This window comes from Bufo bufo, chromosome 4 (genome assembly GCF_905171765.1).
Source record: "Bufo bufo chromosome 4, aBufBuf1.1, whole genome shotgun sequence".
In the NCBI taxonomy this organism is placed as follows: Eukaryota; Metazoa; Chordata; class Amphibia; order Anura; family Bufonidae; genus Bufo; species Bufo bufo.
Window position 1 is genome coordinate 593201378 of NC_053392.1, and position 72089 is coordinate 593273466.

Sequence of the window (72089 nt, forward strand, 5' to 3'; positions counted from 1 at the left end):
ATTTAAGCGCCTTAAAAAACTTTCTGAGCTACACAATGTACACCAATGGCTCAGCAACAATGCAGATATTACCATCGGTGACACATATCTAATGTATATGCCACAAAGTGTTTGATGGGTGCCTATTCCAGTTCTCGGACTCCCATCTATCTGGAAAATGAGTGTCCTCTTCTCTAACATTCACATTCCAGAATGTAAAAGGCTAGACATGTGGCCCGTTCCATTGTAATTTTCGCAAACTGCTGGAACTGCCGAGTGTTTCGCTACTCCCATGAATTACAATAAAGATAGCTGCACCCATGCATGGCCACCGCTCAACCACGTCTACACCGTCCAGAATGACAGGGCCAGGGGGAGTGACTATGCTAACCTGGCCCTGTTAATCACAAAGGAGCTTGCTCTGCAGACACCCCAGAGCTAATGTCTGTGATTGGCAATAACGCCAATCGCGGACATTTAAAACCTCAGATGTAGTGTCATGGTCTTACCTTCTTGCTGTTCTCCCTCGTTTGACATGTGCTGGCGGCCATCTTGGTTTCTGGGGTTCTTGTAGCCTTCCACCCCGCGGCTCCTCCTTCCCACTGGGAGGAGCTGGATGCCTAGCTCATATATATAGGAGGTCTGTGGCGTCAGTTCCTTGCTTGGTCCTCCTGTGTTCACATGCTTCTAAGACTGCTGCTGCTTCTGGTTCCTAATCCTGGCTTCGTCTGACTTCCCTGCTGGTTCCTGATCCTGGCTTCGTCTGACTACCCTGCTGGTCCCTGTTCCTGGCTTCGTCTGACTACCCTTCCGGTTTCCTGACCTCTGGCTACGCAAAGACCCTGCTTCGGTTTCACCATCCGTTTGGACTTTTGCTTTATAGCTTGATTTGCAATAAAGCCTTCTTATTTTCACTTATCTCTTGTTGTACGTCTGGTTCATGGTTCCGTGACATGTAGCAGTCAAATGTGACCATGGCATGTGAAATATAAAAAACCTGCAACGTCTTCCCCTGGATGAAATCAGAGAAGGCATTACATAGTAGTAGTAATAGGCCACAGCCTGTTCTAGGCCTATTACTAGCATATTTCTAAGCTCCATTCAAGTGAACAGAGCTTAGCCGTGTCAGAACCCCTTTAACACAAATGGCAATTTAAAGGGGTTCTGCAGTTTGTTTAAACTGATGATCTATCCTCTGGATAGATCATCAGCAGCTGATCGGCGGGGGTCCGACACCCGTTTGAGAAGGTAGCGGCACTCCAGGAGCGCCGCAGCCTTCTCACTGTTTACTGCAGGCCCAGTAACATTACGACTAGTATCAATGGCCTGGGCGGGGCTAAGCTCTGTTCACTTGAATGGAGCTTAGCCGCGCCCAGGCCAGTTGATACAAGTCGTGACATCACTGGGCCTGCGGTAAACAGTGAGAAGGCCGCGGCGCTCCTAGGTTTCGGACCCCCACCAATCAGATGCTGATGATCTATCCAGAGGATAGATCATCAGTTTAAACAAACTACAGAACCCCTTTAATTAAAAGAAAAATAAACAAAACAAAAAATAAACTTCATAGGCATCGTCAAGTCTGAAAATGCCCTTTACTATTAAAATCTACAAATATTTATCCCATACGATAAATGGTGTAAAATTTCAAAATGGCTGATTTGCCGTTTTTTTTATCTCTTCAAATCCCCCAAAAAATTGAATAAAAAAGTAATCAAAAAGTAATACACACCCACAAAATAGTATCGATAAAGACTACAGATCGTCCAGCAAAAAAATGAGCCCTCACACAGCTAACTATAAAAAAAAGTTATGGGGGTCAGAATATGGCAATGAAAAAAAAACATTTTTCTCTAAAGTTTTAAATTTTAGTCTTAAAATACAATAAAAGCTGTACAAATATGGTATGATTGTAATTGTACTGACCCAGAGAATGAAGGGCACAGGTCAGTTTTACTGCATAGTGAATGCCATAAAAATGAAATTTTTATTTTTTTTCCTAATTCTACCGCATTTGGATTTTTTTGTTTGTTTCCCAGTGCATCATATAATTAAATGGTGGCATGAGTAAGTACAACTAAGGTTACTTTCACACTCGCATTTTGTGCGGATCCGTCGTGGCCGGATCCGTTTAGATAATACAACCGTCTGCATCCGTTCAGAACGGATGCGTTTGTATTATCTGTAACATAGCCAAGACGGATCCGTCTTGAACAGCGTTGAAAGTCAAAGGAGGACGGATCTGTTTTCTATTGTGCCAGATCCGTCCCCATTGACTTACATTGTGTGCCAGGACGGATCCATTTGGCTCAGTTTCGTCAGACGGACACCGAAACGCTACAAGCAGCGTTTTGGTGTCCGCCTCCAAAGCGGAATGGAGGCAAACTGATGCATTCTGAGTGGATCATTTTCTATTCAGAATGCATTAGGGCAAAACTGATCCGTTTTGGACCGCCTGTGAGAGCCCTGAACGGATCTCACAAACGGAAAGCCAAAACGCCAGTGTGAAAGTAGCCTAACCTGCAATAAACAAGCAATCATATGTGAATGAAAAAATGTAAAAGTTATGGCTTCAGGAAGACAGGGAGTAAAAAATGAAAACACAAAAATGGAAAATCACCATGTCTGGAAGGGGTTACATTTTTAGGATTATTCATTAATGGTTTATCCAACCCCCAGGACCCCCTGCAGATTAGCAGAAAGAAGAAGATTGATGAAGACCCATGACCCCACTGCTGTTCAAGACACAAAGGTTCATCTACGGCCTTGGTCTTTGGGAAGTGTGACCGGAATCACCAGTCACTGGTCCTTGATGCACTGTTTATTGGGGATTATATCATAAACCGTAAAAAGAGGGGGCAGTAAAAAGTAATACACAGGGCACCGACCAACCTGAAGCCCCATACTGGATGGGTAATTGATAAATATCCCTAGATAACCCCTTAAAGAGCACATCTCGGCAGGATCAACCCTGTTAAACCAGGCCTACTGCCTCGTAGTGCTGGTCCTGCTGAGTAAAATGACGCTTGTCTTGTAAAGATCGGTTGTGGCGTTCCCAAAAAGAAAGACTTTTATTTTTCCAGCTAATAAGGCGCGGCCAGAAGCGGAAAGATGAGGTGCACAGCGACACAACCAAATTTTACAAGACAGGTGTCAATTTAATTAGCAGGATCAACCCTTTCAGGCAGCATTCATTGTGTCATAGGGTTGATTCTGCTGACAGGTGATCTTTAACCCCTTAACGCATTATGATGTACCTGTACGTCATAATGCGTGAGGGGTAGTATGCAGCGGGCCTGCTCCATACATGGCGGGTGCCGTACTGCTGACACCCACCCGCACTGACAGGGAGCGGCGATCGCGCCGCCCCTGTCATTTAACCACTCAGTTGGTGTGACTTCAGATCGGAGCTCCCGCAGTAAAATTGCGAGGCTCCGATCGGTTGCCATAGCAGCCTGGACACTTCTGAAGCCATCCAGGCCTGTCATGGCAATGTCTATACTGAGCTATGCACAAGGCCCTATTCACCCTAATAGAAGAGGGGATCAAAAGATCTCATGTACTAGACTCCTGTGGGTGCTAATAGTAAAAAAATTGAAAAAAAATAAGTGATAAAAGTTTAAAAGATTTAATAAAAATTTTAAAGTTTAAATCACCCCCCTTTCCCAATTTGACATATAAAATTATATAAACAATAAAAAAATAAACATATTAAGTTTCATCGCGTCCAAAAATGCATGAACTATTAAAATATAAAAAAGGAACATAAAAAAAAAAAGAAAAACACGCTATTCGCTATTTTTTGGTCATTTTGTCCACCACAAAAAATTTAATAACAGGGATCAAAAAGTCGTATATACCACAACAATGGTACCAATAAAAAATACAGTTCGTTACACAAAAAACAAGCCCTCATACAGCTTTGTAGACTGAAATATAAAAACGTTATGGCTGTCAGAATATGACAATGCAAAGAAAATTTTGATTTTTTCAAAGCTTTTTACTTTTTTAAAGTAGTAAAACAAAAAAAAACAACAAAAAAAAACAACACATTCATATCCAGTCACAGAATATGGATGTCAGGTAATTTTTAGCGCACAGTGAAAGCTCTGATGTCAAAATCCCAAAAATCTTGGCAGAAATCAGTTTATTTATATATTTTTTTTTTCAATTTTGCCACACAAAGAATTTTTTTCCCTGTTTTCCAATACAAGACATGGCAAATTAAATGGTGGCATTAAAAAATGCAGCAAAACATAAGCCCTCAAATACAGTCCGGTCCATAAATATTGGAACCGAGACAATTGTAACATTTTTTGCTCTATACATCACCACAATTGATTTGAAATGAAACAAACAAGATGTGCTTTAACTGCAGACTGTCAGGTTTAATTTGAGGGTATTTACATCCAAATCAGGTGAACGGTGTACGAATTACAACAGTTTGCATATGTGTCTCCCACTTGTTAAGGGACCAAAAGTAATGGGACAATTGGCCTCTCAGCTGTTCCATGGACGGGTGTGTGTTATTATCTCATTATCCCAATTACAATGAGCAGATAAAAGGTCCAGAGTTCATTTCAAGTCTGCTATTTGCATTTGGAGTCTGTTGCTGTCAACTCTCAAGATGAGATCCAAAGAGCTGTCACTATCAGTGAAACAAGCCATCATTAGGCTGAAAAAACAAAACAAACCCATCAGAGAGATAGCAAAAACATTAGGCGTGGCCAAAACAACTGTTTGGAACATTCTTAAAAAGAAGGAACGCATCGGTGAGCTCAGCAACACCAAAAGACCCGGAAGACCACGGAAAACCACTGTGGTGGATGACCGAATAATTCTTTCCCTGGTGAAGAAAACACCCTTCACAACAGTTGACCAGATCAGGAACACTCTCCATGAGGTAGATGTATGTGTGTCCAAGTCAACAATCAAGAGAAGACTTCACCAGAGTGAATACAGAGGGTTCCCCACAAGATGGAAAACCATTGGTGAGCCTCAAAAATAGGAATCCAGATTAGAGTTTGCCAAACGACATCTAAAAAAGCCTTCACAGTTCTGGAACAACATCTTATGGACAGATGAGCCCAAGATCAACTTGTACCAGAGTGATGGGAAGAGAATAGTATGGAGAAGGAAAGGAACTGCTCATGATCCTAAGCATACCACCTCATCAGTGAAGCATGGTGGTGGTAGTGTCATGGCGTGGGCATGTATGGCTGCCAATGGAACTGGTTCTCTTGTATTTATTGATGATGTGACTGCTGACAAAAGCAGCAGGATGAATTCTGAAGTGTTTCGGGCAATATTATCTGCTCATATTCTGCCAAATACTTCAGAACTCATTGGACGGCTCTTCACAGTGCAGATGGACAATGACCCAAAGCATACTGCAAAAGCAACCAAAGAGTTTTTTTAAGGGAAAGAAGTGGAATGTTATGCAATGGCCAAGTCAATCACCTGACCTGAATCCGATTGAGCATGAATTTCACTTGCTGAAGACAAAACTGGAGGGAAAATGCCCCAAGAACAAGCAGGAAATAAAGACAGTTGGAGTAGAGGCCTGGCAGAGCATCACCAGGGATGAAACCCAGCGTCTGGTGATGTCTATGCGTTCCAGACTTCAGGCTGTAATTGACTGCAAAGGATTTGCAACCAAGTATTAAAAAGTGAAAGTTTGATTTATGATTATTATTCTGTCCCATTACTTTTGGTCCCTTAACAAGTGGGAGGCACATATGCAAACTGTTGTAATTCCTACACCGTTCACCTGATTTGGATGTAAATACCCTCAAATTAAAGCTGACAGTCTGCAGTTAAAGTACATCTAGTTTGTTTCATTTCAAATCCATTGTGGTGGTGTATAGAGCCAAAAATCTTAGAATTGTGTCGATGTCCCAATATTTATGGACCTGGCTGTAACTATGTGAATGGAAAAATAAAAAAGTTATGGTTATTGGAACGTGGGAATGCAAAAATGAAAATAGGCCTTGACATTAAGGGGTTAAAGATGTATGGATTTGTAAATCCTTTGCGATCCTGATTTCTGAACTATTAAAACATTCCTAAACCATTTCATACAATTTTTTTATGTTTTTTTTACAATATTATGAAAATATTCACATTTTCAGTTGAATAACTAACCATTCAACGACAATATTTTTGCCCAGAATTTTATGGAAACCCCTCTCGATGGGCAGACACGCTGAGATTTTAGCAAAGATACAGATAGCGTTTATGTCTTCCGTCTCACTTCATCTGCTCATAGGTGAAAGAAAGTTTTAATAAATCTAAGGTTTTGGAAAAACAAGTCACACGACCCTCATCTGATCTCTCACATGTGTTCATCAAAGTACAAAGGGTAATAATTCATGACTTAAACAGGTCCACCGTCCAAGACAATCACTGCGGCTTCCTCTGCATTTCCACCTCCAAGGAGGCCGTTTGCGTAAAAACAACAAGCTAAATGGAAGCCTTCACTTCAGTGGAGAGCCCTTAATGACATGGGACTTCCTTTATCGACTGCCATGAAATTCACCACCTTATAATGGCCTGTGATATTAATATCGGGTTTGGGAAAGTCAAGCACTAGATCTACAGGGAAGGAAGTGGCCTGATGAAGTACGGAGGAATGTTGAGCATTTGACAATGACACGTAGGCCGGTGTATTTTAGTCCTTTCTAACACTTCTTTTATTATATCGTTGTGTCACTAGGAATTCTATAAAAGGGCAACTCCACCCGAAACCAAAAACTGGAGAGTGAAGAATATTTCTGTTGTAACCCTCAGAGGTATAGAGATCTACTGGGGGAAAAAAATTGAAAGGTTCTAATTATATGCAGCCACGTAAAAAAAAATCCTCACCTTTTCTTTTTGAAAAGTAAAATCATCCCAGTGCCCACATTAAAGAGATTGTCTCATTGTTAATATGAAGTATTTGTATATATGATCAATATAGAGGGCAGTTACCTGCTCAGGAGACCCTCTGTAAGTCAAAGAGGAGACCTGCTGTGGTGAACTCGCCTTGTAATACTACATTTCTCCAGCAACAGACAGACTAAAGAGGTTCTCCAACCATTTAAAGGGGTTGTCAGGGTTCAGAGCTGAACCCGGACATCTCCTCTCTTTAACCCTTCCAGTCCCCCTGATATGAGCATCGCATGCTGCTGTATCGCGCAGGACAAGGGCTTCTTTGTTTACTTTGGTACACTGCTAGGTGGGGGCTTTGGCCCAGCAGTGTTGCTGTGATGTCACCGGCTCTGATGTGTGGGTTTTAGCGCTGCCCTAGCCATTTTACAGGATAGATAAGTGCTAAATCCCGCCCATTAGTATCCATGATGTCACCGGGCTCACTGCTGGGCCGAGGCGCCTCCGCCTAGCAGTCCCCATGGAGAGCCCAGTACGTCAGCGGGTCTCCGAAAAATACCTTTTCTCTGCTCCTTTCAGCACAGGGCAAAGGAGAGCATCGGAGTGTGAAATGATGCGATGCTCATATCGGGGGGCCAGAGGGGTGAAAATGGGTATAGTAGACTAGTTTCACACATGCAGTAAAACTATCTGGCAGGCTGTTCCAGCAAAGTTCACAATATAGGGCCGTTCGCTGCCAGACCACATGGACTATAATGGGATCCAAACAGTTTCCAGCATGAGTGCCTATTTCGACTGGACAAAAACCGGCGTACTCACTGGTTCTTGTCCTGCTGAAACCTGGCGCCCATGCCAGAAACTGGCCGAATCCCCACCAGACCCCATTATAGTCAATGGGCTCTGGCAGTGCACGGCTCTATCTGGCTAGGCCCGGTATGTTGAACTGCGGCAGGCTGTTCCCCTGCCAGAACAGCCTGCTGGATTGCTTCACTGCATGTGTGAAATGTATCATCAGGAAATAATTAACCTATTGTTTAAATCATGTTTTTATGTAAAAAAAAAATTTTAATTTTGGATGATTTTTTCTTTACCATGTCACTATCAATATTTAATAAAAATGTGTATAATCCTGTCGTTTTCGCACTGGCCCATAGGCCTAATAATAGGTCTTGATTTCCTTTTCTGAACTGGAACTTTTCAGTTACTATTTTGTTGCGTCAAAGAAATAGTTCTCTGCATCCGGCATAGCCGGATAGTGCCGCATTTCCACCAGACCCCTTTGACTATAATGGGATGTGGCAGGGATTTGGCTGCTCCCCGTCATATCAGGCAGGATTCAGCAGGACAAAAGTTGCTGCACGCAACGGTTTTTGTTCAGCAGAATCCTGGCAGTTATGTGGCACTATCCGGCTATGCCAGATCTGGAGAACGGCCTGCCGCATTTCTTTGAACCATGTGTTAAAGTAGCCTTACAATGGCAAGTAACAAGTCTAGATAACACTGGATCCACCATTCACAATAGGTGATATCACAGCTTTTCTACTCCCTCCTGACTTCTGCACAGGTCACAGAGCATGCCTATAAAACTCTCTAATTGGTGGGGGTCTGCGTGCAGAGACCCCCACCGATCTCTAGAACAAGGGGAAAGAAGCGCTCCCATATTGCTGTTTCTCCTAGCTGCTGAAGATGGAATCGACTTCTATGAAGCCTGTCTCTTGTATCCCTCATTCTAGGGATTGGTGGCGGTCCAGGGGCTCAGAACCCCAACAATCTAAAAACGTTTTATATGTATATATATCATATCAAAAGTTTTATTTTAAAGTTAGTGACCCTTAAATGAAATTCAAGGAAAGTTGATTGATCTGCACAGAATTTTTGCCTATTCAGACACAAAAAACAACACAAAAAGAGTCAACATTATTTTAAGGCGCAGAATTGTGACATCCATCACCCTAGATTTCAGGGGTGGAGGTTTGAACCCAATAATATTTAATTCATCACATAAGTGAGTAAAGACACCACTGAATACAGGACACCAGCGGTACTACGATCCCAATATACCATATTTACTGCACCATAAGACACAATTAGGCTTTAGAAGAGGAAAAAAATAAAAAAAAAATTCATCAGACCTCGGATCAGACCCTCAGATCAGACCCACATTCTTCATTATGACCTCAGATCAGACCCCCATTAGACCTTAAATCAGACTGACATCAGAACTCAGATCAAACCTCCATCAGACCTCAGATCAGACCCCCATCAGACCTCAGATCAGACCCCCATTAGACCTTAAATCAGACTGACATAAGAACACAGATCAAACCTCCATCAGACCTCAGATCAGACCCCCATCAGACCCTAGATCAGACCACCATCAGATATCAGATCAGACCTCCATCAGGCCTAAGATCCGACCTCAGATCAGACCCCCATCAGACCTCAGATCCGAATCCCATCACACCTCAGATTAAACCTCAATCAGACCTCAGTACAGACCCCTATATCATAACTTAGATCAGACCCCCCTCTCCTGCCCCAGACAGAGACATCACTGGCAGCCAGGTGCTCTCCTCCAGCACTCACCAGTCCCTAGTCTTCTGCTGGGGCTGCACACTTATGCTGTGTGACGTCATGTCGCAGAATAGCGCGTGGCGCCAGCAGAGGTCCACCAGGAAGCTGTGACTACAGCCAACCCAAGGAGCTCTGTATACACCGCGATCCCGATCCCGCTGTGTACTAGTGAGCACTTTCATTATGGAAGTGCTCACTAGTATTCATTTCAAAAGACGCACTGCCATTTTCCCCCCACTTTTGGGGGAATTTTTTGCTACCCTCATTTTTAACCTTCCCAGTGTACCTCTTTGTCTTATTGGCAAAGTTGGGCCCTATAAAATATACATTTCGTAGAATTAAAGTAGCTAGTGTCTCCCACAGACCGATATATGGGAACTGCGTGACAATTTCATATTTTTCCATTCTCTTGTATTAAGAAATAATTTAATAAGTGGGTTGGAGCTCTGTGGGTTCAGCTCTTTGAGTGATACGTGTACGGCCCGCACTTAAACCTTTCCAGGTGCTCTAGTAGGACAATAACACCAGATACACTGTAGTAAAGCTAAGTAAACCCTTTTCAGCTGGCTCAGCTGGGAGACATTGTTTGATATTTTTAATGGTATAAAAATTTGAATGGGCCGGTAATCTGCGGAGAAATATACAGGATTCAGGAAATCTGGCTGCTTTCTTATTTTTTTTATTTATTCCCTGTTCATTAGTACGAAGAACGGCTGCAACCAAGTAGTCTGCTTCTCTCCTAAAGATTTTATTTATTTAGTTATTTATAGGCTTAAGTACTACAGTCTATAGAAGCGGCAGAATTATCATATATTATTCAAATTTTATTATTCAATTTACTTATTATTATTCCAATTTAAATTTTTTTTAAACTTTGAAACATTTGCTGCAAAATCCCAACCCAAACTGTTCCCTATGAAAGCCATGAGAGGCTTAAGATAATCACAAGAGAAATCAAAAACTCCCTATTGGCAAATAACAAAAAGGTTTTTATTGTGTTTTTTTTTTTCTTAAATAATCAGAATAGATTATAGCTTAGAGCTTACAATCTAATTCGGAAACAGCTATCCAATGTAGTGCTCTGAGTCTCCCAATAAGAAAGATTCAATGAGATCATGAAATGTTGCTGCAACTTTTTGACCGCCTTAAGAAATAATAAATGATTTATAGATTTTATATAGAATTTATTGAGATTTATAGATCTTAATTTGTTGCCGTTGTTTCGGAAGATTAAAGAAACGATTAGGATATGGAACAAACTTCCCATAGATAAAGCAGACAGGATAGGCACTATTAAAATGGTTTTGCTACCTCAAATACTGTATATTATTAGGAGTTGCCCCATTTTCTTGGGAAAATCCATCTTGATAGAAATCGAGAAACCATTTAATGCCTTGCTATGGGTGGGCAAGAGAGTTAGGAAAAAATTAAGTTGCTTTACTAAGGCTTATGATCAAGGAGGTCTGGAGATACCAGATATGAAGCTTTATTACTTAGCGGTTAATATCGCATTGATAATGAAATGGGAACAGGTGGATTTTTTACAATACTTGGTGGGTATATAATATGTTCGCACTACTTGAATCACAACAATTATATAATAAAGGGGCATATAGGTTACCTATGGTGAAAGTGGTAGTGGAGAATTGGTCTATGATGAAGCGACACTTGGGCTTGGAGGGAATCACATTTTACTCCTTTTTGGTTTAATAAGACATTGGGTGATAGCACCTTTATAGGGGAGGCTAAGTATTGGAAAGGGTTTGTGGTATATATCACAATATATTAAGGATGGGGAACTGAAGTCTAGGGTGGAGTTATTAGGTGATTTAGGAAACGACAATTTGAGTTTGTTTAGATATTTTCAATTATTAACAATTTTTTAAAGTAATAAAGAATAAGAATTCACTAGAATTATGTTCACATGAATTGCTGAATTTTATTTTTGGTTGGAGGGGAAATCACAGATTGGTTAAAATTTTCTATAAAAAAATTTAGAGCAGTCAATCACAGTGGGGAGAGTTCCAATAGCAAGATTGCTTGGGAAAAGGATATTGGTCGCCTAACAGATGAACAATGGAAGGGTTTCTGGGTTATTTATATAAATTATAAAATATACTATGAATGTTGTTTTTTATATAGTGTTCGTATAATATTGTTGGAATAAAAATTATGAAATAAAAAAAATAAAAAATAAAAAATAAAAAAATAGCTGTAAAAGGTTTGTTTCATAAAAAATATTTTTGTGACTGCATGTAATAACATTTTTTGTTATCCAGTAAACTCTATCTGTATAGCCCCACTTGCTGTTTGCTCTTTGGTAGCTGGGGACCATTTTACAGATTTTTGCCCAAAAGCGTCAATGTCTTATATTCTGTAACCATGGAGAAGGACATATGCATAGGAGCTGTATACACAAAACAATAGAATATTTTTTATTCCCAACAATTATGATTTCAGATGTATTAGATTCTCCAAGTTCACACAAGGCAAAATGATAGCTGATTGCCTGAAGACTCAGTAATAAAACCTTGTGTTGTATCCTATTTCATCTTAAAGGGTGGTCCAGTTTTTTTAAAATCATCTTCTGCCACCCAGGTGAACCTGTGGAGATCAATACTTACCTGCTCCCAGTTGCTCTATTCTAGTTCTGGGGCTCCCATGCTGTCTTTACCAGACCTCCAGTCCCCATCATCCAACCCCCTCATGGTCAGTGTTTCCATGCGCCACTGAAGCCAATGAATGGCCTCAGTGGTGACTTCAAGTGGCTCATCACTTCTGGGTCATGTGCCACTGCTGAGCCACATCATTCACCCCTTCCATATGGAAATTGACAGGCAGGGATCAAAAGTCTAGGAACCATGGAGCCAAAATGGAACAGAGAGGAACAGGTAAGTGTAGATCTCTTAATAGGTCCTGCTAGATGCGCTTGGGGGGCGAAGGTCAATTAAAAATAAAATTCTAGACTCTAGACCCTTTAAGCAACAATAAAATAAAGGTTTTAATATAGCTTTTTAAGATGTTCTGCATCTCCATGACCAAGAGCATACATTCCATGTAGCTGCCATGGGAGCCAAAGAGAGAACTGGCCAAGGCCTGGTTGGCTTCTTCCCATCACCAGTGAAGTGCCACGTCTCAACAAACAAGGGGCCCAGGCTCATGGAAAGAATGTAGAGGGAATAAAAATACCAAGTCCTTCTGTCATGGGTGGCAAAACATAATGGATGGCCCAATTTGATGCCAAGACAGTCTACTGTACAACCTCCCCCAACCAGTAGTTCCAAGGTGCCAGTAGCTACTTCTGCATCCCACCAGATGTATATCAAGTGTATTGGTCAATGAAACAGTGCCCCTAGTGGCAAATGATTGCATTTTTTTCATCTTTTTTTCCCTTTTTTGTTAACGATGGTGTACAATTTTACCAGTTGAGATTTACCAGTAGGGATGAGCAAACTCGAATTGAAAACCCGAACCCGGACTTTTTCCAGTGAATTCGGGTGATTTTATTATTTTCCGTCATAACGTGATTATATCGGAAAATAATAGCATTCTTTTTTTTTAGGGGTTAAAAAAACAACAACTCACCTCATCCACATGTGAGAGCGCGGTGATGTCATCGCGGACATCGCAGGTCCTTTGGCAGGTCCTGCTGAATTATGATAGAAGAAGCTGCTGCAACGTGATCAAGTGGATGAGGTGAGTTGTTGTTTTTTAACCCCTAACTGACTATATTCTTTTGCATTCTGTCTTAAAAATTCAATTATTTTCCCATATAACCATGTTATAACGGAAAAAAATAAAATGGGGTCCCCATTGACTTCAATGGGGTTCGGGGTCATGTTCGGGTCCCAAACTCGAACTTTGACCTGAAGTTCTGCCGAACCCAAACTTCCACGGGTTCGCTCATCCCTATTTACCAGATATCTACTGGTTTCCCAGCAGCACATAATATACAGATCATTCACGCAAGGTCCAGATTTATCAAGGTAAAAGTCATTTTATGCCTCTGAATCCTGCAAATCATATCACGTTAATAGATTTTTCTGTATTACAGCTTTTTTTCTGTTTCATACTCCGATTGCATATAAAATGTCTCCATAAATCGTACCGGGACAGTGAAATAAATGTACGCTCCATATGAAACCAAACTCCTAAATCGACCATATAGATTTCACATTCAACCTAACCAAGCGCCGTCTCTCTTTCTAAGACGTTCTCTACGGGGATACATTACTACAAGAGTCTATCTGAAGTTTCCAAAACTTCTTGCTGTTCTACAAAAGCCTCAGGATGAGGGTTTAAATGGATGAAGTGGAGAAATTTACACTTCCTTAGGAAAACATATAGCATTTCCTTCCATGTGTCAAATGCAAAAACACAAAATAAAATAAATTAAAGCGCAGTGTCATTATATTTCCTATTAGAAGTCTCGGGAGCCTAATTTTCCAGCTAATGAGTACCATGTTGTAACTTTAGGCTCCTCGTGTATTACTTTCAACAGCTTTAACAGCCGTAACTGGTCATTTTTATTTTTACATGTTTTATGCATTTGTTACCTGGTATTTTATATGTTTTTTTTTATAACTATATATCGCATACTGGTGTGAAACTACTTAACTTACTAAACTGACATTCTTCCTTCATTCCTTCAGTTACTGTGTTAAAACGAATGGCATATACCATTTTAGGGGCTATTTTAAAATTTGATATGCTTTTTACATCGATTTAAAAAAAAAATGTTACCATTATTTTTAATTTTAGTTTGAATGTTAATGTAAAACACCTTACTTACAATATATGCTTTCTTACGCTTTACTGTTTTTTATTACTAGAAGGTCATACGTAGCTGCTAGAAAGAAACAATATAAACTACTGTACTAAATTTAAAGTTTTCACCAGTAACTTTACTAAGTTTTATATATAAGGGTGTTTTTATTTGAATTCACAGTTTTTTTTTTTGCAACTTAGGCTACTTTCACACTAGCGGCACGGACCTCCGGCAGGCTGTCCCGTCGGGTGAACAGACTGCCGGATCCGTCCTGCCGCTAGTGACTGTGTGCCCCCGGACTGCCGCTCCGTTCCCATTGACTATAATGGGGGCGGGGGCGGAGTTTCGGCAGAGGCACGGCAGCGCACGACGAGAGGCTTACAGAATAAATGTCGAACATGCCGTAGTTTTATTCCGGCAGCCTCTCGCCGTGCACTGCCGTGCCTCGCCGGAACTCCGCCCCCATTATAGTCAATGGGAACAGCCTGCTGGAGGTCCGTGCCTCTAGTGTGAAAGTAGCCTTACTGTATGTTTCTTGTTTTTTATGCGTGGTACATTGAACATAATATTGCTTTTATATAATATTGGTTGATTAGACCTCTAACATGTTTCCTTCCTGTTCTATGGGTGATATATATGGATAGATAGATAGATAGATAGATAGATAGATAGATAGATACTAGATAAACAGATAGACAGATATGAGATAGATAGATAGATAGATACAGTGCCTTGCAAAAGTATTCACCCCCTTGACTTTTTTCGTATTTTGTTATAATACAGCCTTAAGTTCAATGTTTTGTTAATCTGAATTTTATGTGAAGGATCAGAACACAATAGTCTTAAGTTGGTGAAGTGAAATGAGAAAAATATATAAATAAAACTATTGTTTAGAAATAGAAAACAGAAAATTGTCATGTGCGTAAGTATTCACCCCCTTTGTTAGGAAGCCCATAAAAAGCTCCGATGCAACCAATTACCTTCAGAAGTCACATAATTAGTGAAATGATGTCCACCTGTGTGCAATCTAAGTGTCACATGATCTGTCATTACATATACACACCTTTTTTTGAAAGGCCCCAGAGGCTGCAACACCTAAGCAAGAGGCATCACTAACCAACCACTGCCATGAAGACCAAGGAACTCTCCAAACAAGTAAGGGACAATGTTGTTGAGAAGTACAAGTCAGGGTTAGGTTGTAAAAAGATATCCAAATTTTTGATGATCCCCAGGAGCACCATCAAATCTATCATAACCAAATGGAAAGAACACATGGCACAACAGCAAACCTGCAAAGAGACGGCCGCCCACCAAAACTCACGGACCGGGCAAGGAGGGCATTAATCCGAGAGGCAGCACAGAGACCTAAGGTAACCCTGAAGGAGCTGCAGAGTTCCACAGCAGAGACTGAAGTATCTGTACATAGGACGACAATAAGCCGTACGCCCCATAGGGTTGGGCTTTATTGCAGAGTGGCCAGAAGAAAGCCATTACTTTCAGCTAAAAACAAAAAGGCACGTTCTGAGTTTGCAAAAAGGCATGTGGGAGACTCCCAAAATGTATGGAGGAAGGTGCTCTGGTCTGATGAGACTAAACTTGAACTTTTCAGCCATCAAAGAAAACGCTATGTCTGGCACAAAGCCAACACATCACCCAAAGCAACACTTGAGTAGTTTAAGGGGAAACATGTAAATGTGTTGGAATGGCCGAGTCAAAGCCCAGATCTCAATCCAATAGAAAATCTGTGGTCAGACTTAAAGATTGCTGTTCACAAGTGCAAACCATCCAACTTGAAGGAGCTGGAGCAGTTTTGCAAGGAGGAATGGGCAAAAATCCCAGTGGTAAGATGTGGCAAGCTCATAGAGACTTATCCAAAGCGACTTGGAGCTGTGATTGCCGCAAAAGGTGGCTCTACAAAGTACTGACTTTAGGGGGGTGAATAGTTATGCACATTGACTTTTTGTGTTATTTTGTCCTATTTGTTGTTTGCTTTACAATAAAAAAGAAAATTCTTCAAAGTTGTTGGCATGTTCTGTAAATTAAATGATGCAAATCCTCAAACAATCCATGTTAATTCCAGGTTGTGAGGCACCAAAACACGAAAAAAGTCAAGGGGGGGGGGGGTGAATACTTTTGCAAGGCACTGTAGATAGACAGATAGATAGATATGAGATAGATAGATAGTTGGATAAATGCTGTTGCATGATTATTGCTTTCTTAAATTTCTTCCTATTGAATGAATAACAAGTTATTCACAGGCAGAATACATAACAATTATATGCAGTGAAATTGTCTCTGATTGCAGGTGTTCTCTTTCCTTATCTCTTCCATCCAGCCCAGACCGCCATGATGACTTCAGTTCTGACCATTGTAGAGTTTGCTGCCTAGACATCTTTGGCTCCCTCACCTCTGCCTGACTCCCAGCCTCTATAGCAGGGATACCCAACCTGCGGACCTCCAGCTGTTGCAAAACTACAATTCCCAGCATGCCTGAACAGCCTACAGCTATCAGTCTACAGCAGAGCATTGTGTGAGTTGTAGTTTTACAACAGCTGGAGGGACGCAGGTTGGGCATCCCTGCGGTATAGCAACACAAATAAATTCAGACCTCAAACCAAAATATTGACCAGACCCTTACATTTGCTTATCCATCTTGCTCCTGGTTTCCTCTTCAGGTCCAGAAACTGCCACGAGTAAGATCCTTAATGCCAAAAGTATCAGGACATTATGCATGCTATCACACAACACCTCTTGGCACTGGACAGCATCAGGACCAAGTCTGAACGTTTCACATGGTGTAGTAGAGGTGTGATGAAAGTGTTTTAGTTTTGCGGAATTGGTCAGGTAGTGGTAAAGTAGCAAAATGGTAATAGTTAGGCAGTACTCTGGTAGTGGTGAGGTAATGTTGTGATAGTAGTGCTGCAGTATTAGTCCAAAAGTGGAGCGGTAGTGGAAAGTAGTGGGTGGTACTGTTGTAGTGATGCAGTAGTGGCACAGTAGAGACGTGGCAGTGGTGAGGTTGTCATGTAGCAGTGGTGCACTAGTGGTGAGATAATGATGCTTCAATGGTTCAGTAGCGGATCTGTAGTATTGATGTAGTGCTGCAGTAGTTGTGCAGTAGAGACGTGGTAGTGGGGAGGTTGTCATGTATCAGTGGTGAACTAGTGGTCAGATAGTGAGATAGTGTAATATTAATCTAGTGGTGCAGTAGAGATGTGGTAGTAGCGAGGTTGTCATGTAGCAGTGGTGCACTAGTGGCGAGATAGTGAGTGTCACAGCATGTTGTCATGGGCTTGTGGTAGTGGACACTTTTGCTGTGCATGCTTGTTGCGGGTGGCAATGTGTTGTTAGCATGATTTTACACTTCCCCTTTAAGGCTGGTGTTCCTTTCCATTTTGGGTTGTTTAGGGTTAAAGGAGCTGGGTGTGGCCCCCTGGCTCTTCATATACTGGAGTTGTGAGCGGGAGGTTAGTTGTAGGTCTGCCTTTGTATGAGTAGGATCGTTGCTCCTCTCTGGATGTGTCACCTGTCCGTGAGGGCCACCTGGCGGCAATGTCATCCCGATGTTTCCCCGCGTCCCCTTACCCTTCCTCACCTGTTTATGATGTTTGGTGTGGGTTTATGTACAGGGTGTTTGTTGTATGTCATTTGGTGTTCCATGTGTTTGTAGTCCAGCATGGTTGCTTGACATTTCCCCTGTCTGTCTGTGCCTTCGGAAGAGGGCTCAGCATGTGTCGCCTGCCGTTTTCTGGCGCGCATGCCTATACTCCGGAGGGAGGATGAAAGGAGAGAGTCTGTTAACGGTGCGGTTCACGGTGACTGGTGTCGCTGCTGTTGGAATCTCTCCTCGTCCGCTCTCTGTGGTTCCGGACTCTTGGGCCATTCTTGCTGGTTGCATCCCTGTTGTGCTGGCTGTGGTGTATGCCGGTTCGGGGATGTTTGCTGGCAGCGACCTTGGGTCTGAACCGTGCCTGAGGTGGACGCAGCGTCAGTGCGGTCTCTCCGAGCTGTTTGTTTGCTGGCTGGACGGTTCCTTGTTGGTGGTTCCGGCGCGCCGGCGGCAGTCTTGGGGAGACTTGCTTGCATGGACGCTGATTCTGTTCTGTTTTGAGGCCACAGCCAGCTCCACCTTGCACACTCCTTTAACCCTAAACAAACCAAAATGGGAAGGAACACCAGCCTTTAGGAGGAAGTGTCAAATCAAGCTAACAACACGTTGCCACCAGCAACAAGCATGCACGGCAGAAGTGTCACGGTCCACTACCACCAGCCGTGACAGTGAGATACTGTAGTATTGATGTAGTGGTGCAGTAGCAGCGCATCTCCCTTGCACACTACTCCTGAACATGTGAACAAACCCTAAGGGCTTATTTTCTCCCGTTCACTGTCTGTATTCATTATGTGGAGATTGTATTTCAGTTGTAAAGCACCAGCTACAGATATAGCACTGAAGTATATACCGGCGTGGCGCTATAGTTATAGCCGGTGCTTATATCCTAATATAATACTTACATATGTAAGCCATCTGTACGCAGACCACTGAGGACTACAGGAATCATGTACTTTATGCTTGTGTCCATTAAAAATAATAGGGCCTGCACATGTGAGCTTTTATCCCTACAAGAAGACCCGGCTCAGCATCTGGACTACCGCTGCTCTCCGCTCCACACAAGATTTGTGTTTCCCATAATCTGACCACTGCTAGTGATTGAAATGTCAACATCTGGGGGGATTTTCATGTAGATGGATTTATCAGGACCCATTATATAATAATGACTCCCTAACAACATGGAGCAAACTTATTGTGGATGGAAAATCTAGTGCGAATAGGTTATACCTGACTGCAGAAGAATTCCATGTTATTAGTGAATATTTACATGTTAAGAGGGGCGGTAATATAGTAGTTATATTCTTGTACATAGGGGGCAGTATCATAGTAGTTATATTCTTGTACATAGGAGGCAATATTATAGTAGTTATATTCTTGTACATTGGAGGCAGTATTATAGTAGTTATATTCTTGTACATAGGAGCAGTATTATAGTAGTTATATTCTTGTACATAGGAGCAGTATTATAGTAGTTATATTCTTGTACATTGGAGGCAGTATTATAGTAGTTATATTCTTGTACATAGGAGGCAGTATTATAGTAGTTATATTCTTGTACATAGGAGCAGTATTATAGTAGTTATATTCTTGTACATAGGAGCAGTATTATAGTAGTTATATTCTTGTACATAGGAGGCAGTATTATAGTAGTTATATTCTTGTACATAGGAGCAGTATTATAGTAGTTATATTCTTGTACATAGGAGCAGTATTATAGTAGTTATATTCTTGTACATAGGAGGCAGTATTATAGTAGTTATATTCTTGTACATAGGAGCAGTATTATAGTAGTTATATTCTTGTACATAGGAGCAGTATTATAGTAGTTATATTCTTGTACATAGGAGGCAGTATTATAGTAGTTATATTCTTGTACATAGGAGCAGTATTATAGTAGTTATATTCTTGTACATAGGAGGCAGTATTATAGTAGTTATATTCTTGTACATAGGAGGCAGTATTATAGTAGTTATATTCTTGTACATAGGAGGTAGTATTATAGTAGTTATATTCTTGTACATAGGAGGTAGTATTATAGTAGTTTTATTCTTGCACATAGGAGGCAGCATTATAGTAGATATATTCTTATACATAGGAGGCAGTATTATAGTAGTTATATTCTTGTACATAGTAGGCAGTATTATAGTAGTTATATTCTTGTACATAGTAGCAGTATTATAGTAGTTATATTCTTATACATAGGAGGCAGTATTATAGTAGTTAAATCTTGTACATAGGGGCAGTATCATAGTAGTTATATTCTTGTACATAGGAGGCAGTATTATAGTAGTTATATTCTTAACCAAATCTCTTTTTATTGAGATAGCAAATAGTTTGAAAGTGCAACAGTACAGTATACGCCATACGCAGATGGCATCAAATTAGTGCAATCAAATATAATCGTAGCCAAATAAATGAGGGGGGAACAAACAAAAATAGACAGACAAGACCACGGACAGGGATAAAGAAAACACGGACAAGAAGGAGGGAGGAAGGGAGAGGGATGGGGGGAAGGGGGTATGTACAATAATGGAAGTATCATTCAGACCGCTATAAGGCTGTTCAAGGTGCCGGATGGCGATAGGCTTTCCAGGGACTCCATATGTCTAGAAAACGAGGGCGAGTGTGGGATTCCCAGTGAGCCAATTCTTCAAAGCGACATATCTGATCCACTTTCTCTTGCCACATCAGCAGCGTAGGCGCAGAATCGTTCTTCCACAGCAAAGGGATTAGCAGACGTGCAGCAGTTAGAAGTAATGTTGGTAGGTTGTTCTTAGAAGGGGTAAAGGACATATTGGGGCACCAAAGCAGGACTAATTGTGCATTTAGACTTATATGGGAGTCGCAAATGTGCCCGATTAGGCTTTCAATCTGTGTCCAAAAGGGACGGATTCGATTGCAGGACCACCATATGTGAGAAAGCAACCCCTTCTCTGTTCCACACCTCCAGCACCGATCGGGTATTTCCTGATTAAGATTATGAAGGAATTCAGGCGTTTTGTACCAACGTGTGAGTAGCTTAAAGGAGTTTTCCTGTATTTTGATACAACGACTGAATCCGTGAGAATTGGAGAGGATAAATGCTTTTTCAGGTTCTGAGAGGCGGTACGAGAGCTCCTTCTCCCAGGCAATTAGAAAGGATAGTGCTGGGGGTGTGGAAGAGAGAAGCTCCTTGTAGAGAGTTGACAAGGGCTTCTTCGGGGGGATCGGCATAACTAGTTTCTTTTCCAGCCAGGTGGGTTCTTCCGAGCAGAAGGGAGGGAGTTTAAAGATCGCAGTATCTTTGCGAAAGGCAGCAAGAGCCAGGAAGGATTGCCTTCGAACCTCCGGTAAGCCCGAATTGTGTCCCATGCCAAGTCCCCAGCCGCAGATACAACGTCCTGTAGTTTGTGATTAGACAACTGACGCCAGACCCCGGAAGGAGCAGTGGTCTCAGGGTGAACTAAGTTTTGTAGTAGATGCAGAGGGAGGTGGGGATTGGGGAATCTTAGATCTTTAGATCTATATAGTTTAGCCCACTCAACGAGCATGCCCTTCCAAATGGGGGATACAAAGGAATGTGAGGGCGTGCAACTACGGATCCCCCACAGGACGAGAGTGTCCTTATATGTAACTAGGCCACGCTCTAGAGCTGTGCATAGGTTTGGGGAGCTTCGGGAAAGAAGAGAGAAGCACCTATTCAGGTGCGTTGCAGTGTAATACAGGTGGACATCGGGAAGGCCGAAGCCACCAAACCTCTTCTCCCTCGTCAACGTGGAGTAAGCTATCCTAGATGGTTTATTCGTCCAGAGGAAAAGGGAGAATCTCCGACGCAGCTCTCTAAAGTACGAAAGCGGGAGCCATATGGGTAATGTCTGCAGTAGGTATAGGAGTTTGGGAACAATGAAGGTCTTGAGATAATTCTTCCTGCCTATCCATGATATGAAGGGAAGTTTAACCGACAATAGATGGGATTTAATTGAGTTAAGCATAGGGGTGTAGTTAAGGCTGTAAAGGTCGTTCAGGTTAGCAGAGATGTGAATCCCCAAAAATGTGATGTCTCGTGCAGCCCAGGTGAAGGGGGTGGAGCGTTTAAGCGACGCAACAAGCGCGGGACTACAGGTGACATTCAGGGCAAGGGATTTGCTATAATTGATTTTGAAATTGGAGACCCAACCGAATTCTTCAAAAATAGAGTGCAACCGGGGAAAAGATTTCTCCGGGTTGGTGGTCATAATAAGGAGATCGTCTGCAAACGCAGCCGTAAGGTGGGTGTGGGAAGCTTTCTGGAGACCTTCAATATCGGGATCTTGCCTGATTTTGCACAGGAGAGTTTCCATGACTATCACGAATAACGAGGGGGAGAGAGGGCAACCCTGCCGAGTGCCATTAGTAATGGAAAAGGCGGGTGAAAGAGTGCCGTTGACTTTGACCCTGGCAGAGGGGGCCGAGTATAGAGAGAGAATAGCTGAAATAAGTTGATCAGGAAAGCCAAATTTCGACAAAGCCAGTGACATAAACTGCCAGCTCACTCTGTCAAAAGCCTTCTCTGCATCAGTGCTCAGTAGAGCTAGAGGAGTTGAAGTAGTCCGTGCCCAGTTCATAAGATGAAGGAGGCGAACGGTATTCTCATTGCCCTGTCTGCCAGAGACAAAGCCAACTTGTTCCTTGTGAATAACATCCGGGAGAACTTTTTGAATCCGTTGGGCCAGGATCTTAGCCCACCATTTAATGTCAGTATTTAGTAGGGAGATAGGGAGGTAGCTACCGCATTGCAACGGGTCTTTATTCTCCTTATGAATAATGGTGATATGGGCTGTGAGTGATTGGGGAGGAAGGTGGCCACCATCCAGGAGATAATTACACAAAGAGCTAAAGTGAGGAACTAGAACAGATTTAAAAGTTTTATAATAAGAGATGGTGAAACCATCAGGGCCAGGACTACGACCGGAGGGGATAGTGGCTAGAACTTTAAGGACTTCTGGGCCGGAGATGGGAGCTACTAGTTGGGAGGACTGGTCTGGGGATATGGAGGGAAGCTGAAGGGAGGAGAGGAATTTATTCGAAGCCTCCGCGATGGAACAGGGAGATCATCCAGGAGGGGCCGGGAGGTTGTAGAGGTCTTCGTAAAAAGCACAAAATGCTTTGGCTATGTCAGGAGTGGATTTAAGATGATTGCGCGCAGCATCTTTAATTGCCGGGATGAAGGAGTCAGAAAATTGTTGTTTAGTTAGCGCCGTCATAAGCTTGTTCCCTCTGTCACCGTGTGCATATGACTTAAAGCGCGCACGTAGGAGCAATTTAGCCGAGGTAATGTTTAACATATCTTTTAGTTGAGATCGCGCGACCGAAAGCTCCTCCGCGAGGCTTATCGCTTGGGATTGCTTATGGCTGAGCTCGAGAGTGGCGATACGGGATAGGAGGGTAGACATGGCCTGGGCTCTTTGTTTTTTAATATGGGAGCCGAGAGCGATAAGCTCTCCACGGATTACCGCCTTGTGGGTTTCCCAGATTACAGCAGGGGAGGGAGGGGAGGGACCTGCGGTGTTAGTACTGAAAAACTCCTGGAGGGAGGTGACTATTTTCTCAGATGATACCTGGTCCTGGATGATGGTTTCATTGAGACGCCAGTTCCATTCCCGTGTAGGGAGGGTGGACAGCGATACCGTCAGAAAGACGGGGGCATGGTCTGACAACGTGATGCTGCCTATTCGGGTGTTTACAATTTGTTTGACATGCTCAGAGGAGAGAAAGACATAGTCCAATCTGTGGTGTGAGGACTTGGCATGGGAGTAGAATGAATAATCACGACCTGTAGGGTTCAGGGTACGCCAGGTGTCAATAACACCTAATTTACGCAGAGCCACCCTCAGGCGTCTAAGACGGACATGAGTGATTGCCGATCTCCCCGAGGAGGAGTCCAGGAGTGGGTCTAGAGTCACATTAAAATCTCCCCCCAGAATTACCATACCATGTTTGAATGCAGCAAGCGCAGAGAGGGTCTGAACCAGCCATGCAATTTGTCCCCTATTAGGCGCGTAAATATTGGCCAGTGTAACCGGTGTGCCTGCTATAGAGCCCTTCACAAATAAGTACCGGCCATCAGGATCCGAGGAGGAGGCTGTAACCGCAAAGGGCACCTGCTTGTGAATGGCAATACTGACACCCCGGCTAGAGGAGGTCTGCGCACTGTGGAACCACTGAGTGAACTTTTTGGAAGGAAGATTGGGAATCTTACCTGCCCGAAAATGCGTCTCTTGAAAAAAGGCAATCGAGACTTTGTCTTTTTGTAGCAAGGAAATCACCTGGGATCTTTTGCGCGGCTCGTTCAGGCCCCGGACATTAAGGGTTGAAACTACAAGAGAAGCCATTTTAAGTCAGTGGGAAAGCACATAGCAATCAAGTTCTGAGCGAACCAAGCAAGAACATTAGGGTGGGAAAGGAGGACACAAGAGGGGAAACACATGAGGGCAAAAGAAGGTAGACAAAACGGCAAACAATTATTCAAAATCACGTAGTGCAATTCTAAGAGCTCCACGGAGCGCCTGTGAACCAGAGGATCCTTTCTCATCACGGACTGGTGCCGGGATCCATCAGGCGGGGGGTCTCGTAGAGCCGGAATAGGCCAAGAAACGGCCATTAGGTAACAAGGAAGTCAATAAGGGAAACATTGGCAAACAAATCCCCTATGCAGAAGGGGTGGGAGGGGAGAGGTGAATAAAACTCAGGAAGGTAAGGTCCACAGGGAGGTGAACAAAGGCCTGATCACATCCAGAGAGGCCTTATCAAAAAACTGGGCGGCCCTGATGCATGTCCTGAACAGCAAAACAGAAGAAATCTTCAGGAGAACACCGGAACTATGGCCGGCAAAAGATGGCAACCTTCATAGCAGGAAGGCTTCAGCGATGAGGAGAGCGTCCCGCAGCAGTGGAAGCTTGAGAACCCAGGCTGGATCGGGCTTTCTTCACGGCCGGTACAAGGGACCAGGTTTCTGCAGTCGGAGGCGAGGGTATAGTGTCTCCCTGGTCCGCTGGCATCCAGGACGGGATTTCAATCGGGGCTATACCCAGTGAGACCCAGGCTCCGGACAAGTCCTGTGGTGTGCGTATGGTAATTTGCCTTCCGTTTTTGATGACGGCCAAGCCAAAGGGGAACAACCAGCGAAACTGGGTCCCAGAGGATCTAAGAGCTTCTAGAAGTGGACGCAGAGTACGTCTCTTTGTCAGCGTGGAAGGTGCCAGGTCTTGAAAGAACTGCAGCTGCGAGCCTTCATATTCTAGACGGTCCGTCTCTCTACTGGCCTTCAAAAGAGCCGCAGTGTCCACAAAGCTGAGGATACCGCAGATAACATCTCTCGGAGGATCTGAAGCCTTTGGCTTGGGACGAAGAGCGCGGTGTATGCGTTCAATAACAATATTTGCTGCTCTTTCTGGATTCAAAAGATTCGCGAATATTTCTTTCGCGATTTTTTCGAGCGCTTCCGGTGCGAATATTTCAGGTATACCGCGGATGCGAATATTACGTCTGCGGCTGCGATTTTCCTGGTTTTCGATTCGCAGGAGGGCATCGTTAATGAGATCTTTATGCGCACCCAGGGTAGAGCATGTTTCCTCACTAAAGCGAATAATCGCATCTTGCGAATTCTCCAGCGCCGCGACTCTCTGGCCGATGGAACGGAGATCGGTCTTTATTTCCGCCAAGTCCTGCTTCAGGGGAGCCAGAGCAGAATCCATAACTTCGCGCAGGATCGCTTTTGAAAGATTTGATCCCCGCCGTCTGTTTTTATATTCGGAAGCATCCGAAATACTTCCCGCTTCTGAGCAGTCTTCCGCATCGGAGTGGAGTGAGGGAGCCGGCGCCATCTTAGGCGTCCCTACAGCGGTGCCCTTGGCAGCTTTCCTCAGAAATTGCTCCATGTCAGGCTGTTTGGAGCGGTTCACAGGTGGGTCGACAGGTTCCCTGGGGCGATCTCTCCCCGTTTTTCCCATTTTTAGCGTCTGAAAAGTGCTATTTAAGGGGATTTGTGCCGATTAGGAAGAGGAGCTCAGTCACCAGCAGCCATGCAGCTCAGCGGCCAAACTCCGCCCCCCTTAGTAGTTATATTCTTGTACATAGGAGCAGTATTATAGTAGTTATATTCTTGTACATAGGAGGCAGTATTATAGTAGTTATATTCTTGTACATAGGAGGCAGTATTATAGTAGTTATATTCTTAGACATGGGAGGTAGTATTATAGTAGTTATATTCGTGTACATAGAAGAAGTATTATAGTAGTTATATTCTTGTACGTAGGAGGCAGTATTATAGTAGTTATATTCTTGTACATAGGAGCAGTATTATAGTAGTTATATTCTTGTACATAGGAGGCAGTATTATAGTAGTTATATTCTTGTACATAGGAGGCAGTATTATAGTAGTTAAATTCTTGTACATGGGGCAGTATCATAGTAGTTATATTCTTGTACATAGTAGGCAGTATTATAGTTGTTATATTCGTGTACATAGGAGCAGTATTATAGTAGTTATATTCTTGTACATAGGAGGCAGTATTATAGTAGTTATATTCTTGTACATAGGAGCAGTATTATAGTAGTTATATTCTTGTACATAGGAGGCAGTATTATAGTAGTTATATTCTTGTACATAGGAGGCAGTATTATAGTAGTTAAATTCTTGTACATGGGGCAGTATCATAGTAGTTATATTCTTGTACATAGTAGGCAGTATTATAGTTGTTATATTCGTGTACATAGGAGCAGTATTATAGTAGTTATATTCTTGTACATAGGAGGCAGTATTATAGTAGTTATATTCTTGTACATAGGAGGCAGTATTATAGTAGTTATATTCTTCTACATAGGAGGCAGTATTATAATAGTTATATTCTTGTACATAGGAGGCAGTATTATAGTAGTTATATTCTTGTATATATGGGCAGTATCATAGTAGTTATATTCTTGTACATAGTAGGCAGTATTATAGTTGTTATATTCTTGTACATAGGAGCAGTATTATAGTAGTTATATTCTTGTACATAGGAGGCAGTATTATAGTAGTTATATTCTTGTACATAGTAGGCAGTATTATAGTAGTTATATTCTTGTATATATGGGCAGTATCATAGTAGTTATATTCTTGTACATAGTAGGCAGTATTATAGTAGTTATATTCTTGTACATAGGAGGCAGTATTATAGTAATTATATTCTTGTACATAGGAGCAGTATTATAGTAGTTATATTCTTGTACATAGGAGCAGTATTATAGTAGTTATATTCTTGTACATAGGAGCAGTATTATAGTAGTTATATTCTTGTACATAGGAGCAGTATTATAGTAGTTATATTCTTGTACAAAGGAGGCAGTATTATAGTAGTTATATTCTTGTACATAGGAGACAGTATTATAGTAGTTAAATTATTGTACATAGGGGCAGTATCATAGTAGGTATATTCTTGTACATACGAGGCAGTATTATAGTAGGTATATTCTTGTACATAGGAGCAGTATTATAGTAGTTATATTGTTGTACATAGGAGCAGTATTATAGTAGTTATATTCTTGTACATTGGAGCAGTATTATAGTAGTTATATTCTTCTCCATAGGAGAGGATAGACGTGTGCTGCTGAGCTCCCTGCAGGGAGGGGGCATGGCTTCTGACCCAGGTGGAGGAGAGGGGAACTGGGCTGATGTTCCTGGGAAAGCCCAGAGCTTGGAGTGTGGCCTGCAGCATGGAGATGGTGGAAGCATTAATCTGGAAATGGTGGCTGGTGAGTCAACTGAAACTTGTAGTGCTTCTGGTTTGAGTACAACTGTGACAAAGAAGTTTATTTAAACTGGAAAGGCGCATTTCTAAGTTAAGAGATGAGATAAAGACAGAGGCTGATCCCAAGAAAAAGCTTATGAAGTATGAATGCCTGGATGACTGCACACGTGAACTTGATATATTAAAAGATAAACTAGATAAAGGTAAAAACACAGTGTAAAATAAAGGCTATGTACACCTTTGGAGTAAAAAAAAAATTATGATTGCATTTAACTTATTTTTGGCTAAAAATCATATTTTCAATGGGCCTTTATTAAAAATATTGAGCTGCTCAGTCACAAATTGTTAAAGGGGTTGGCCACCATAATTATAAAAACAAATAAAGTGCCCCAGACAATAATCATATATCATGACAGATATACTGTATATATATCATTTTTCTACTGCATTCGGCATAGCATGCTCCCATTGATGAGAGGCTGTGTGGGCGGAGCAGCTGCAAAGTGAAAGTAAAAATCCCAGCATGCATCACAGCAAAGCGTCTCCAGAGGAGCGGTCACATGACATCTCTGCTACTTGTGATGCCATAGTGACAGCACATTAGGTGTCATTTCATCAGTCTTTAGCATACCTCCCAACTTTAGAATAGAAGGAAGAGGGACACTACGTGCCCAAGGCTACTTTCACACTTGTGTTTTTTGCGGATCCGTCATGGATCTGCAAAAACGGTTCGGTTACCATAATATAACCGCATGCATCCGTCATAAACGGATCCATTTGTATTAGGTCTTCTATAACCATAACGGATCCATCTTGAACACCATTGAAAGTGAATGGGGGATGGATCTGTTTTCTATTGTGCCAGAGAAAATGGATCCGTCCCCATTGACTTACATTGTGTGCCAGGACGGATCCGTTTGGCAGGCAGCGATTTGGTGTCCGCCTCCAAAGCGGAATGGTGACTGATCGGAGGCAAACTGATGCATTCTGAGTGGATCCTTTTCCATTCAGAATGCATTAGGGCAAAACTGATCCATTTTCGACATACCTCCCCCGTACCAGGACCGCCACTGAAATCCGGGACTGTCCTGCCGGATACTGGAAGGAGGTATGGCTTTAGGCCTCATGCACATGACCATAGCCTGCCTGTGCCTGTATTGTGGCCAGCGAACAGGGGGTCTGCAATATACAGGCACCAGCCGTGTGCGCACCGTATCAAGTGATGGGTCTGAAATCCGAAAGATACGGTGTGGTGCGGAATGGAAGCACAGATCGGAAACCTATGGAGTGCATTCATGGGTTTTCTGTCCATGCCTCCGCACTGCGAAAAAGTACTGTCGGATGCAGATTGCAGACCCCATTTAAATGAATGGGTTCATGTCTGCAGACAGTGGACACACTGTCAGCGCCCATGCATTGCAATGTATACACACACACACACACACGTGTGTAAATATATGTATATAAATATGTATATATACATATGTGTATGTATATTCATATATATATATATATATATATATTTATATGTATACATACTTAGACATAAATACATACAGTTGTGGCCAAAAGTTTTGAGAATGACACAAATATTAGTTTTCACAAAGTTTGCTGCTAAACTGCTTTTAGATCTTTGTTTCAGTTGTTTCTGTGATGTAGTGAAATATAATTACACGTTTCAAAGGCTTTCTTCGACAATTACATGACATTTATGCAGAGTCAGTATTTGCAGTGTTGGCCCTTCTTTTTCAGGACCTCTGCAATGCGACTGGGCATGCTCTCAATCAACTTCTGGGCCAATTCCTGACTGATAGCAACCCATTCTTTCATAATCACTTCTTGGAGTTTGTCAGAATTAGTGGGTTTTTGTTTGTCCACCTGCCTCTTGAGGATTGACCACAAGTTCTCAATGGGATTAAGATCTGGGGAGTTTCCAGGCCATGGACCCAAAATGTCAACGTTTTGGTCCCCGAGCCACTTAGTTATCACTTTTGCCTTATGGCACGGTGCTCCATCGTGCTGGAAAATGCATTGTTCTTCACCAAACTGTTGGATTGTTGGAAGAAGTTGCTTTTGGAGGGTGTTTTGGTACCATTCTTTATTCATGGCTGTGTTTTTGGGCAAAATTGTGAGTGAGCCCACTCCCTTGGATGAGAAGCAACCCCACACATGAATGGTCTCAGGATGCTTTACTGTTGGCATGACACAGGACTGATGGTAGCGCTCACCTTTTCTTCTCCGGACAAGCCTTTTTCCAGATGCCCCAAACAATCGGAAAGAGGCTTCATCGGAGAATATGACTTTGCCCCAGTCCTCAGCAGTCCATTCACCATACTTTCTGCAGAAGATCAATCTGTCCCTGATGGGTTTTTTGGAGAGAAGTGACTTCTTTGCTGGCCTTCTTGACACCAGGCCATCTTCCAAAAGTCTTCGCCTCACTGTGTGTGCAGATGCGCTCACACCTGCCTGCTGCCATTCCTGAGCAAGCTCTGCACTGGTGGCACTCCGATCCCGCAGCTGAATCCTCTTTAGGAGACGATCCTGGCGCTTGCTGGACTTTCTTGGACACCCTGAAGCCTTCTTAACAAGAATTGAACCTCTTTCCTTGAAGTTCTTGATGATCCTATAAATTGTTGATTGAGGTGCAATCTTAATAGCCACAATATCCTTGCCTGTGAAGCAATTTTTATGCAACCCAATGATGGCTGCACGCGTTTCTTTGCAGGTCACCATGGTTAACAATAGAAGAACAATGATTTCAAGTATCACTCTCCTTTTAACATGTCAAGTCTGCCATTTTAACCCAATCAGCCTGACATAATGATCTCCAGCCTTGTGCTCGTCAACATTCTCACCTGAGTTAACAAGACGATTACTGAAATGATTTCAGCAGGTTCTTTAATGACAGCAATGAAATGCAGTGGAAAGGTTTTTTGGGGATTAAGTTAATTTTCATGGCAAAGAAGGACTATGCAATTCATCTGATCACTCTTCATAACATTCTGGAGTATATGCAAATGGCTATTATAAAAACTTAAGCAGCAACTTTTCCAATTTCCAATATTTATCTAATTCTCAAAACTTTTGGCCACGACTGTACACACACATATAGATACATACACATATATATACACATACGGTCAGTGCCCATGCATTGCGGACCGCAATGTATATACACATATAAATATATTAAACACGTGTGTTATATTTTGTATATAAATAAATATGTATGTGTATATATATATATATATATATATATATAAAGCAAAACAACAGCACTCGCATTAGATGAAAATAGAAAAAAGATTATTCACCCATGTGGACGCAATGTTTGTATATATATATATATATATATATATATATATATACACTGCTCAAAAAAATGAAGGGAACACTTAAACAACACAATGTAACTCCAAGTCAATCACACTTCTGTGAAATCAAACTGTCCACTTAGGAAGCAACACTGAGTGACAATCAATTTCACATGCTGTTGTGCAAATGGGATAGACAACAGGTGGAAATTATAGGCAATTAGCAAGACACCCCCAATAAAGGAGTGGTTCTCCAGGTGGTGACCACAGACCATTTCTCAGTTCCTATGCTTCCTGGCTGATGTTTTGGTCACTTTTGAATGCTGGCGGTGCTTTCACTCTAGTGGTAGCATGAAACGGAGTCCTCAACCCACACAAGTGACTCAGGTAGTGCAGCTTATCCAGGATGGCACATCAATGCGAGCTGTGCCAAGAAGGTTTGCTGTGTCTGTCAGCGTAGTGTCCAGAGCATAGAGGCGCTACCAGGAGACAGGCCAGTACATCAGGAGACGTGGAGGAGGCCGTAGGAGGGCAACAACCCAGCAGCAGGACCGCTACCTCCGCCTTTGTGCAAGGAGGAACAGGAGGAACACTGCCAGAGCCCTGCAAAATGACCTGCAGCAGGCCACAAATGTGCATGTGTCTGCTCAAACGGTCAGAAACAGACTCCATAAGGGTGATATGAGGGCCTGACCTCCACAGGTGGGGGTTGTGCTTACAGCCCAACACCGTGCAGGACGTTTGGCATTTGCCACAGAACATTAAGATTGGCAAATTCGCCACTGGCGCCCTGTGCTCTTCACAGATGAAAGCAGGTTCACACTGAGCACATGTGACAGACGTGACAAAGTCTGTAGACGCCGTGGAGAACGTTCTGCTGCCTGCAACATCCTCCAGCATGACCGGTTTGGCATTGGGTCAGTAATGGTGTGGGGTAGCATTTCTTTGGAGGGCCGCACAGCCCTCCATGTGCTCGCCAGAGGTAGCCTGACTGCCATTAGGTACCGAGATGAGATCCTCAGACCCCTTGTGAGACCATATGCTGGTGCGGTTGGCCCTGGGTTCCTCCTAATGCAAGACAATGCTAGACCTCATGTGGCTGGAGTGTGTCAGCAGTTCCTGCAAGACGAAGGCATTGATGCTATGGACTGGCCCGCCCGTTCCCCAGACCTGAATCCAATTGAGCACATCTGGGACATCATGTCTTGCTCTATCCACCGTCACTTTGCACCACAGACTGTCCAGGAGTTGGCAGATGCTTTAGTCCAGGTCTGGGAGGAGATCCCTCAGGAGACCGTCCGCCACCTCATCAGGAGCATGCACAGGCGTTGTAGGGAGGTCATACAGGCACGTGGAGGCCACACACACTACTGAGCCTCATTTTGACTTGTTTTAAGGACATTACATCAAAGTTGGATCAGTCTGTAGTGTGTTTTTCCACTTTAATTTTGAGTGTGACTCCAAATCCAGACCTCCATGGGTTGAAAAATTTGTTTTCCATTTTTTAATTTTTGTGTGATTTTGTTGTCAGCACATTCAACTATGTAAAGAACAAAGTATTTCAGAAGAATATTTAATTAACTCAGATCTAGGATGTGTTATTTTTGTGTTCCCTTTATTTTTTTGAGCAGTGTATATATATATATATATATATATATATATACAGTACAGACCAAAAGTTTGGACACACCTTCTCATTCAAAGAGTTTTCTTTATTTTCATGACTATCAAAATTGTAGATTCACACTGAAGGCATCAAAACTATGAATTAAAACATGTGGAATTATATACATAACAAACAAGTGTGAAACAAATGAAAATATGTCATATTCTAGGTTCTTCAAAGTAGCCACCTTTTGCTTTGATTACTGCTTTGCACACTCTTGGCATTCTCTTGATGAGCTTCAAGAAGTAGTCCCCTGAAATGGTTTTCACTTCACAGGTGTGCCCTGTCAGGTTTAATAAGTGGGATTTCTTGCCTTATAAATGGGGTTGGGACCATCAGTTGCGTTGAGGAGAAGTCCGGTGGATACACAGCTGATAGTCCTACTGAATAGATTGTTAGAATTTGTTTTATGGCAAGAAAAAAACAGCTAAGTAAAGAAAAACGAGTGGCCATCATTACTTTAAGTAATGAAGGCCAGTCAGTCAGCCGAAAAATTGGGAAAACTTTGAAAGTAAGGGCTATTTGACCATGAAGGAGAGTGAGATGAGGTGCTGCGCCAGATGACCTGGCCTCCACAGTCACCGGACCTGAACCCAATCGAGATGGTTTGGGGTGAGCTGGACCGCAGAGTGAAGGCAAAAGGGCCAACAAGTGCTAAGCATCTCTGGGAACTCCTTCAAGACTGTTGGAAGACCATTTCAGGTGACTACCTCTTGAAGCTCATCAAGAGAATGCCAAGAGTGTGCAAAGCAGTAATCAAAGCAAAAGGTAAATACTTTGAAGAACCTAGAATATGACATATTTTCTGTTGTTTCACACTTGTTTGTTATGTATATAATTTCACATGTGTTAATTCATAGTTTTGATGCCTTCATAGTCATGAAAATAAAGAAAACTCTTTGAATGAGAAGGTGTGTCCAAACTTTTGGTCTGTACTGTATATATATAATCCAAAAAGCAGGCAGCACTCCAAGGTAAAGGTATATATACAGTACAGACCAAAAGTTTGGACACACCTTCTCATTCAATAAGTTTTCTTTATTTGCATGACTATGATGTAAGAAACAGTCATGTAATGTCTCCAAGTTTCATTATCCTGGTAAACTGTGTTAAAATTTAATGTAAAATGCCTGCAGTATTTGTTTGGTCAGTAGATGGCAGCATTGGAGGTTACCATAGAGAAAGTGTATTAGTGACACTGGTTCTTTAAGGCAGCAGCTAAGTGTTGAAGTGACACGCCCCTTATGATGTCACCCTGCCTAAGAGTGAGCAGGAAGAAGGAGAAAGAGAGACTGAAACTGCAGCTGCCGCCATATTGGCAAGATAGAAAACAAGTTCTGTGTTGTGTAAGACGTGTGTGGAGATACTAAAGGACTTCCCTGTACAGCCAAGCTGTGTGAACTTTGGTCTAGAGACGGATGGAGTACAAAGAAACCGTGCATTTAGTGAAGCAAAGTTAAATGGACTGTGTGCAGCAACTATCCTGTGGAGCCGACATTGGGCTGAGTGGATTGCCACAAACAGTAAAGAGACTCACAGTGCTGTCGAGGTACCGGACAGTAACTGTAAAATTCTGGATTATATTCAACTGGTTTTCTGGCCTACTGAGGAGGACTTCTTTGTTCTGGATCCTGCCCTGGTTAAAGGAAAAGGACGACATCGGGCCCCACCGTGCACTTCCACAAACTGTAAGCGGTCCACTTGGACCACTGGGATAAGGGGGGTGCGCACCCGCTTGAACGTTAGGGTCAGTTAGGGACAGTTTCTGGGACTTTTATTTCTTAGTGTCCGCACTGCGAATACGGACACAGCAAAGGTGAAAATTGTTGCAGTATTTAACTTGTATTGTTTATACTGTTTTGAATATTTTGCTTGTCTTTGCCTCTGTAACTTCATTGTTAACCTGCTTTTATTAATTTATAGTAAATGCAATTTTCTTAATCTTGACGCACTCTTTTCTGGTTGCGGAGTCAAACCACCTGCCTTGCTCTCGGTTCACAATGAAGGCATCAAAACTATGAATTAACACATGTGGAATTATATACATAACAAACAAGTGTGAAACAACTGAAAATATGTCATATTCTAGGTTCTTCAAAGTAGCCACCTTTTGCTTTGATTACTGCTTTGCACACTCTTGGCATTCATCCACCATGTCGCACATCCCCGTGATGTCCACGATCCAATTGGATATCTTCTCTATCAACTTTCAATGTTCTTTTATGCGCCTACCATGGTGATCACGGGTGGCGGGGAATCAGGGTTCCAGGCCGGAGAGGGAGCGTGAGAAAGAGAGACCACAGATAAATAACAATACTGGACTCTTAAGATGCCCTGTTATTGGAATGATTAATAAAAAATTATAGGGAATGTCACTGGGGTATTTTGGATTTGGAAACGTTAACCAGGAGAGGCCCTGCTGCCGCTTTGTTGACTCTAGATAACTTCTGCCTGATCGCACGTCCCCGTGACGTCCAAGATCCATTTGGATATCTACTCTTTCGATGTTCTTTTCTGAGCCTACCATGTTGATCACGGTTATCGGCGAATCAGGGTTCCACGCCGGAGAGGGAGCTTGAGAAAGGGAGACCTTATCCAAGGGATGTCAATGGCTGCAATGGGATGAAGCGGAAATGTGGGACAAGTTATTAAAGCAGAAGGATTGAATGAAAGGGCCAATGAAAGACGAATTTTAGAAATTTAAGTCCCTGTCACCTATGCAGAGCAGGGGTTTTTCATCGCCAGAAACTCGTTAATGTCACCCACCAATGGAACAGATTATTTTTAAAAAATTCGGTCTGTGTCACCTATGCAGAGCAGGGTTTATTCATGGCAAAAATTTAAAAATGTCAACCCAAGAATGTAACAGAAAATTTGTGAAATTTATTAACCTATCTACTAGGTAGAGCAGGGGTATATCACAGCCAAAAATTGGTGAATTTCCCCCCGAAAATTTAACAGACAAATTATTGAATATTTTTTACCTGTCTACTAAGTATAACAGTGGTATATCACACTCAAAAATTGGTGAATTTCACCCGAAAATGTAACAGACAAATTTGTGAATTTTTTTTCACCTGTCTACTAGGTAGAGCATGGGTATATCACACCAAAAAATTGGTGAATTTCACCCGAAAATTTAACAGACAAATTAGTGAAATGATATAAAATACGTACAAATAAAAAATAAAAAACTTGATTTATGAGGTGGAGGTCCATATGGAGTAGGAGTTTGAGGAGGCGGTGGACGTAGCGGTGTAGGGGGAAGCAGCGGTGGAGGAGGACGAGGTAGCCAACACTGGTTTTTGGTTTAAATTTTGAATTTTTTCTATTTTATAAGGGTACACTCCAAAAGAGTGTGAAATATCCAAAATACAAGAATGAGCAATTGCGCTGTAGTATAACAATGACTGGTTAAGGCTGGTATACATGTCTATTCTGCACAAGGTACGGACAAGTCCTGTGGAATCCATGCCGGGTTCATTTTAATGAACGTGAGCTTGTCCACATTGGCTGTGGACAGGCGGCTGCGCTTGTGTGTGATAACGCCCCCTGCCGTGCTAAACACACGTTCAGACAATACACTGGCTGCAGGGCAGGCCAGCACCTCCAAGGCGTAAAGGGCAAGCTCAGGCCATGTGCCCAATTTGGAGACCCAGAAGTTGAAGGGGGCAGACCCGTCATTCAGTACGTGTAGGCGTGTGCACACATACTGCTCCACCATGTTGCTGAAATGCTGCCTCCTGCTAAGGGCTCTTTCACACTTGCGTTGTCCGGATCCGTCGTGCACTCCATTTGCCGGAGGTGCCCGCCGGATCCGTAACAACGCAAGTGAACTGAAAGCATTTGAAGACGGATCCGTCTTCAAAATGTGTTCAGTGTTACTATGGCAGCCAGGACGCTATTAAAGTCCTGGTTGCCATAGTAGTAGTGGGGAGCGGGGGAGCAGTATACTTACCGTCCGTGCGGCTCCTGGGACGCTCCAGAATGACGTCAGAGCGCCCCATGCGCATGGATGACGTGATCCATGTGATCACGTCACCCATGCGTGTGGGGCGCCCTGACGTCACTCTGAAGCGCCCCGGGAGCCGCACGGACGGTAAGTATACTGCTCCCCCGCTCCCCACTACACTTTACCATGGCAAACAGGACTTTAGTGTCCTGGGAGCCATGGTAACCATTCAGAAAAAGCTAAACGTCGGATCCGTTATTGCGCCGAAACAACGTTTAGCTTAAGGCCGGATCCGGATTAATGCCTTTCAATGGGCATTAATTCCGGATCCGGCCTGCGGCAAGTGTTTAGGATTTTTGACCGGAGCAAAAAGCGCAGAATGCTGTGGTATTTTCTCCGGCCAAAAAACGTTCCGTTCCGGAACTGAAGACATCCTGATGCATCCTGAACGGATTTCTCTCCATTCAGAATGCATGGGGATAATCCTGATCAGGATTCTTCCGGCATAGAGCCCCGACGACGGAACTCTATGCCGGAACACAACAACGCAAGTGTGAAAGAGCCCTTAGATGTTTCATATCAGCTGGTAGTGCTGGTTGTTGTGGCGTGCTGACAAAGCTTTTCCACATTTAGGCCATGCTAACCCTGCCTTCTGAGGTGCTGGTGGTGCCCCAGCTGCGTTGGCGACCTCTTCCTCCTCCTCTGCCTTCACCTTGTGCTTCCACTGTGCCCCCGCTGTCAGGTGGGAATGCCACCAGCAGCGTGTCTACCAGCGTGTGCTTGTACTCGCGCATCTTACGATCACGCTCCAATGAGGGAATTAAGGATGGTTCGTTGTCCTTGTAATGGGGATCCAGCAGCGTGGCCACCCAGTAATAAGCACAAGTTAGAATGTGGGCAACTCGGCGGTCGTTGCGGAGACACTGCAGCATGTAATCGCTCATGTGTGCCAGGCTGCCCAGAGGCAACGAAAAGCTGTCCTCTGTGGGAGGTGTATCGTCTGTGTCCTCTGTATCCCCCCAGCCACGCACCAGAGATGGCCATGAGCTGGTCTGGGTGCCACCCTGCTGTGAACATGGTTCCTCCTCCTCCTCATCCTCCACCTCCTCATCCTCCAGAATTGTGCCCTGGCTGGACAATTGTGTACCTGGCATTTGTGGGTGCAGGAACCCACCCTCGGAGCCACTTGTGAATGACTGGCCGGAAACCCTATGAAATGATCCCTCTTCCTCCTCCTCCTCCTGTGCCAAATCCTCTTCCATTATCGCCAGCAGCGTTTTTTCAAGGAGGCATAGAAGTGGGATAGTAACGCTGAGAACGGCGTTATCAGCACTGGCCATGTTGGTGGAGTACTCGAAACAGCGCAACAAGGCACACAGGTCTTGCATGGAGGCCCACTCATTGGTGGTGAAGTGGTGCTGTTCCGCAGAGCGACTCACTCGCGCGTGCTGCAGCTGAAACTCCACTAGGAGAACTTGGGCTAAATGATAGAAACGATCTCAGCCCTTTTCTCTAAATAAGTTTCTTTAAATTGTTTATTTCGGCTATTGTCCAGTCATAATACGTACTGTGTATCCATATTTGTCCCTGAGTATGTGCTTGTTCATTGTTTTGCATTTTGTTTGTATGTACTTTCCCCTATCCAGGTGCGGTCTGATTCGTCTCCTTCTATGACGGCAATCCGCATCAGGGGTTCAAAAGGAGCGCTGACACAAGCACGCATTTGACGCACAGCCTGATGAAGCGCAGATAGCGCGAAACGGCCGCCGCTGTTAGTTGCGTGCTTGGATTGTCTGCCCCCTGCCTTAGTTCGTCTATGAAATAAAAGCTGCTGACGCACACCGGTGAGTGCCGCTGTTTCATTTCTCACTTACCAGAGTTTGCTACAGTCTATCAACTGTCCACAGCTGTGCACCGCCGAGTGCGTATCTCCTCGTCAGCCTGTGACCCGCACTGACTGTTTCATTTGTATGCAGTGCTCGCTTGACTGTGCCGCCCCCTACCTTACTTGTTTGGACTGCTCAGGACTTTGCCTTTGGGGCTGTCTGCACGTCATTTAGCACACATTGTATCAGTCATTTGCTTGTTTTTGTCACGCATGATGGCTACAGAGGCATCCAGCCAATCTATCTTAGAAGGCAGAGAGGGGGCAGAAGATTTCTTCACGTTATGCAACACCAGGGACACCCTGCAGAACCTCAGCACTCGTGCGCTTGAAACGAAAGTAGCGCAATTAGCTGATAAGGAAATACGTCTATTTTGGACGGTCAAGTCACTTAAATCGTATCAAGAGAGTGGAAGAGTGCCTAGAGGATTAAGGGTGTACAAGTACCCTGCACAGTATGAATATGACGAGATGTTCCTAAAGGAATGGCAACAGTTGCATGCAGGCTTTTCCTTGCAAATTTTAGATGTAGTCCTGAAAAGAGACATAAAAGAATACGACATGGTGAAGGAAGAACTCGCCAAAGCAAGGGCAGAGCTGGAATCTAGGTTGCCTGACAACCTTATGGAGGCATTTGACAAAAAATTAAATAAGAAGCTTACAGTCACACAGGCTGAAGTAAAAGAAAGAAAGAAAGATAAATTTATAAGAGATAAGCAGGATTATGAGTCCGGTCACATTTTTGAGTGGAACACTGGCAGAAAGTTCAAAAAACAACAGAAAAGAAAACCTAAACGCCGTCTAAATAACGATTATTGGACCACAGATTCAGATTCCAGTATCTCGGATGACCCCAACCTAACACCTATGGAAAATGCAGGGGAGTCACAAGACCCTTTAGGAAAAAGATCAGAAGGGGACGGAGGAAAACTAAGAAGAACAAGTGTCAGGAGGTCGGAAAGGGAGAAGAAGCAGGTTTCTTGGAGAAAATGATAACCCCTCCCACAGCACCAGATGTGAATTTAGTGATCAACCTGACGGACTTGGTCCTACCACCCGGCTGTATTAGCATCCTGAATAAAGGACTTGGTTATAGTCTTACTGAACAATTCGACCCTGTTACCTTTGAAATAGATCTATTCAAGGCCACCCGCAAGATGTACCTACACAAAATGTTTAAAGATGCCCCCAAGAAAGTGTCAACTACACAGGGAGAGTCTCCACTCTATCCCGACCCTGGAGCTTTCCAAATATCCACTAAATTCAGTGATGAGGAAATAAAATGCCTTAACCTACTCACGGGTTTAGATACAGTTGAGAAATCCACTCTTGATACCCCTGTAGACCCCTTTAGAGGTGGAGTTCAATCCACTTTTTGTCCCCCCATGTCCGCCGGCAGTAGCATTGATGTTTTCCAACATCAGGTGATGGAAGATATTAGGGCAATTATATATCCCACCGCTCCACCTAACGTTACCCAGGAAGAAGAAAGGGCCCTATCCTGGCTTAGCTCCCAGGATAATATCATTGTGAAACCGGCGGACAAGGGGGGAAATATTGTTCTTATGTCTAGGGAGTTTTATTTGACTATGGCCCTTAGACAGTTGGGAGATGTCCGCGTGTACGAAAGGATACGGGGGGACCCCGTGGCCAATATCCAGCAGTTACTTAAGTCCTTGATTACCAAGTATGTTGAGCTTGGCTTCCTTCCTAGGAACTTTTTGGACAAGCTAGTTCCATCATCCCCAGCTAAACCGTCCTGGTACTTTTTGCCGAAAATCCACAAGTCGCTGAGCCATCCCCCGGGACGTCCTATCGTCGCGGGGATTGGCTCAGTGACTGAGCCTCTTTCTAAATATGTGGACTGGCTTTTGAGACCCATTCTTACCAGTGCTCCAGCGTATCTCAAAGATACCAATGATTTTCTGCTTGCCCTGAAGGATTTACATTGGCAGGATGGTTACCAATTGGTGTCCCTCGATGTGGAAAGCCTCTACACCCGCATCCCGCATGATGCGGGTGTAGAGGCGGTCCTCGACATCGTGGCCAATTTGGGCAAGAGTCAGACCTATTGCAATTTTATTGGTGAAGCATTGGAGTTCATTTTAACCAATAACGTGTTTCAGTTTGGGGCTGATTGGTACAGGCAAAAACTGGGTACGGCCATGGGGACCCCCGTCTCCTGTACATTCGCCAATATGTACCTTGCAAGGTTTGAGGACAGGTACATTTACTCCGTTATGAACCCGTATGTATCTAAATTGAAAGCGTATCTACGTTACGTAGACGACGTGTTCATAATTTGGGAGGGTACTAAGGGCGATTGTGACGAGTTCGTGGATTTCCTTAACAACAATGACATGGGCATGACCTTTACTCTCAATTTCGGTGGCTCTAGATTGGAGTTTTTGGATGTGGCTGTCCTGGTTGAGGGCGACGGGTTGGTCACGGAGGGCTTCCGTAAGCCCACGGCGACCAATTCCTTGCTCCGCCATGACAGCTTCCATCCATATAGCGTCAAGAGAGCCGTACCACACGGACAATTTGTTAGATTGAGACGTATAAATAGCAAGAATAGCAGTTTTTGCAGTCAAGCCCAAGACCTAAAAAAGCGTCTCAAAGAGAGGGGTTACCCAGAGGGACCACTGAATGAGGATATGAGAAAGGTTGAGAAGGATTGCTCCCAGGAGAGTCTACTTAAGAGGGGCACTGGGAAGAATAAACAGGGAAGTATAGATGCCACATTCACAAGGTTTGCATTCTCATTTAAATACAGTCCCATGGCAGAGCGCATTCGCTCTGTCATTTTTAAGAATTGGGACGTATTGAGGAGAGATGCAACCCTATGTGAACTCACTGAGCATAAACCATTGATTTCCTTTAGGAGGGCTCACACCGTAAAAGACCGAGTGGTCAGAAGCAGGTTCAAGCCCAGTAAGAATGAGAATTGGCTGAAAAGCAATTTACCTAAAGGGAATTTCAGGTGTGGCAACTGCTCATTTTGTCATCATAACTCCCTCAAAAAATGGATTGAATTTGCGGGTGTCCAACACAAAGTGAGCACCTTTATTAACTGCAGGAGCACATATGTAGTTTATCTGCTGTTGTGCCCCTGCGGACGATTTTATATTGGTAAAACCATTAGGTGCCTTTTCGAGAGGTTCAGGGAGCATCTTAACTCGGTAAAAACAGGGAAGGGATGCCCCAGGTTCATCCAGCACGTTAGAGAAGTCCACAATGGGGACGTGAATTGCATTTCATTCTCCGGCCTAGAGATAGTACCCACCCCTCTGCAGGGAGGGGATAGACACCGCCTCCTCCTGCAGAGGGAAGCTAGGTGGATTCTCCGTACACAAGCACTAGGAGAACTTGGGCTAAATGATAGAAACGATCTCAGCCCTTTTCTCTAAATAAGTTTCTTTAAATTGTTTATTTCGGCTATTGTCCAGTCATAATACGTACTGTGTATCCATATTTGTCCCTGAGTATGTGCTTGTTCATTGTTTTGCATTTTGTTTGTATGTACTTTCCCCTATCCAGGTGCGGTCTGATTCGTCTCCTTCTATGACGGCAATCCGCATCAGGGGTTCAAAAGGAGCGCTGACACAAGCACGCATTTGACGCACAGCCTGATGAAGCGCAGATAGCGCGAAACGGCCGCCGCTGTTAGTTGCGTGCTTGGATTGTCTGCCCCCTGCCTTAGTTCGTCTATGAAATAAAAGCTGCTGACGCACACCGGTGAGTGCCGCTGTTTCATTTCTCACTTACCAGAGTTTGAAACTCCACTATGGCCTGCTTCTGCTCGCACAGTCTGGCCAGCATGTGCAAGGTGGAGTTCCACCTTGTGGCCAAGTCCCATATGAGGCAGTGAGCGGGAAGGCCGAAGTTACGCTGCAGCGCTGACAGGCGAGCAGCAGCAGTGTGAGAACGCCGAAAGCGCACACAGACGGCCTGCACTTTATGCAACAGCTGTGACATAGGGTAATTTTTAAGGAATCTCTGCACCACCAAATTCAGCACATGCGCCAGGCAAGGGATGTGCGTCAAACCGGCTAGTCCCAGAGCTGCTACGAGATTTCGCCCATTATCGCACACCACCAGGCCGGGCTTGAGGCTGACTGGCACAAACCACTCATCGGTCTGTTGTTCAAGGCCCGTCCACAGCTCCTGCGGTGTGTGGGGTTTGTCCCCCAAACAGATACGTTTTAAAACTGCCTGCTGTCGTTTACCCCTGGCTGTGCTGAAGTTGGAGCTGGTAGAGGATGAGGAAGCAGAGTAGGAGGAGGAAGCAACAGGAGGCAAACTGAAGCGCCCTGCAATTCTCGGTGGTGGAAGGACATGGGCCAAACTGCTATCCGCTTCAGGCCCAGCCGCCTCTGCATTTACCCAGTGTGCTGTTATGGAGATATAACGTCCCTGACCGTGCTTACTGGTCCACGTATCCGTAGTGAGGTGCACCTTGCCACAGATGGCGTTGCGCAGTGCACACCTAAATTTTGTCCCCCACTTGGTTGTGCAGAGAAGGGATGGCTCGCCTGGAAAAGTAGTGGCGGCTGGGCACGACGTACTGTGGGACAGCCACCGCGATAAGGCTTTTAAAACTCTCCACCTCCACCAGACGGAATAACAGCATTTCAAAGGCTAGTAATATTGAAATGCTGGCATTCTGGGCCAGGGATCGCGGGTGGGTAGGGGGGTACTTCCTCTTCTGCTCCAGTGTTTGGGAGATGGAGAGCTGAACGCTTCCGTGGGACATTGTGGAGATTGCTTGGTGACCCAGATGGTGGTGTTGCTGGCAGATCCTCTGTTTGCGGGGTGGCAGGTGGCACTGTTACTCCAGAGGTGGATGAAGAGGCAGAGACTGCAGCATAGGAGGAAGCAGGAGGAGCCAGAGACTTTTCTTGGTTTTTGAGGTGTCTACTCCACTGCAGCTCGTGCTTTGCACTTAAATGCCTGGTCATGCAGGTTGTGCTCAGGTTGAGAACATTTATGCCTCGCTTCAGGCTCTGATTGCACAGCGTGCAAACCACTCGTGTCTTGTCGTCATCACATTGTCTGAAGAACTGCCACACCAGGGGACTCCTTGGAGCTGGCTTTGATGTGCTCGGTCCCTTGCTGCGGTGGGCAGTAGCAGGCGTACTGTCTAGGGGATGGCCGCTCCGCTTTTGCACCCTGCTCCCTCTTCTGCTGTGCTGGTGGCTCTGTGCGACCACCGCCTCTTCTTCCGAACTACACAGGTCACTCGCATGACCTTGATTCCATGTGGGGTCGAGGACCTCATTGTCCTCCACATCATCTTCCACCCAGTTCTTCACCCCTGCCCTCCTTGTCGGTCTGCACACTTTCAAAAGGCCCAGCAGTTGGCACCTGTGTTTCGTCATCATCCGAGACATGCTGCGATGGTCCTCCCATGTACTCATCTTGAAACATAAGTGGTTGGGCATCGGTGCACTCAATCTCTTCCACTTCTAGGGCTAGGTGGATGGCCCTGGGAAACCCTGCTAACAGAGTCATCAAAAAGCTGAAGAGACTGCTGCATGACTTGGGGCTCAGACTGCTTGGCTGATTTGCAAGGGGGTGAGGTGAAAGACTGATTGACATCGTCTGCAGGTGCCAACTCTGATCTTTTTAGCAGGAGACTGGGTGGGAGACAATGTGAATGAACTGGAGCCACTGTCAGCAACCCAATCTACTATCGCCTGTACTTGTTCAGGCCTCACCATTCGTAGAGCAGCATTAGGCCCGACCAAATACCGCTGCAGGTTTTGTCGCCTACTGGCACCTAAGGAAGGGGTTTCACTTGTGCGTGTAGCTGGCACAGATCGACCACGTCCTCTCCCTGCAACAGGAGCTCCACCAGCAGCACCACGACCTGGGCCACGTCCCTTATTTGACGCTCTCCTCATATTTCTCAAATTTAGCATCTTGCCCAAAATGGGTGTTTTTTTATAACAGAATAGAACAACAGTATCTAAAGGGTGTATCTCACAATGATAGATGCAGCAAAGGCTGCAAAATTAAGATTTTTGCCCTTAATGGGGTTTTTTAAATACCAGAATAGCACAGCAGTATCTAAAGTGTGTATCTCACACATACAGATTGAGACAAAGCCACAAATTAAGATTTTTGCTCAAAATGGGTGTTTATTTAATACCAGAATAGCACAGCAGTATGTAAAGGGTGTATCTCACAATGACAGATGCAGCAAAGGCTGCAAAATTAAGATTTTTGCCCTAGATAGGTGTTTTTTTAATAGCAGAATAGAACAGTATCTAAAGGGTGTATCTCATAATGACATATGCAGCAATGGCTGCAAAATTAAGTTTTTTGCCCTAAATGAGTGCTTTTTTAATAGCAGAATAGAACAACAGTATCTAAAGGGTGTATCTCATAAGTACAGATGCAGACAAGGCTCCAAAGTTAAGATTTTTGTCCTAAATGTGTGTTTTTTTAAATACCAGAATATGACAGAAGTATATAATGCTTGAATTTCACATGTACAGATGCAGACAAGGCCGCAAATTAAGTATTTTGCCCAAAATGGGTGTTTTTTAAATACCAGAATAGCACAGCAGTATCTAAAGCGTGTATCTCACACTGACAGATGCAGACAAGGCCGCAAATTAAGTATTTTGCCCTAAATGGGTGTTTTTTAAAACCCAGAAAATTATAGCTGCATTTCTAGCTTAAATTGCACACTGACTAATGCAGCAGAGGCCCCAGATGGAGTGTCAGGGATCAAACCAGGAAACTCCGGCATCCTAGGCTGTAGCCTTGCTCACTAGACCACAGAGCTTCCTGGACAGTTTCTGTTACTTTTTTGAACCACCTCCTTGACCTGAATGTTCCTGCTTTTGGTTTGACCAATCAGATCTGTGTACGCCCTATTTTAGGAAGACCATGTCACTTTCTCCCTTGCCAGATTATTGAGCTATCTCAGCCGTAGTCTTGCTTCAGCCTCTCAGTATTTTGTCTGCTAACCTGCTCGTGTACCGAACTCTGCCTCCATCGACTACTCTCCTGCCTCATCCTGAATCCTTGCACCTGCCATCTCGTGTACCGAACTCTGCCTCCATTTGACTACTCTCCTGCCTCATCCTGAATCCTTGTACCTGCCATCCCGTGTACCGACCCAGGACTGCCTGACTACTCTCTTGCCTTCCTCATTCTTCGGCACTCATCTAACACGTGCACCTTATCGGGTCCATTGAGCCACCGCCATTCCTGCATATCGGGATCATTCATACATTCCGTTTCCGCGCTCCTCTGTTCCTGTGTAGCTGCCATTGGACTCCTTCCCCTCTTCAAGTAACCTCTACAAGCAATTGTGCAGGTAACCTTAACAGAATAATCTGGCCTCAAAAATGGAGTCCGCGGTGACGCTCCTGAAACAGCAAGTTATAGAGCTACAAGAATTCGGAACCACTTATCAGGAAAAGTTTTCCCAGTTACAAAGTGTGGTACAAGATCAACAAGGGGAAATAATCGCCCTACAGAGACAACTCCTGGAGGGGCAGGCCCCAGATGGAGATACTCGCATGCCGCTCCCAGCAAGGTTTAATGGAGATCGACGCCAATTCCGAGGTTTTTTGAACCAATGTCGAATCTATTTTGAAATGAATCCAGCCCGGTTCACTACTGGAAAGATGAAGGTATTGTTCATCATCAATCTTTTGTCTGATGAGGCTCTCGCATGGGCATCTCCTTACGTGGAGACCGACAGCAGCCTTCTGCGGGATCTGGAGACCTTCATCTCTGCCATAAGTCAGGTGTTTGATGATCCTAATCGTTGTGCTACTGCGGAACTAAAACTACATAATCTACGCCAAGGAAACTGTTCAGTGGCCGTTTACACAGCCGAATTCCGCCGCTGGGTGACCGACACCACCTGGAATCATGCCGCCCAAAAGAGTCAGTTCCGGCGGGGGTTGTCTGAGCAAATGAAAGATGAACTTGCTAGGACAGATATTCCAGAAGACTTTGAAGACTTCATTCAACTTTGTATCAGAGTCGATCAGAGACTTACTGAAAGGAGAAGGGAGAAAGCATGGGCGCAGGAAAACCGACCCACCTATTCTTTCAGACCATCAGCTCCCCGTAATCCTGAACCTGCACCGGAACCTATGCAAATCGATGCATTACGGAGATCCATAACTGTAGCGGAAAAGGAATGACGCATCTCAGAAGATCTTTGTCTCTACTGTGGAAAACCGGGACATTATGCTATCGACTGCCCTTGAAGGGTCCGTAGAATAAACGCGGTCAAAGAGATAGAAGAACAATTGGAATCAGAAATTCCATACTCCATACACTCTAAAATAAACTCTATTTCCCCTATTGCTTGGAAGAAAGACCAAACTACTATCCCCGAGTCTCATTTCATGGTACCCATTCAGATCTTCACCTCTGAACTCGAAATCTCCTGCTCTGCTATGCTGGACTCTGGGGCCGGGGGCAATTTTATGGACTTAACATTTGCACAAAAAAACCATATCCCACTATTAAAGAGAACAACACCATTGGATATGAAGACTGTGGACGGCTCACCTCTTTCCTCAGGTCCAGTTACGCAAGAAACGGGAAAGCTCCAAATATGCATCAACACGGATCACCTTGAGGACATCCATTTTTCTTTGATCTCTTCACCCAAATTTCCCATAATCTTGGGGATCCCATGGTTGGCGATTCATAATCCATCCATTGACTGGGAAAATCATGTACTACACTTCCCGTCGGAATTCTGTCAGTGTAATTGCCTGCAAGACACTCAGTCTTCGGCTCCAGCGATCCCTCTGGTTCCGGAACAGTCTACAAGGGAGTTATTACCTCTGCCGTACAAGAATTTTCAGGATGTTGGCGACAAGAAAAATGCAGATAAGCTTCCTCCTCACCGTTCTTACAACTGTCCGATTGAACTATTACCGGGAGCGGAAATACCGTTTGGCTGCATTTATCCGCTTTCTGATCCTGAATTGAAGGCTTTGAAAAAATATCTAGATGAAGATCTAAAAAAGGGGTTTATCCGACCCTCCACCTCTCCAGCTGGTGCTCCTTTTTTCTTTGTAGAAAAGAAAGATTCCTCTTTACGCCCCTGTATAGACTACCGGAAACTTAATAGTATCACTGTAAAAAATCGGCATCCCCTTCCTTTAATATCTGAACTTCTCGAAAGACTGCGCACTGCCAGAATATTTACGAAACTCGATCTCAGAGGAGCATATAACCTGGTCCGTATTCGTCCGGGTGACGAATGGAAGACTGCTTTCCGAACTAGGTATGGACATTTTGAATACCTCGTTATGCCTTTCGGACTGTGTAATGCGCCAGCTACATTTCAACACTTTGTTAACGATGTGTTCCGGGACATGTTGGATCAGTTCGTAATAATATACTTGGACGACATTCTAATTTTTTCTGAAAGTCTGGAGCAACATCGTATGGATGTCTGCAAGGTTCTACAGAGACTTTGAGAACACCAACTCTACATTAAACTTGAGAAATGCGAATTCGAAAAAACAACTGTTCAGTTTTTGGGATACATCATTTCTCCGAAGGGTCTAGAGATGGACCCCAGCAAGATTAGAGCTGTAACGGAGTGGCCTACTCCCAGAAATGTAAAAGACATACAAAGATTCATCGGTTTTGCCAATTTCTACAGGAGATTCATCCAGAATTTCTCCAGGGTCATCAAACCAATCACACAACTCACAAAGAAAACCGTACACTTTATCTGGACTCCCGAGGCACAAGACGCATTTAGTCAACTAAAGACTCTGTTCACAGGCACACCAATACTAATCCATCCAGATCCAGAACTACCATTCACGGTAGAAGTGGATGCATCTGATTCTGCAATGGGGGCGGTTTTGTCACAACGTGCAGGAGATAAAGAGTTGCTTCACCCTTGTGCCTATTTTTCTCGCCAAATGTCCCCAGCCGAGAAAAATTACGACATCGGGAATAAGGAACTACTTGCAATCAAGGAAGCTTTCTCGGAGTGGAGACACCTTTTGGAGGGGGCCACCATTCCCGTAACCGTCTTGACTGATCACAAGAACCTTGAGTTTCTGCATAACGCCAAAAGATTATCCTCCAGACAGGCCAGATGGAGCCTGTTCTTTTCTCGTTTTAACTTTATTATTACCTACCGTCCAGGTTCTAAGAACGGCAAAGCAGACGCGCTGTCCAGAATGTTCTCTGACTCCTCCCAAGAAAATAAGAATCAAACCACGATCCTGCCTGAAAAAAACTTCTTGGGGGCCACCCATTCGGGGGATTTATGGAAACTAATTAAAGATGGATATCAGAGTGACTCTTTCCTTAGCCACCCCACTAGTGAGGTTAACCTTCACTTCCAGGATGGTTATTGGATCAAACCGGATCATCAACTATATGTTCCCGAAATAGCTCGACTTGAAGTCCTTAAACTGGCTCATGATTCCAAGTTGGCCGGTCACTTGGGCATAAAAAAAACCTCAAGAACTGTTATTTCGTTCCTTCTCGTAGCCCAATTGTAAAGGGGATGTGAAAAGGTATGTTTCTTCATGTTTGACCTGTGCGCACTACAAGACACCACGTTCTTCCCCTCTGGGATTATTACAACCACTTCCGGTTCCATCTCGCCCTTGGGGCTCAGTCTCTATGGACTTCGTGGTCGATTTACCTCCTTCTCAAGGAATCACCACTATCCTTGTTGTCATAGACCGTCTTACCAAGATGGCACACTTCATACCTTTCAAAGGAATACATCTGCAAAACAGACAGCAGAACTCATGATCCGTGAAGTGTTCCGGCTACACGGGATTCCAGACAACGTGGTCTCTGATCGTGGGGTACAGTTCACGTCCAAATTCTGGAAAAACTTCTGTTCTGCCCTTGGAATCAAAGTAAATTTGTCATCAGCTTTTCATCCACAATCTAATGGTCAGACTGAAAGAACTAATCAAACCCTCGAACAGTATCTATGCTGTTTTATTACCCATTTACAAGATGACTGGATGGAACATCTCTCCACTGCAGAATTTGCATACAATAACTCGGAACACAGTTCGACTTCTTTCAGCCCGTTCTACGCAAACACAGGCCTCCATCTAGTCTTCATTCCCCATCTGCCAATCACCACGGCCCTCCCAGCAGTAACCGAACGGTTAACTAACCTGCAAGAGGTACGGGGAAAAATCATGGAGAATTTACACGAGGCCCAAAGATGCTCCAAACAAGCTGTGGACAAACACCGTAGACCAGCACCAGTTTTTCATATTGGGGACAAAGTATGGCTGTCTACAAAAAATATTAAGCTGAGAGTCACTTCTCAAAAACTGGGTCAAAGATACATTGGACCATATCAGATTTCGGCTCAAATTAATGATGTCACATTTAAACTCAAACTCCCGGATTCGCTCAAGATACATCCGGTCTTCCATTGTTCACTCTTCAAACCATTTGTCGAGAATACTTTCCCAGATCGCTTTTTGATGCCACCCCCACCAGTCAGGGTGCATGGAGAAGAGGAGTTCATTGTAGAAAAGATCCTGGACTCTAGAATTTGTCGAAGAAAACTGCAGTATTTGATCCGTTGGAAGGGTTATGGTCCTGATGAGGACTCGTGGGAACCCAAGGAGAATGTACACGCTCCCAGACTGGTCAGTGAGTTTCATTGGCAATACCCCGACAGGCCTATCTTGGAGATGCCCGGAGATCATCGTGGAGAAGGGGGAGTACTGTCAGGGTCGAACCAGGAGACTCCGGCGTCCTAGGCTGTAGCCTTGCTCACTAGACCACAGAGTTTCTTGGACAGTTTCTGTTACTTTTTTGAACCACCTCCTTGACCTGAATGTTCCTGCTTTTGGTTTGACCAATCAGATCTGTGTACGCCCTATTTAAGGAAGACCATGTCACTTCCTCTCTTGCCAGATTATTGAGCTATCTCAGCCGTAGTCTTGCTTCAGCCTCTCAGTATTTTGTCTGCTAACCTGCTCGTGTACCGAACTCTGCCTCCATCGACTACTCTCCTGCCTCATCCTGAATCCTTGCACCTGCCATCTCGTGTACCGAACTCTGCCTCCATTTGACTACTCTCCTGCCTCATCCTGAATCCTTGTACCTGCCATCCCGTGTACCGACCCAGGACTGCCTGACTACTCTCTTGCCTTCCTCATTCTTCGGCACTCATCTACTACGTGCACCTTATCGGGTCCATTGAGCCACCGCCATTCCTGCATATCGGGATCATTCATACATTCCGTTTCCGCGCTCCTCTGTTCCTGTGTCGCTGCCATTGGACTCCTTCCCCTCTTCAAGTAACCTCTACAAGCAATTGTGCAGGTAACCTTAACATGGAGGGTATTGCCAAAAATGCGTGTTTTTTCAAAGCCAGAAAATTATTGTAGTATTTCAAGCTTGTTTTTAACAATCACAGATGCAGCAAAGACTGCAATATTAAGTATTTTGCCCAAAATGGGTGTTTTTTGAATAACGGAATATGACAGCAGTATATAACGCTTGAATTTCACACGTACAGATGCAGCAAGGGCTGTAAAATTGAGTATTTTGCCCAAAAAGGGTGTTTTTTTAAAACCCAGAAAATTATAGCTGTATTTCTAGCTTAAATTGCACACTGACTAATGCTGCAGAGGCCCCAGATAGAGGGCATTGCAAAAAATTTGTGTTTTTTTTAAAACCCAGAAAATTATTGAAATATTTAAAGTTTGTTTTAACAATAACAGATGCAGCAAAGACTGCAATATTAAGTATTTTGCCCAAAAAGGGTGTTTTTTGAATAACGGAATATGACAGCAGTATATAACGCTTGAATTTCACACGTGAAGATGCCGCAAGGGCTGTAAAATTGAGTATTTTGGTCACAAATGGTGTTTTTAAAAACCCAGAAAATTATAGCTGTATTTCTAGCTTAAATTGCACAATGACTAATCTTGCAAAGGCACCAGATGTAGCATATTGCCAAAAAAGTGTGGTTTTTTTTAAACCAGATTATTATTGCAGTATTTCAAGCTTGGATTTAAATGTCACAAAAGCACAGAGGCAGTGCTGGTGCACTGAGCTTGCATAAAATGGCCACCTCTGCCGCCCACCTAACTAACTGACGGATAAAAGTTATTTTTCTCTGTGACTGGGCTCAGGGCAGGGTAAAAAGATTGTGCCCTGCACCCACACAACTAAATCTATGTAGATCGCTGAGTTCAATTGGAGTTCTGATTAAAGATTCTGTCCTATTCTCTCCCTCACAGCAGCAGCATCCTCTCCCTACACAAATCAGAGCAGAGAGACGTGCAGCGCTACGTGACTCCAGCTTATATAAAGGCTGGGTCACATGCTGCACTGGCCAATTACAGCCATGCCATTAGTAAGCAAGGCTGTGATGGCTTCTAAGGGCACAGAGTTAAACGCTTGTTGATTGGCTGCTCTACAGCCTTTCAAAAAGCGCCAATAAATCGCCAAACACTAAACCAGAACCCTAACTTTTACTCAAATGTTGGGGTTCGGGTCCGGGGTCCAAAAATCCTTTACAGTTCGGGTTCGCTCAACCCTAATCCCCATGCATTCTGAATGGAGAGCATTCCGTTCAGGATGCATCAGGATGTCTTAAGTTTAGTCATTTTGACTGATCAGGCAAAAGATAAAACTGCAGCATGCTACGGTTTTATCTCCTGAAGACTTGCCTGAATTTTTTTCCATAGGAATGTATTAGTGCCGGATCCCGGATTCAAAATACCGGAATGCCGAACCTGTCCTTATGGTCTGCGCATGCGCAGACCGAAAAAAAGGCGAAAAAAATAAATGCCGGATCCGTTTTGCCGGATGACAGATCCGGCATTTCAATGCATTTTTCTGACTGATCAGGCATTTTTTAAACTGATCAGGATCCTGATCAGTCTTACAAATGCCATAGGTTGCCATACGTTTTGCCGTATCCGGCAGGCAGTTCCGGCAACGAAACTGCTTGCCGGATCACTCTGCTGCAAGTGTGAAAGTAGCCTAATTACCCTTATTTCTAAACTATTGAGAGGTCAGAACCACTTATTTAAGCCACATTCTTATCAGTAAGATGAGTTTTTATGACGTAAGAGAGCAGAGATAAGAAGTCGTCTGCTCCTCAGATGACGGAAAGGACAAAAATTCAACAGGCAACTTGTAGAGCATCTCAGCTCTGTACAGAAAAAAGGATTCCATATTGTTAATAAAGACCCATTGAGAAAATGATTTTTAGCTCAAAATAAGTACAATGCAGTAATAAAAAAAAATAGCCTGTACATAGCCTTTAAAGAACAATAAATTAAATCATACTTACTTCCTCATACTTACCTCCTCCATTTGCTCGCGACAAGCCGGCTGTCGCCATCTTGAATGAAGATCTGGCGTGAAGTCTGGAGTGTTGAGGTCATACATCACCACGCACAGGATTTTATGCGAGATCTTCAATCAAGATGGGGGCAGCTGGTCCGTTGCAAGCATATGGAGGAGGTAGGTTTGAGGAGGTAAGGCCTCATGCACACGACAGTATTTTTTCCCGGTACGCAAAACAGGGTTCCGTTGTTCCGTGATCCGTTTCCGTTTCCGTGTGTCTTCCTTGATTTTTGGAGGATCACCAGACATGAAGGAAAGTGAAAAAAAATCTAAGTCAAGTTTGCCTTGCAAATGATAGAAAAAAAACCGGACGCGGATGACAATCTTGTGTGCCTCCGTGTTTTTTCTCGGACCCATTGACTTGAATGGGTCTGCGAACTTTTGTCCGTAAAAAAAATAGTACAGGTCATATTTTTTTGACGGACTGGAAACACGGATTACGGACGCGGATGACAAACGGTGCATTATACGAGTTTTCAACGGACCCATTGAAAGTCAATGGGTCCGCAGAAAATCACGGAAAACGGGACAACGGACACGGAACACTACAACGGTCGTGTGCATGAGGCCTAAGTATGATTTTTTTTGTTTTTTTTACATTATTTCAGGTAAAATCCTTTCGCTTCCAGGGAGCACAAGGAAATTCAGCTCCGCTGCAAATTTTATTTATCCTGAAATTCGGATGGAATTCCACCAAGCATTTCACATTCCATGAATGACATTTACGTCTACATTTATCTAGAGTTAAATTCATCCCTGCGCTGCTTCTCTCCTAATGCATTGTTCATGTCAGTCTTCACTGTAGCTCTGTCATTTTATTTTACATCTCTGGCTGCAGGCTATGAGTATCATTTAAAAAAAAAAAAAGTGGTGGAGGAGATACTGGTGGTCTTGGGTAAGGGGGCAGCATTAAAGTAAAGAGACATCCAAGCCTGGCCATCCATTGAAAGTTTACAAAGCGAAGATTTCCAGTCTGGTTCTCTCCAGTCTGAGTTCACAGAAGATACAGAAGTTATGTCCTGAAGATTTAATTTATTAGTCCACCTCACCACACGCTATTGACCATGTGGAAGTTAGACCCGGACATCCTGTATGGTCAGCTAGCATGGATTCTCTGTAATAGGCAGTTCTCTTGATGGTTGGTGGTCCGCAGTCATTGGCAGAAGTTAGTACAGTTTCCAATAAGAATGTGCAATGTAAATAAAGCATTTTTCATAATTACTTAGAAAATTCTTGGAGAAATGAGTTTCAGAGATGGAGTTTTTTTTAATGCTCAGTATGGTTATGGATGGAAGTGATAGAGGTAATCAACTCTGGACAGCCCCTACGGGAAGTTTGGGTATAGATCCTGGATCCACTCCCAGTAATACATAGCAAGCTATTGCAGATACCTCCAGGTCTGGGGTATCAAAAATTCCCCTGGGATGATAGGTATGCTTCAATATACAAAAGTGGTAATGCGTCAATCAACTACCTAATAGATGACAAGAACAAAATATATGCCAACAGCAGCTTGCTGATGGTTTCCAGATAAAAGAAAATAGTATTGCAGCTCCGACACGTGAGCTTCCTTGCTAATTTCAGCACATGGACCTTTCACTAATGCTGCAGCCCCTTGGTTTTTGTGATCAGTGGGGTTCCCAGTAGTTGGACCTATCCACATTGATGACTTGTACTAGGGCCCCCTTAAATATGTGACAGCATAGATAAAGCAGACTGAACAGTCCATTCTATGTATTTTCTGTAAACTGATTTTATATACTCTATATTTCATGTATAAATATGTCGAACGACAGCCCTTGGGCTCCAGTGCCAAAAAGTTACTCATTAAAATCCCTTTAAAGATCTTCTCCCTCCTCACACCTGTTTAAGGATTTGCTATAGACGCAAGTTACAGAAATCTATTATTTTTTTTCTTTCCAGGCCCAGAGGAACATGCAATTAAACCGCGGAGAGGAGAGAAAGCCTCCCCTTCAGTGCACCGCGCTTATGTCAAATCCATCTCCATCTTCAGCCGTCTTCCTCCCTCCAGCCACCATTCCCCCCGGGCTGCAGAACATTCTAATCCATTCACTTTATATGAATGGGCACAAACAGTCATTTTTTCACAATTTCAATATGTCTACATTTACAGGCATATCCTGTAAGGCCGACCGACACAGCCTTATTTTCAATTTAGCGTATCCCAGAGGAACGTGCCATTCTTCTGAATGTGGAAAATTCTACAAGCGTTCCTTTTCCAAGTGTGCATCTCAAATGGAAGCAGGAGAGAAAAAAAAAAAAAAGAGAAAAAAACGGAAGACGAATGAAGTGAAGTTTTGATGTTTATAACAGGACGCTTCATCCTTATAAAATGTGACTGTCTTTAGACACCAAGTAAGATTGGAGGCCCGGTGGGATGGGACATGGGCTGTGATATCTGTGCGGGGTCATCAGACCAAGTCGTGGTAAAAATATTCAAGTTTGAAGCTCAGAATAATAACTTCTTTTAGGTTAATCTATACATTCCCCTGAAGATTTAATTTTTCTATGTATTTTTAAACTGATGCCTGACTGCATAGTTAGGGATATTATGATGTTTTATTGTATGGCAACCAGTTTATTGCTATAAAGGCATCTTCAATAAAAATAAAAAAAATCAAGCAAAGTTGCAAAAATTATTAAATAAAAATCTACTGCCGTTTTGGGTATGCAGCCCCCCTGCTGACCAATGTGCCTCCATGGTTATAAACAAACCCTTTGATTTTAAGATCAGGTGTTATCCTTTTGTATTGTCTTTTGGATACCCAACAGAGAGTTTTGAGATGGTTGGATAACAGGATTAGGGTGTGCTTAGGAGTTGTCCACCTTGTATTATTTAAAGGAGTTGGCTCCCCCAAGAGACAGGCACAGGTCCCACCTCTGGGACCCGCACCTATCTCCAGAACAGGGCCCCCACAGTGAACGAGAGTACACCGCGCATGCCCACCAGGCTTTTTCATTCAATTGTATGAGAGTTCCGAAAGTTACCAAGCGAGTGTGTGTGGGTATTTTTTGAAAACCTATAGAAACAAATGGAGAGAGCACTGCACAAGCACGGCCACTGCTTCATTGTGACTGCTGCTCAGCTATTTTCGGCACTCCCTTAGAAATGAATGGAGGGTGGCCGTGCGTGTGCGCTGCTGTTCTCCGTTCACTTTTGAGGTCCAATTCTGGAGATAGGAGTGAGTCCCAGAGGTGGCACCCACACCTGTATGACACCTATCATAGCAATATGCCCCCAATGTATGAGATGGGCCAACCCCTTTAAGACTCACATACATGTTAGACTGCATTGTTCAGACTACTGTATATGGGGAACCCCAAATCCCTTCCTGATTAATGATGTCAGGGGAGAAAAAAACATAATGATGTCATTAGGAGAAATAAAATGGCCGCCGTCCTATTAGTACACACAAAACCTGTCCTAATCACACAACAGGACAAGTTACTTCACAACACTGAGGTAAAGAGCTACCTCATCCTTCTCTCTGCTCTGCTTGTCAGGGATTATGATCCTTAATACAGCTGATAAGATCTTTAGCTGAATCTCTGTAGGAATGGAGTTCATGAAGAGACATGAAGTACAGAGAGGAGGTGGGGATATGGCTGATGAGCAGCAGGACTTGTATGCAGTCTCCATTACAACAGTCTGTCTTGTCCTCTCTGTACTTTATGTCTCCTCATGAACTCCATTCCTACAGATATTCAGCTGAAGATCTTATCAGCTGTATTCAGGATCATAATCCCTGACAAGCAGAGCAGAGAGGAGGATGAGGCGGCTCTTTACCTCAGTGTTGTGAAGTAATTTGTCCTGCTGTGTGATTAGGACAGGTTTTGTGTCTACTAATAGGACAGCGGCCATTTTATTTCTCCTAATTATAACTAATGAAAGGTTTTTGGGAATTTATTAATAATAAAGTAAAATTTAAGTATTTTAATTTTCTTAATTCCCGGAGAACCCCTTACAATTTGAATGAACAAGATAAGCATAATGTGTAGGGTGGCCTCTTAGCTCTCTTCAACAACAGAGAAGAGGAAAGAAAAGGATCAGGCTGTTTGTTCTCAGGGGGGATAAGGTGCTACCAGAGGTGTTTTTCAGTAGTTTTGTCTACCTCTCCCAATTAAGAACATATGCCAGCTTAGCCAAGGTGAGCATACGTGTGTAAGGAGGAGGGGAGATAGCTGTCAGCAGAATGTGTTGACAACTATCTAAAGTGTATGATCAGCTTTACTTATCTATAAAAAAGCTATACCAGCCTGGGCATGGAAGGTACACATAGATAGCCTATAAGTTATTTTTGAATTTGCAAGTCCCATAGAGAGCAGAATTTTTACAGTTCAAATATGATAGACAACAATTTCAGAGAAATGCTTCAAGACGTCTTGGAAATACATTTGTTTGTCCCACGCATCTACTATAAAACTTCTCATGGATCAGCAATGACCCTCTCAGTAATTCGATGTCCGTCCTCCCTCCGCTTGCTCAGCTGCTATAATACTTGAGCATAGGTGAATACCAGGAGGTCTTGAGGCTTTAGTGGTCCAATAACGGCTTCCAATATAATAGTTCTCGTCAGGCTCAGCAACAGCAGATTACAATACGTTCCAGAAAGCGCTGGGGGAGTCTGCAAAGGTTTTTAAGATCAGTCATGGAGGTCTTGCCCTTAGTTTTTGGCTTACAGATTACGGTATGTTGTATATCTGCATCAGGAACAGAGAAAAAATTGCCAAAATTCCATAGCCATATCTACTGTACAAGGATGCAAGATACAGTGACTAATGTATTCAGCATTGTTCCTCTTTTCTCTCACATACTTGTAAAAATCTCACCTGCCAACTGCCGCCTCTAGTGGGCAATCTGCATGCAACTACTATTCAGAATTGGAGCTGTGTACAAATTGTCCCCCTAGTGGTGGCAACAGGTAAGTAAACCCATTTTATGGTCTCATGAAGACAACCCTCATCCACATGTCCTATTAGGTCATATAAACATGACAAAGGGGGGTCTCTGGTCTGACCCCCACAAAGAACCAGAACAGAGACCCACAATATATAAGCAATTTCCATAATGGAAGACAGGATTCATCTTTCTATGGCCATTCAACTGAATGGTCGTCGGGTAAAACTGCATTTTCAAGGCTGGCTGCAGATTTCCCCTGGCAAAATCAGCTGTTTGCCAGGGGTACCAGAAATGGATTTGTGTGTGGCGCTCCCCTCAATGCAGTCTGGGTATTGCATCTGATGACACAGAATCCTGGAGTCACATACACTTAAAGTACATGGAGGGCTGCTTTCCCTCAGTAAAAATGCGCAACCACTGCTCCATTTAAATGGGGGAACACAGGACCCCGATTCTTGCAATCAATGAGGATCCCTGTAATCAGACACTTAGCCACTATCCTGTGGGGACCAAAATGGTTCATGGGAAAACCCTTTTCGATAAATACTTTAATTGTGCAAAAAAGAGCAATTTCTACGAGTCAGTGTTGCATTGTCAATCTGTTACTCCTCCTGCAAATGTGTGAATATATTGCCAACTGGGCATTGCTAGTCCCCTTGACAATGGGGAGTGTCCATATACAGTCCAATGTTGCTGGTATTGCTTGAGTAGTTGCATGGTGTGTAGAGACAGACCTCATTGGCAAGGGAAATGCATTTATATATACACATTACCAGGAGGGAAAACAGAGGGATATTATGTCATTTGTCAATTATGAAATTGTTAACAAGTGGGTATAATAATGAACACTGCACTGTATAGTCGGTCTCCATTGTTAATGGCCACACAACACCTTTTAACAGGGGCTGTTACTGGTATGGGGTTTGGCTGGCTAGTTGGAGCCACAATATGCTGGCATACCCACCTCTCCATCCCCAGCGCTCTCATGCCCTATAGGTGGGAGCCCTTCTTCTGCCATCTGCTTTTCCTCCTTTTCCACATCATCTAATATCGATGAGAATATGTCATCAGGAACATCCAGCTCCTCCTCTCTCTGCATCTTGCTGACTTTTCTAGGAAGTAAAACTAGCAAAAGATGAGGATGGCCATCATTAAGACCTGGATCCCCTAAGGCAGGCATGGCCAACCTGCGGCTCTCTAGCTGTTGTAAAACTACAACTCCCACCATGCCCTGCTGTAGGCTCATACCTGTAAGCAGTCTGGCCATGCTGGGAGTTGTAGTTTAGCAACAGCTGGAGAGCCTCAGGTTGGCCATCCCTGCCCTAAGGGGTGCAGACTGGATGGTATTGGCTTTCACACTGGGCACTGGAATAATAAAAGCTTTCATCTTATTGGTATTGAATTACATATCTTAGTTTACAGCTGATGTAGAAATAAGTAAATGTAGAAATAAATAAAACTGATGCAGAGTAAGTCTCCTTGCAGTCTCCCTACACTGTCCCTGCACTTTCCCTGCAGTCTCCGTGCACTGTCCCCCTCCAATATTCTTCTATTAATCATTTTCAGCAACACTAGTGCATGAGCGCTTGCCACGTCTCTCCGTATACTCAGCTCATAGGACACTAATAATAATTTAAAAAATAAAATATCATCTATTTGTGATATCTTTATGGCTAATCATTGCTGTTGTCACTGTTTTTAGCAAATATCATCAAGAAGAGTAAAATAAAATCTCCTGACTCTCTGATCACTGGGGGGGGTCTGATCACTGGGATCCTCATTGTGGGTACTATGTCCTCCAAGCTGTATAAGGAGTCACAGAAACAGTCACGGAAATAATTAGTTTTGTTTGTTGTTTACTGGTCTTCTGTTACATTGTGTCTAATGGTTTAGTAATCCCCAGTAATCTCCAGCTGGTCTGAACCCCATGACGTGTCCATCTGACTCTGGGGAATCACTTCATATATTATGTACTGAATAAAGTTTGACAATTATAACTTTGCACTTTATTACTAAGTAGCAGGACACATGCAGACAGAGATACCTTGAAACTGAGCTTTTCCAGCCCAGACCACTGCCAATGGTATCTTCATCAGCAAGGAGCCATTAAATGATCTCATACCATGCAATCTGATACAGCTGGTTAAGAGATTGGATTCCACCAATTTGGAATTCATCCAGATTTTTTTGTGATTCATTTAAGGCAAATCAGAGAGAGAGAGATTTACCCACATATCTTACTCCACTAGAAATCAGACATGCAAGGCAATTCTCCGTCTTAAAAGGCAAGAGGTCTGGGTATTCCAGCATTACACTTCTCTTAATAAGACATACCAGACATCTCTCCTTCCAAAAGGACAATAGTACTCAATGTCCCAAGAGCAAATTGATTGCCCTGATTTGCTGAGTGGCCTAGGGGTGCTCTTCTCATTAGGGAGACCAACAAGTATGAATAAAGAGTATTGCAGTCCATCCAATGCTGCTCTGCCTTTCTGGGAAACATACATGCAAATTCTAGTATATTACATCTGCTGGCATCAGATAGGCATAGTGTTTTCTTTTTAGAAGGAAAACCAATTTGAATATCTTTCCCAGAAACCCAAAAGTATGTAAATTAACAAAGTATGCAAAAAACCTATCTGATGCCAGCAAATGTAAGATACAATAATTTGCATATACGTTTGGCAGAATGGAATTGCAGCGTTGGCTGGACTACAGTACTCCTCATGCATACTTGTTGGTCTCCCAAATAAGGAGCACCCCCAAGGCCATTCAGCTAACCAAGGCATTCAGTACTCTTACTTTTTTTTGTAAGGAGTACTGACATGCACTTTTAATTTCCAGTGGAGTATTATGTGTGGGTTTCTAGGATTCATATTTATTCTCTGAATCTTTTTAGAAAAAATATCTTAGGAGACCAAAGACTGTTATATATCAATTTTCAGAGCAATTGGAGCAAATTAGATTCAGGTAGAATCAATTTGGACCTGAACTGAGTTTTTTTAAAAATTTCCAAATCGAACAAGAATCAAAATGTAATTGTCAGGTGACCTCCACGCATTCGTTCCGCATGGGGTCCTGGTATCTGCCTGTCTAATGTCTCATGTCATTTCTGAGCAGCTCTTTCTATGACTGCCATGCATCCATTCTGCAGCAGTGGTATGTAATACTGAGTGGTACCGTATTTTTCGCCCTATAAGACGCAACGGCCCATAAGACGCACCTAGGTTTTTGGGGAGGAAAATAAGAAAAAAAATTTTTTTAACCAAAAGGTGTGCTTTTGGTGGGTTTGGAACTAATGGTGGTCTGTGGATGACGGACACTGTTATGGGGGGGATCTGTGGATGACGGACACTGTTATGGGGGGATCTGTGGATGACGGACACTGTTATGGGAGGATCTGTGGATGACGGACACTGTTATGGGGGGGGATCTGTGGATGACGGACACTGTTATGGGAGGATCTGTGGATGACGGACACTGTTATGGGGGGGATCTGTGGATGACGGACACTGTTATGGGGGGATCTGTGGATGACGGACACTTATGGGGGATCTGTGGATGACAGACACTTATGGGGGGATCTGTGGATGACGGACACTTATGGGGGGGATCTGTGGATGACGGACACTTATGGGGGGATCTGTGGTTGACGGACACTTATGGTGGGATCTGTGGATGACGGACACTTATGGGGGGATCTGTGGATGACAGACACTGTTACAGGGGGGGGATCTGTGGATGGCACTGTTATATATGTGCCATCCACAGACCCCCCACCCCATAACAGTGCCATCCACAGTGCCCCCCCAGCCCATAACAGTGCCATCCACAGACCCCCACCCCTTAACTGTGCCATCCACAGATTCTGTGTGCCCCCCCCCCGCCGCCGCCGCCCCCGCCCCCCCAGTATACATATATAAAATGTATTATTGAATTAAAAGTTATTAAACATGCCCCCCTCACTCCTAATAGTACCGTATATCCTAATTTCTTCTGTATAATGCCGGCAGGCGGGCCGGGCGGCCGGCGTGTCACTCACTGACGTCACTTGCCTGCGCCGCCTGCTTCATTCATAAAGGAGGCGGTGCAGGCACGTGACATCAGGGAGTTACGCTGCCGCCCGCCCGGCCTGCCTGCCGGCATTATACAGCAGCAATTAGGATATACGGTACTATTAGGAGTGAGGGGGGCATGTTTAATAACTTTTAATTCAATAATACATTTTATATTAGAATACTGGAGCGGTGGGGCGGGGCTATAGTAAAGTGACCGCACCGCCCCACCGCTATTGTCGGCCCCCAGCTCCTCCCCCCAGTCCCTCCCCCGGCCCCCGCCCCGTACATGTTAAACTGTCAGCATTCGCCCCATAAGACGCAGGGGCATTTTCCATATGGGGCGAAAAATACGGTATGTTGTGGGCCTAATAGTCTGTGTCAGGGTGCTCCTACCTGGATACTGTCACTCCCCATGGTTAGGCAACAAAGGAGTCGTAGTTGGTAGAGTAAGTAGAGTTGAGACTTGGTAAAGTCTCTCACCACACAATGCTGCTTCACTCTCTCTCTTCAAATCTCAACTCCACCCAAAACTAACTATAGCTTCCTGCAACTCTTCCCTTGGTAGGAAGCAGGCCTAGCCCACTTCTGCCCAAAAGGGGGGAGAATGGAATTGTAAGTACACTGCTGGTGAAACAAGCATAGCACATGAAAATAACAGTTTTTGCATATAAGAAATTGACACTTAGCTGGTGGTGGTAGAGTTGGTGGTGCAAATACAATGGTGGCAAACAGACTAGCAATAGTAATGTAGGAGTGGTAGTGTCCCTTTGGGCCACTACAGTTCCGCATGGAGTCCAGGCATCTATCTTTGTTTGCCTGTGTTTGCCTAATGGGCAAGATTCATCAAGACTGGTGCTTTCAGCACCTGTCTAGATATCCCCTCTGGTTCCGGAGGATGCGTTTAATTTATGACAAGGCGCCCACCTCATCATAAATTCGGTGCATACTCCTGCAGTCTATGAAAGTTAAGAGCTGCCGTAGATTTCTGGCGTACATGAAGATAAATTTGTCTCAGCGGATGGCCACGCCTCCTTCACCCCTCTTGCCAGATCCCCTTTTAGAAAAGTCACAAGGACATTGAAAAAAGGCATATGCGACAATTTTTTTAAAAATCGCACCTGCAAATCTTTAACGCTCCTTTTCAGGTGCACAGGGAATGATAAATCTCCACCTATGTCCTGTATTCTGTTCAGTATGTGGTTTATCTCTGAACTGTGTCCTATGTTTCTGGTTGTTTGGGTTGCAGTTCCTGTTTTGCTTTTGTACCTGGACCGCTGGTGTTATTCACCAGCTTCAGTTATCTTGCAGGTTTTGGCCAAGTGCACCAGAACCATCCCAGGAGGTAGTGACCTGGTGAACCCTCGGAAAAGTCTATCCCGACCATGAGGGGTACTGTGAAGATCGAGGACTCACTTAGATAACGCCCTTAGCATTTGGCCCCAAGTCAAATCAGTGCACTTTGTCCAGTGGTGATCCTTTTAGCCTGGTTTTTGTATGATTGTTCTGTTGACCCCCTAGTACATGACATTAAGTAATTTGCTCATCTGTAAACTGGTTATTCCACTATAAAATAAGTCAGATACTTTATAAATACCAGGACAGCAATCATAAGAAGCTTGCTTGCCTATGAGGGGTGGGAGGACTTTTTTTTAGGGTGTTAAAAGATTGAGGTCTTGTCACGGTCACGTACACGTACACACACAAGCAGGGGGGAGGATAGTGACCACTGCGCTCCACCCTCACCCTGGCCCTGCCTACTTAGTGGCATCGATACCGGGATGGCCACACAAAGCAGAGTCATGGCCAACAGGCGGAGACGGAAGTGCCCAGGAACGAATAGCTTATCTGAGGGTGTCCGTGCAGGGACAAGATGTTGTGCTGAAGCGATTTCAGAAGAGAGGTCTGTAGATATTAATGCCAAAATGATATTAGTCGGCAGGATGGGTTCAGGAGGGGTGTCAGGAGGCTGGAAGGCACGAAAGCTTCGGGACAAGGCGTCCGCCTTGATATTCTTACTTCCTGGCCTGAAAGTGCAATGAGCAGGACACTGGGTCAGTGGGCATGCTATGCAATGGGTCAGTATATGTGTATATAAGTTTGTGACGCCAGTTGCAGCTTGCGCAGGTACTGTAGCAGGGCCCTTTAAGATGTTATGAGCTCACGTACTAGGTAAGGAATGCCAGAGGGGGATATTATCTCTGTATAGTAGATTTGGTAGTGTCAACGGTGTCTCCTACATGTGGTGCGGCTGGACTCCTGTATCCAGGCTAACATGCAACAAAATTGAGTGTTGTTAATAGGAGTAACTGAGGAATGATGGGATTCCACACAGATAATAGGGTCCAACTTGTCTTTACTTGGTGATATGATATGCAGCTATTGATCCATACAAGTTACAGCAATAGTCTAGGGTCCCAGCAGGTTTTGGCAATATGTGGCAGGAATTTATAAGTATTCTGCATCTGATCATACGCCTATTAGAATCTGGCAGGTATCTATCTTCTGCTCTGTCTGTGGTCTGCTTGGTTTGGGTCTGACTAGCTGATGAGGTACTTATCTTCTCCTTGTTTTTGGAATCTTTACTTACAGGACTGCTTGCAGGGTATGGTGTTGTCGTCCTGGAGATCTTTAGTGCTGTATATGGCTGCTTCCTTTGTCCACCAGCTGAGGTAAGGTACTCAGGCTGGGAAGGTTGATCTTGGGCCTCAGCCGAGGCTTGGATCCTTGGTTGGGGTCCCTTGTTCTGGGAGCTCCTACTAACACAGCCTCCCCCAGCAGGGGGTGGCTCACACTCTGACTAGAACTTTCCTTCCTCCTCCTGAAGTAGGATGTGGGAACATTCCACTCCTCCTCATGTAGGGGAGACTAGACTGGAATGGACTATTCCAGCCTAGATCTATTAACTAGCTATGGTCTATTTACATATTTCTGCCACCTGCTGGTGTACATGGAAATTACAGCAAATACATATAATACAAATGCAATGTCAGATTACACAGGATATTAACACATTTATACTTTAACATCATATAGCAGGGTGACAGAGTTTAAGTGACATACTCTGGGATGTTACAAAAGTAATAGAAAAATTAAAACGTGTGAAAAACAGGGCCCACCTGGCTTGCCTAGGATTAAGGCGTTTGGCGGCTTCAAGGAATACCAAATTCTTATGGTCAGTAAGAACCGTGACACAGTGTTTAGCCCCTTCCAAAAAATTTCTCCATTCCTCAAATGCCCATTTGATGGCCAGTAGTTTGCAGTTCCCGATGTCATAATTCCTCTCCGTAGGAGAGAATTTACGTGAGAAGAACGCGCACGGTCTTAAATTAGTGAGGTTGGGAGATCCCTGAGAAAGAATAGCCCCCACCCCATCCTCAGATGCATCCACCTCTACAGCAAAGGGTTCCTCTGGATCCGGCTGAATGAAGACTGGGGCATTCTGAAAACACATTTTAAGAGTCTCAAAAGCCATGACAGCCTCAGGTGGCCAGTTAACAAGATCCGCCCCCTTCTTGGTTAGATCGGTCAAAGGTTTGGCGATTACAGAAATTTTTTAAATAAACTTACGATAGTAATTAGAAAATCCTAAAAAGCGTTGTAATGCTTTTAGGGAAGATGGCCTCACCCAGTCTTGAATCGCCTGAACTTTCTTAGGATCCATTTTAAATGAGTGTGGAGTAAGGATATACCCTAGATATAAAATCTCCTGTACTCCAAACACGCATTTCTCTAATTTGACCGACAATTGATTTTCCCGGAGGATTCCAAGCACAAGTCTGAGATAAGAGACATGAGAGTCCCAGTCCAAAGAGAAAATCAAAATGTCCTCCAGATATACAATCATAAATCTGCCGATAAACTCCCTGAAGATGTCGTTCATTAGATTCTGAAAAACTGCCGGGGCATTGCTGAGTCCGAAAGGCATGACTAAATACTCAAAGTGCCCCTCTGGGGTGTTGAAGGCAGTTTTCCCTTCTTTAATACGTATCAGGTTGTAAGCCCCTCTCAAATCGAGTTTGGAAAACCAGGATGCTCCCAAAACCTGGTTGAACAAGTCAGGAATCAACAGGATAGAATATTGATTCCTAATGGTAATCTTGTTCAACCTTCTATAGTCGATACAGGGTCTGAGACCACAGTCCTTCTTTTTAACAAAAAAGAACCCTGCACCCATGGGGGAGATGGAGGGTCGAATATGTCCCTTTTTAAGGCTCTCCCTAATATACTCTTTCATAGCGCTGCGCTCTGGACCACATAGGTTGTAAATACGTCCCTTGGGGAATTTAGACCCTGCCACTAAATCTATAGCGCAGTCATAGGGTCTATGGGGAGGAAGAGTCTCGACCTCGGATGTGGAAAAAACATCTTAGAACTCTTCAATATACGGAGAGAATGCCATGGAATTGGAGGAAACCCCTGCCTGGACAAAGGTCAAACAGGAGTTACAATTGGGGCCCCATTTTTCTAACTCACCCCTGGTCCAGTTAATGACCAGGTTGTGTAGCTGAAGCCAAGGCATCCCTAAGACCACTTCTACGGGCATATTTTCAAGAATAAAAAATGAACACCTCTCTGAGTGACACACCCCTACCAACAAGGTTATTTCAGGAGCCAGAGCTTGACAGTTCCTCCAAGCAGAGGAGTGGAGTCAATGGTGACAATATAGAGAGGAGTGGACAGATTCAACACAGGTATTCCCACCTGTACTGCAAACTTAAGATCCATGAAACTAAAAGCAGAACCAGAGTCAACGAAAGCTCTACCTGACCCCTTGAGGGTCCCAAAGACCACAGAAATGGGTAGCAACAATTTTTTTCTTACCACCTCCGGAAGTACCTTGTCTTTGGCTCCTTCAAACTTGGATGATCTTCCGGAAGGAGGAGTCTTGGGGCACTGACGAACCCAATGTTCGGAGTCGCCGCAGTAGAAACAGGTGCCCCGTCGACGACGTTGCTCTCTACGGGTCATACCGAGCTGCATTGGTTCGTCCATCTGTGCCTCCGACTTGGGTCCCACGGGAGCGGGTTCAGGTTTGGGAATACCCTGTGGAGAAAACAGATGTTCCCGCTGTCTCTCCCTGACACGTCTGTCCAATCTAATGGCCGAAGTCATGGTCTCCTGTAAGGTCTCAGAACAGGGGTAGCAGACCAGCAAATCTTTAAGATTCTCAGCCAGGCCTGACCTGAACTGGCTCTTGAGGGCCGGTTCGTTCCAGCTGGAAGGTACGCGCCATTTACGGAACTGGGTGCAGTAGTCCTCAACTGGCCGATCACCCTGACTGAGGGCCTTTAAATGTGACTCGGCTACTTCATCGTACAGAACCCCCAGAGCTTGAAAAAATGCGTCAACGGATCTAAGGCACAGAGAGTCAGGAGCAGTGGCGTAGCTATAGTGGCGTAGCTGAGTCAGGGGCCCCCTCAAGCCAGGAGAACGCAGCCGCAGCTGAATAACTAAAATAAGATTTACAGGGGGCGGAGCGGAGGCCGAGAGGAGAGGCCCTGCGTGACGCGCACTGTGCAGGGCAGCTGGGCAGGTGAAGTGAGGAGGAGGGGCCGGGGGAGCGGCTTCAATTGAGGTGCGATGCAGGACTTAGTCACGTACCTCACTGTGACCTCCTGCGTCGGATCTCGCGAGATGACGCGGCGCGGGAAGGCACAGTGAGGGAGGCATTGGTGACCGCCTGTACCAGGATGCCACAAGCTGTGAAGGAGAGAGAGGTAAGTATTTTTTTTATGTACCCTACGTTCTACCCTTATTGCAGAGGCACTGGGGGCACGAGAGGAGGACCACTGACAGTACTCAGTGGACATCATAGTATTAATAAGAGTGGAGAGACTACCATTATATTAATAATAAAGAGGGGGACATTATATTAACAACGAGGGGGACATTATATTATTAATAAAGAGGGGGCCATTACATTAATAACAAAGAGGGGCCATTATATTAATAACAAAGAGGGGGCCAATACATTATTATTAATATAATGGCCCCCTCTTTATTATTAATGTAATGGCCCCCTCTTTATTATTTTTATAATGGCCCCCTCTTTATTATTAATATAATGGCCCCCTCGTTGTTAATATAATGGCCCCCTCTTTATTATTAATATAATGGCCCCCTCTTTATTATTAATATAATGGCCCCCTCTTTATTATTAATATAATGGCCCCCTCTTTATTATTAATATAATGTCCCCCTCTTTATTATTAATATAATGGCCCCTCTTTATTATTAATATAATGGCCCCCACTTTATTATTAATATAATGGCCCCCTCTTTATTATTAATATAATGGCCCCCTCTTTATTATTAATATAATGGCCCCCTCTTTATTATTAATATAATGGCCCCCTCGTTGTTAATATAATGGCCCCCTCTTTATTATTAATATAATGGCCCCCTCTTTATTATTAATATAATGGCCCCTCTTTATTATTAATATAATGGCCCCCACTTTATTATTAATATAATGGCCCCCTCTTTATTATTAATATAATGGCCCCCTCTTTATTATTAATATAATGGCCCCCTCGTTGTTAATATAATGGCCCCCTCTTTATTATTAATATAATGGCCCCCTCTTTATTATTAATATAATGGCCCCCTCTTTATTATTAATGTAATGGCCCCCTCTTTGTTATTAAAGAGGGGCCATTATATTAATAATAAAGTGGGGGCCATTATATTAATAATAAAGTGGGGGCCATTATATTAATAATAAAGTGGGGGCCATTATATTAATAATAAAGAGGGGCCATTATATTAATAATAAAGTGGGGCCATTATAATATACAGGGGGAATAATATTATGGGGAATGGGGGACTATCTGTCTGGCTCTAGCACAATATTGGGGGGCAGCAGGATGAGTTGTTGAGACACCAGGAAGGAGAGGATGAGAGTAAAGTGAGGAACCTAAAAAATAATCTGTGAAACTCTGCAGAGACGAGAAGCGGCTGAAAGAAGGTGTCATGGCGGTCTTATCTCTGAATGAAGACGTCGAGGAGAGTCTACATCACAGGAGACGTCACTGGATGTAACAGGTATGGTGCGGCATTCTCCTGTAATAATATTACCCATGCACATATCTGTTTCTTGGTAGGGTAAGGGGTATATAGAATTTGACCCACACTGCCGCATCCGTCCCCAGACTTCAGGTAACACTGTGTTCTGAATTCTGGGGCCTCACACCCATCTACAACATTATCTGTACTCAGAGAGTTATCACTGTGTTACATAGGACTGCTAGTGATCTACTACAGTATTTGTTAAAAGGGGCGTGCCCGGGGTAGGGGCACCATTTTTGGCTTGCCCCGGGTGCAGGCAACCCACGCTACGCCACTGCTCTCCTATCCTGTGAGTGTGACTGCGACTGCGAGACACACTGACTGACCTGACTGACTTACTGAGGTGAGCGTCCGACCGACCGGGGTCCTGGTCCGGTCGGTCCAGTGAGTGAGTGACTGCGACTCTGTGTCTATCCTGAGTGAATCCGGGCTCTGACCCGCCTGGTGGAAGCGCCGGTGAGATTGTGATAATAAGCCCCATGCCAGGGGGTCCCTGATGTATTAACTGACCAATAACAGGGAGATCCCAGTGCCAACTGCCTTGCTGGTGAACGATTGGCATATACTTCTGCTGTGGAGTAGGGGGGGCCCAAATTGAACTCTTGCACCAGGGCCCATGAGCCTATAGCTACGCCCCTGGTCAGGAGGCAAGGAGAATGCCCACTCCTGAAGGTCTCCCTGGAGAAGGGAGATAATTATTCCAATCCTCTGTTGGTCTGGACCAGATGAATGAGGCCGCAAGCGAAAATATAGCTTACAGCTTTCCAAGAAACACTTGCGGTCTCCTGAAAATCGATCCGGCAACTTGACATGAGGCTCTGCCTGCAGAGCGGCTGGAGAAGGTATGGGTTGCGTACGGGCAGATTCCTGGGCCAGTAGCCTCTCTCCCAGTTCCTGAACAATTTGCGCCAGGTTTTGTACATGGTCAGTGATACTCTGTAAAGGGTCCATAATGATGTATGGCCTGTGTGTCAGGGCCTATGGTGTACGCTGTGACACTGTTGCCACACTTGCGGTTGCCCGCGGCAACGTGTTGCTGTGAGAGCATGCGGTGGCAGTGTCTCGGCCTTCTGGGTGATTGCCATGACATGGTTGCCACGCATGCTGTTGCCGGTGGTTACGTGGTTTGGTATGCTTGTCTGTGCACTTCCCCTTTAAGTGGCTTCCTTCCCCTGTCTGGTGATGTAAGGGTTAACTGCCTTGCTGGGTGTGGTCACTTGTGCTTCTTATACCTGTGTCTTTGGGTCGGGAGTCTGTTGTGCTCCGGCCTTGGTGTGTGCTGGAGTTGAGCTCCTTGTCTGGTTGTTCCATCTGTCCAGTGAGGGCCACCCTTGTGGTCATCAGTGTTGTCCCGGTGTCTCCTTCCCTTCCTGTCCCTGTTTGAATGGAGTGGGTTATGTTCAGGGTGTTTGTGTGTCTAGTTTGGTGTTACATGTCTGGTGGTGTTTGGTGCCCAGCATGTTTACTTGACATTCCGCTGTCTCATGTTTATTGCAGCTATGGCTGTCCTGGGTTCCTGTGTGGTTTGTGGTGTGTGCTGTGTCCTTTTATGTTGGTGTGACAGCAGCACTGGTGCACGGGTTCGAGTCAGTGTGGCTGTGGCAGGTACAGTTCTGTTCAAAATTATTCAACCCCCAATGCTGTAAAGGGTTTTAGGGAATTTAGTGTACATTTGTAATTGTGTTCAGAATGAAATCTTACAAGGACTTTTTAAAGAACCAAATGCAACTAAAATGACATAATTTTTTTTTGTAATACAGTATTAAATGTTTTTTTTTGTGATTTCTTCATTGACACAATTATTCAACCCCTTAAAGACTACCACTCTTAAGAACAGAGGTTCATTCAAGTGTTTTCGATCAGGTATTGAAAACACCTGTGGATGTCAAGGAGCAGCAATCAAGCATAATAAGCACCAATTAGGCAGATTTAAAAGGACTGTGATACTCAGCTCCTTCTAGACATTTACTGGTGTGTTTACAAACATGGTGAAGTCAAGAGAATGGTCCAGGAAGACAAGAGAAGAGGTGATTTCTCTTCACAAGAAGGGCAATGGCTATAAGAAGATTGCAAAGATGTTAAACATACCAAGAGACACCATAGGAAGCATCATTTGCAAATTCAAGGCAAAGGGCACTGTTGAAACGCTACCTGGTCATGGCAGAAAGAAGATGCTGACTTCGACTGCTGTGCGCTACCTGAAGCGCAAAGTGGAGAAAAGTCCCCGTGTGACTGCTGAGGAACTGAAAAAAGATTTGTCAGATGTGGGTACTGAAGTTTCAGCTCAGACAATAAGGCGCACACTGCGTAATGAAGGCCTCCATGCCAGAACTCCCAGGCGCACCCCCTTGCTGTCTCCAAAGAATAAGAAGAGCCGACTGCAGTATGCCAAAAGTCAAGTGGACAAACCACAAAAGTTTTCTGTGGACTGATGAAACAAAATTAGAACTGTTTGGGCCCATGGATCAACGCTATATTTGGAGGAGGAAGAACAAGGCCTATGAAGAAAAGAACACCTTGCCTACTGTGAAGCATGGCAGGGGGGGGGGGTCAATCATGCTTTGGGGCTGTTTTGCTTCTACAGGTACAGGGAAGCTTCAGCGTGTGCAAGGTACCATGAATTCTCTTCAGTACCAGGAGATATTGGATGAAAATGTGATGCAGTCCGTCACAAACCTGAGGCTTGCGAGACGTTGGACCTTTCAACAGGACAATGATCCCAAGCATACCTCCAAGTCCACTAGAGCATGGTTGCAGATTAAAGGCTGGAACATTTTGAAGTGGCCATCGCAGTCATCAGACTTAAATCCGATTGAGAACCTCTGGTGGGACTTAAAGAAAGCAGTTGCAGCGCGCAAGCCTAAGAATGTGACTGAACTGGAGGCTTTTGCCCATGAAGAATGGGCGAAGATACCCGTAGATCGCTGCAAGACACTTGTGTCAAGCTATGCTTCACGTTTAAAAGCTGTTATAACTGGAAAAGGATGTTGTACTATGTACTAAGATTGAATGTCACTTGGGAGTTGAATAAAACTGATAATGATGTGAGCACAGAAAAGACATTTGTGGTTATTTCATTATAAATGTTATGTTATATTTGTCTGACTTACAAGTGCCTCTTTGATTTAATTGTAAACAAGATGACTGAAATGATCAAAATCAATGTCAAACTGGCCAAAACACTCAATTTCAGTGGGGGTTGAATAATTTTGAGCACAACTGTAAGTGTGTTATTGGTTTCGCTTACCTGCTATCTCCTTATGTGTTCCCCTCTCCTTGCAGCCTGGCCTCAGATAGAGAATCCTGTTCCTCCATTACTG